Below are 70,759 nucleotides of genomic sequence, written 5' to 3'. Positions count from 1 at the left end.
CTCAGCAACTCTTTCCCAACAATTTTGGATAATAAAACTTTTGGCACCTTTGTGGAGCTGCACAGTCATTCTGGTTTTCCCTCTGAAAAAGTGTTTTAAAATACGTGAACTTTGGGTTCATTTCTCAATCGCTCCTTTTGTCACAGCAACAAACCACAGAGCTGGGTTTGTTTGGGAGTCTCAGCGGTGAACTGTCACTCGAACAGTGAAGGCAAAACAAAATCAAATCCCCTTTAATACAGCTACAAGAGGGAGTTGTTGCTCAGAAAATATCTGTATTGAAAACAAAACCATGTAAGTCACCAATATATGGCTCTCTTTTTTGAGGTAGTCTGGGTTGAATTTTTGAATTCATAACTCAACAAACAGCCACATAAAGCTTCCCTGAAATCATTACGAGGATAGTAATTGTTTGAATATCATGGTCTGCCAAAGTCCAAGCCTTGTCAAAACACATGACCAACACCATGACTCATCGATTCCCTCTGATTAAAACCATCACCTGCACTCTCTGTTGTTAGTGAATAGTAGCCGTCAAAGCCAACTGTGAAGTTTACTCATCGTCTCCTTTCCGCTTGGCTCATTACCTCTCCGAGCTCATCATCCTTTTGTACAGTCCTCTCAATGCTCCTGTCTAATTATCTCTAATAATGACTGAAGCATATTGGACTTCTCTCAGCGGCTCTGCAAACTCCCGGCACCGCTGAGCTGAAGCCTCTGACATTAAAACCCCGAGGAGATTATGCAGTCACACAGCTTTTCTATTTCTGCTTTGTTAATTCAGAGCACAAACATCAGCTGTTCACTTACAGTAATAAAAGACTAATGTGCCTGTTCTGTACAAGCACATACTCTGCAACCATTACATTAAAGATGCCGTCAGCACATGATCATTATTCTGCACAGATCGTCAAATATGTCCAGGAGTGTTTGTTTTCTATAAATGCAACTTGTGCAGAGCAGAAAGTGAGGTAGGAATACAGATGGCGTTGCTTCTGGTTGTTCAGCTTGAATGCTTACAGTTTGACTTGGCTCATTAAACTTTTCCCTCCTTCGTTTCTCCTCCGGGGGGGGATGGACGTGCATGCAAGAAGTCAATTTGAGTTATAATAGAGGACAACGAAGAAGAAGAAGAAGAAGAAGAAGAAGAAGAAGAAGAAGAAGAAGAAGAAGAAGAAGAAGAAGAAGAAGAAGAAGAAGAAGAAGAAGAAGAAGAAGAAGAAGAAGAAGAAGAAGAAGAAGAAGAAGAAGAAGAAGAAGAAGAAGAAGAAGAAGAAGAAGAAAAGACTCCCCAAGCTTTGAGGAATTTCAAATGACCTCTCCCAAAAAACAAAGAGGTGATTCAGAAGCTCTGTCGGGTTTCGCAACAAGAATAAGAGTTTTAAATCAAAAAAATCTGGAAGAATGAAGCCACAAAGTCGGGCCTAGTATCTCACTTTCTCTCTCCCTCTCTCTATCTGCATGTCTCATTCATGGATTAAACTGCATTTTCTGGGATTGAGTTTTTAGCGGTTGCTTTTGTTGCTTTCTATCTCAACCGTGAGTCTGCGTCTGCCTGTTTAAAGAAAGTCCTTTCCTGCCACAGTTGCTCAGAGTGCTTGCTCATGGTGGATTAATGTCGCGTCGCCCTACATTTCAAGAAGAATACTGAGGCTATTCTCGGACTGGGTTAACTTTCCCAACAAGATATAATGGATGCAGCCGGAGCGGATGTAGCGTTTCATAATGAATGTCCACTTTACAGTCATTTTTGTTTTGCTCTAATAAGAACGGATGGACACACACAAAAAAAAAAAGTTCATTTCTCCAATTAAACCTCCTGAATGTGAGATAATGAGGAGTTTCCAGCAGGACACATGAGACACCGACAGGCTCAGTGTGACAGCTTAAAGGTCAGACTTTCAGGAGGAAGCGTGGGGAGCTTATTACGCATACAACCACATCTAGAGCTCAGAGAGGTTTTTTTTTAATTCAAAGTGAAGGTTGTAGGTTAGAGAAGATGTCAGAATCAGAAAGTGTTGTTCTGAATCTTTCCACTTGAGGTCCTCGGTCTATAACCAACAGCTGGAAAATGAAAAACAAAACACTGACTGTAACTTGTGAGATACATTTTTTTTTTAAACTGGAGGAGGAAGCGGGTCATTGAGGGGTGAAAACAACATCTTACCAGGATGCTCAGTGTGTCTTTCAGTGTCTGGGAGGACGACCTCTTTCTCTGCAGATAAAAGTCAGAGCTGTCGGGTTTGATTCAAGCTGACACATCAGAATAAAACTCCAACTCTTGGGCTTTTTCTCTGTTAGCACAGCCTGCAGCTCCAGCTCAGTGTCAAATAAAAGTCAGGTTAACGTGAAAATTCAGACCACCTCCAGGGCATATCACATAAAACGAGACGCAGTAAAAGTGATGGAGAATAATGTTGGAAAACTCTGACAGCAATTGGCTGTTTGCCCCCCCCTTCAGGGAGACAGGGAGGCGTGTGATTGGTTCATCAGGTTGGTACCTCTTGGCAGACATTGGTCGAAGTCTTACAAACTGCTACAGAGATTTTTTTTTTTTGTTCCTTTTCCAGAGCACATGAAACCTAAAGACAACTTCATCTAAAATCTTAAAAATAGCTTTTTTCTGTAGAAAATAACCAAGATCAAATCTAAATATGTAAATACAGAGTGTAGTCATAAATTAAAGAACAAACAACCTCTTAACCTCTTCTTAAGCTAAACGTTTTATTATCCTCATCAACACATTTTAATTGCAGACATTTTAAATGCTATTGAAGCAAGAAGAAATCATTTCCCTTGTTATTCCAACTGGTGCATTATCATCCTTCCGTTGTCTGAGATGTTTCTGCTTGTGTGCTTTTTCGCTCCCGGTGAAATGTTTCCTCCACCCTCCGCCTACACACGCTGGCCCCTGAGTGTAAGCACGGGGCTTCTTGGTCAGCAGCACACTCATGAAGTGAATCTAAAGAACGAGGATGAAGACAAAATGTACCAATACGAGGACTGATAAAAAAAAATAAAGCCGGATTTAATCAGGATTGTGGATTCGTGAGGCTATTTTGGTCACGCTGAAGTAGCACGCTTTTAAATAGAAGGAAGTTCATGAGGTTGTTGTTCATATTTCTCGCCCTGGGTGATGAGGATATTTGCTCAACCTATCCAGCTGAAAGTGACACGTTGAAGCTGCACAGTGTCAGATTTGTGTTAATGACACAGTCCACGTTTTAGTAAGCGTTGCACCAGACGCTCATATGCAAGGGTAACAAAATTAATCCCGTCTCTCCCCTCTCACATTCAACATCAAACCCTGGCAGCTTCAAGCATACCTCTGAGGATAAAAAAAAAATCATCAACAGAGCAGAGAGATGAGGCGTGATTAACCAAATCCCATGTCTGTGATCTGAGAAGAAAAACACATTCTTGAAGTGCATCTCTCTCAAAGAAACATCAAGCGGAGCAGAGAAACTTAAAATTAGCCCTCTAAAGCCACAGCAAGACAGAAAATCACATTATCGCCCCGCAGTGAGTTGAAATAATTATATCTGAGGGCAACACAGTCCAACTTCGGATCAAACAGAGGGAGACGAGAGCAGGAAAGAGACGCATCAGATCGTGAGACACGATGAGAGAAGCAAACAGCTACACTGAGTTTAACACCCTGAAATGAAAAACCTCACAACAGATGCTACTTTCATACTTTAAAAAAAGGCAACATGAGAGTCCAAGAGGGACAATTCAGTGCTAAATGTGTGAAACATTTGCAGACCGGCTGCAGCTCTTTGAGAAGGTCATTTCCTCCAGATTCACTTTTTTTCAGATTTTGCTTGAAGTTGTCTTTAGGTCCTGACAGAAATTAATAACCCATGGTCTCTGAAAAAGGAACAAAGAAAATCCGTCATCTGTATCAGTAAGTCTGTAAAAAACTTCAACCAATGTCTGCCACGTGGTACCAATCTGATGAACCAATCACACGCCTCCCTGTCTCATGTAAGTGAGGGGGAGTGGCTTTAGAGGGTGCACAGAGGGGAGGGGGGTGGGTGCAGACGGGGCACTGAGGGAATGCCCCCGCATGCAGTTTGGGCTCTGGTGCCTTGCTCAAGGGCATGCACTTCTGCAGAGCTCAGTAAGTAAACCTGTTCAGGGATCAGACCCAACTCAACAATACCAGGAAGTGGAACCGGCAACTCTCCGCTCAAAAAAACTGAGCTGCTGCAGCCCTCTTTCACTTCCAACTTCGATTTATTCTTTTATCAGATCCAGACTCCAGTAAAAAGAAAAAAGCAACCACTTTCTGAAATGAATCAAACATAATACTTACTTTCTTTTCCTTATTTTGTGCATAGTGCATCTTTCAGTGTTCGTGTCTGACTGCATGAATAGTAAACCCTGTTGTCGACATGTTGAGGCGGTGAAGTGATTTGATGCATGTGGCTTCATTATAAATGTGTTGCACTCTGCAGACATGATTAGTAACCAAGAATCAGTCAGCGTCCGGGAGCTGCAGACAGTTCATATAGGTGTGACGAGCCCAGACTGTAATTCTGAAAATCAATAACATTTTAGTCTTTTTATTTGAAGACAGATTCGGCGACAGACTCCGAGGCACAATTTAAAAAAAAAAGAAAGAAAAAAAAGAAAAAGGCTCTTCAACAATCTGCTGTGAATCAATCATCATGATGAAACTTCCAGTGGCCTTTCATATTCAAATGAGGGAGACGCTGGAGCGGAAAAAGAAGAAGAAGAAGAAGAAGGAACCATTTAAGGACGGATCATCATCTCGCCGAGCCTCTGTCCCTGCATCCACATTCAGAGCCTCCATATGTCAGAGCTCGTTAGCAGTTTAACAAAGACTGATCAGAACAGTGTTAAGTGTTCAGTCATCGGTCAGGGGTGAGTATACATTTAGATTTAGACTGGCTTTCCTGATCCCAAGGACTCCATAGAGAAATATATGTGGATTTAATCACCAATTAAATAACGATCAATAACCATTTTAGACTTTTTCTCATTTGCTATCTTTGAGAAAAATCTATAATTTATCTCTTTAGGCCAAGTTCAAATGACTCCCAATTCCTCTGCAGACGGTCAGAAGAGACCGGTGAGCAAAAAAGATTTATCTGCTCTGGCGTTTAATAGTTCAATTAACGAAAGATGGATTTCTTGTATTCCAAAATATATCTTGTAAAACGGCTTCATATGAAACTAATTTGGACTAACTTGTACTTGTAATTGAAAACATTGGTTTACAGCAGTTTGTGTCGTTCGTCCTCTTTCAGCTCGGTGACTTTATTGTGTGTTTTATTCAGTGTGCTGCAGCTGGAAGGTGTCGACTCCCCTCGTGGTTACTTCATGCTGGTGAACATCCTGTTAACTTTTTAGTCTCTTGACAGTTTCAGTAAGTAAAAAAAAAAAAATATATATATATATATATGCATAGCAGAAGAGGTGCTCTGCTGTCTGTGTCAGATCAGGCGTCTCGGCTGAGCTTGGAAAGAGAAACAGAAATCTTCAGGTGTGCAGACATCCAGACGTCTTTGTTTTGAGCTGAGCTCCACAGGAAGTGGAAGACGTGTGATCAGGAAGCTTCGACTGATATTTTGCACCCCCCCCCTGCACTGCCACCATAGAAACCTACTGCAATGAAATATTCATTAAAATCATCTAAAACTACTCATTATATTTTTCATGTGGTGGAAAAACTCTTTTCGGACTTGATCAATAAGAGCGTACTGTACAGAACACCCACATTCGACCTCTATCTTCAGCATAAATCAATATTTGGTTGGTTCAATAACTCATAAGAAAACTCTAAAAACTTTGACATCAAGGTCCTGGCAACACTCGTCGAAGAGAACAAGTTATTCAAGGAGAGTTTGAGCTCTTAACTTTCATTTCCTCGGTGTAAAGTGTGAAGAAGATAAATCTGAAGTTGCCCGGAGATGCAGCGTTCCTCTCCTGTCATCCTTCTTCCTCCATGCTTTCTATAACCAGGTCTCATCCTCCTCCCTTTTCAATCATTTGTCTTCTCGTCTCTTGTGTTCATTCCCCGTGATGTATTTTCTCTGCACGACGGTCAGCCTTACTCTCTCTCTCCCATACGTCCCATTCCTCGCACGCCACCTAAATCACATTCTATCACAGCCTGACAGTCCACTCAGACATCGGGGTCACCGGGGCCAGCTGGCTGTCTTCTCCCTCTCGTCTGTCTCCTCCTCCCTCTCCGCCCGGTGTCTGTCAGGACTGAAGGTGTGCAGTCACCCAGCCGCTCAGATCTACCGTAATGCTTGCCTCTTCTTTTTCCACTCAAAACTGTGGAGGGTTGGGTTGAATATGTCTGCTCAGCCACACTCTCAGCTTCATAGATTCAGTAATGGATTGGCCTTTGTGATTGTGCAGCGGCTCAAAGTGAGACTGATGCAGCTGGATGTCTGCGGCTGGCTCTTCAACACACATCCAGAGTGACTGCAGAGAGGCCTCTTGATGTCGTCGTTGTGCTTTAGTCTTTCCCTCAGGACGTGCATCACCGAGGCGAAAACATACATGCAGCAGATGGTCTCATGTGAAATGTCCCAAAGTGGGGAAAATGCTGCAAAACAAGCCTCTGCAGCAGTGGAGGTCATATCTCAGTCAGGATAAAACATTTATAATCCAGGAATCCAAAAAAAAGTTGACTTTGCTTTTTACCTGAGGACAAAAAAAAGCACCTTTTGAACTGGTGCAGTTCAAAAGACTACTCCAACATTTTGAGAGGTATCTCTGTTCACCTTCAAAGACAGAACGTCTCAGATGAGATCGATGTTTTCTGTTGTGGTGGTTAGCTGCTTTTTTGACTAAAGCATCGATTTATTCTTTCACGAACCTGCGAGAGCACAGAGACTTTTATTTTGAAAGGTCTCTCAAGTTGACTAATTTGTTTTTCATTCTGCAGTTATTCAATCATAACAGACACTCCATTCAGGGAATTCAATTGGAGGGGTAGCTATTCGGACGCCTATTATTACACACACACACACACACACACACACACGTGTCATGCATCTTCTCTCCGTAGGAGGCAGCTGGTTTTTCACTCTCCAAACCAAAACAGCCAAGGGAGGAACAGAAAACATGGTAAGAATCCATTAAAGGGAAACGTGATTGGTCAGGCAGAAGCTGTTCGCTTAAAGAGCAGGGATCATTTTCAGCCTCAGCAGATGAGGCGAAGATTCATATTTTTAAAAAACAGAGACACACACACACACACACACACACAGAGGTTTGGACTTTAAAGAGTGAAGCAGCAGATGGAGCACATGGGAGAGGTGAGTGTGAGGCAGGAGAGATGAAGGTGCACCCTGACTGAAGAGAAACATCAATCTCTGTCTGCATAACCTCTCTTTTTCAGAACCCGTGGCCTTGAATCACAGGATCACACTTTCCCTGCATGCACGGGTCGATCTGCTGCAGCATCTTTTTTTTTATTTCAGCTCGTGCTGCACAATCATGTGAGTTACTAGAAAGTACAAAGCAGACTCTTTTTAAGGATACGTCTTTTAAAACCTTTGTTGTTTTTTTTTGTTCTATTTACACGACGATGTGTTACCCACGTCGGTTTTAGCTTCGCGTGCTCCTTATTTCTGTAAATATCCCCAAGAAAACCTGAAAACTATATAAATGAATCATGTCCTGGCATTAGCAGCAGCTCTAGACTTTGAAATTATACCCACATAGAGAGATTGCACCTCCAAAAGTGGGCGACCCGGGTTCAAGTACCACTTGTGGCTCCTTTCCCACATGTCATTCTTAACCGTCTCTCTCTCTCCCTGATATCCAACTCTGTCCACTTTCCTGTTTCTCCACTAAAGGCACAAAAAGCTCCAAAAAAATAAATCTCAGAAAAAGATTGGTTTCTCTCTCCCACTATTGTTGTTAAAAATTTTTTTTAAAAAAAGCTGATGTTTGAAAGTCCACTCAATTCTTGATTCTCAACGGTCAGTGAGGAGGAGGAGGACAAATTGATGAGCAACAGAGTCCCGAAGGATGATGAGTGAGCACAACAGAAAAGAAAAAAACAGCTGACACAGAGGGCGCTGAAAACACTAATCTGGTTTTCTGTGGAAAATGGGCGCTTGCAGTGCAAAAATAAATAAATAATAATAGCGTAAGTGGATAATTAATTTAAGATAATTGGAAGTTTTAAGACCCCTTTAAAAAGTTGCTGTGTTGGAAGTTATTCGATTGAGTTGAAACCACTTATTTAGTAAAGTGTATTCTGCTTTGAATTGACTCGAAAAGAATCCCGGTACATGTCGGGTCATGACCCCGGGGAGCGGTGGATGCGTTTGGCGGCCGCTGTGTCACCGTTTCTTTCGCCTTGATGCTTTTTGTCGTCTTTGAACCAGCAACGATTTTCCACATAGCAGAAAAACTTCTCTCCAACTCGAGCTTAACTGGAAATAGTCCCAGCTTTGCCCTGAACTTCACTCACTCTGCCTCACATTTTAATGCCACTTTTCTTGGTAACATTTTTCTAAAGCAAAGAGAGGTTGGTCTTTTTTTTTTTTTTTTTGTCTGTTTACTTCAATAGAAAAGTGCAAAAGTTTGAGAGCAGCTCTGCGGGCACAGCCTTGGAAAAGAAATCAGAAAAACTCAAAAGTGATATTTCTATATTCCTCCTTTGTTTGTTTTTGCTTTAATCCTCGGGGGGTTTCTGTTCACCACATGACTCCGAGCCTTCCTGACTGCTGCTCCCACATGCATACATTACACATTTATATAGATATTCCTCATATGGAGAAAGTTCAATATTAGTTCAGAGATTATATACTGGAGAGCAGAAATGAGCATATAGTGTAATGGTCCTTACAATCAGTCAAAGAGACACCAAGCACGAGCATCATTAAATGAAAACTGGCAAATTCCAACTCTGTCTTCTGAGGACGTCTCATTAAAATCCTCTTATCTTAGCGGAGGGTTTCAGCTTCAGTGGAGCAGCAGCTCGCTTCATAATGACTTCAGCGACATCGCAGATTTAACGTCCGTGTGTAAGAAAAAGGTCATTTTAAACAGCTCTGAATACAAACGCTGCTCACATTTCATCAATGAGTCAAAACAAAAGAAGGGAAATAAACAGAAATGTAGCTGAAGAGGTTTAAACATCTAACTGAGCCGCGAATGTGCACTAATGTTATTATTAGCCCTGCTACCAACTTCAAGCATTATTAGCTAGCTTAAGCTAGCTAATAATGCCGGCCGTTTTGGCGCCCCCTGTGGACAAAGTGATGATCTCATCTCTTGTCCTGTGCGAGCATAAGTAGAAGTTTCTAACAATAAATCTTGGTTGGTTCATTAAGCTATCATACAATGCGAGTTTATGCCTTTAAATATGTAAACACATGCTGTTTCTGCAGCATTTACAAACCAAGCATCTGTGTGCTCGACTCAAAAACTCTTCAAAGACGCTCAGTGCTAACTGCTAGCTTAAAAAGACAGCTATGAAAACCAGCATCAGGACTTCCAATAGGCTCAAACCTTTAATAATAATAATAACGATTAAAAACACAGATGGAAGTGTGGCAGCAGACAAAAATAAATTGTTTATGGTTGCTTTAATAGGTTATTTAGAGGCAGCAGTAATTACTTCCAGAAGCTGCTTTAACGTCCTCACTGGAGCATTAATTAAAAAAAAAGGAGATTTAAAAAAAAAAAAATAAAACACTGCAATTAAATCAACCGGACTGTTTCAAAAACGTAACCACAATCCGGGTAAATTAATCGACGCCCTGCAGTCCGAAGCGTTCATAAATTGTAAGAAAAATCTTGGCAGTTGCCTCCCATCGATCTTTGGAGGATGACTGATTTGACATTTCGCAGTCTTGCTGGTGAATGTTAAACATTTTCTTTTTACGGCGAGAGGAAACATAAAAACATGAGCAAATTAAGAATGATGAAGTCAAGGCTGGTTGAGTGGGCGAACAACATTTCACAGTTTTTAATTAGTGAGCGCCTGAACTCCTTCTGTCAGACGCTTTATTTAGACAAAGTGCTTTAAGATTCCACGCAGGAAACATTACAGCCACACACCAGCTCATCTGCCTTTGCATGCTTGTATTTGTAGTTTTTTTACTTTGCATTGATTCTGTTTTGTTTAACTTCTCTTGATCTTTAAACGTCTGAATCCAGTTCTTCATCGACTCAGCCTCAAGTTCAGTTTCACAACCACCCTCAACGTCACGTGACACACTTTGTGTTCGCCTCGCCTCTGGAGAGATTTATTTTCTGCTGTAAGAAGTGTGGAAAATAACGCAGAGATTTGGTTCTATTGGGGGGGACAGAGCGGGAAATCAGGAGAGAGATTAGAGAACATGAAGGGAAGGAGCCGCAGGTGAGACTTGAACCTGGGCTTCCCCACATCGAGGACTCGGCACACGGTGCTTCACCCTCTCAGTTCTTCTAGTACGAAGCTGCATCTTTAAAGTCCAATAGAAGAAGAAGTTCTAAATGCTTCATCTCAAAGAGACTTGTGCTTCGAGGGAGCTCAAAGTATTTCTTTCCTGAGAGCCGACGCTATTGTTCCTTTAATTCCAAAAACACAGTCCATCATCAGCCAGACTGCTTTATAAAGTAATGAGTGTGAGGCTTATAAATCACACTCTGGAAGAAGGCATTAAGGATATTTCCGCTCTGGGCTTTGGAGAAATTGAGCATGAAATATTGATGACATCTTATAAGTTAACTGAGGCTTCATTTTTAAAAACAAACACAAAAGTATTGAAATTATTTCCATCCCTGATTGTCTGGCATTAATAACAGGTCACACTCGTTTCCTCCAGTGTTTTATTAAACAACACGCATGTACAAATATATTCAGTACAGGATGTAAAATTGCACATCTCATCATGGTGTAAATGGCTTTGGATGCATCAAGTACAAATATCCAAACTCCACGATGACACTGCAGGTTTCCACACGACACCGAGTAAACACACTTGTGAAATTCAAGCATTTGTAGCGTGTTTGATCAAAGCTACGCAGCCACGCCCGGCTCAAACTCGCCAGACTCAACGTACAATCATGCACTTCCCTGAGAGGTGAAACCGTTTCTCCTTCTTTGGCCGCCGCTCTGTGCTCAGAGGAAAAGGCGGAGCGGCTGTTCAACGCGTCCCGGAAACTTCTCCGCAGGCTTTCTGCAAGGTGCAGCCGCCATCTCTGCAGCTTTTAAAGAGTCTCTCTCTCTCTCTCTCTCTCTCCCTCCTTTGGTCATAGGCAGTCTCTGCACAGCGCCACCTGCCCGCTCACGTAGTCCCTGCAGGGGCAGAGGCGCTGGTATTTGGCGCTGGAGCCGGCACAGCTGAACAGCAGCGGATCCTGCTGCAGGCCGCATTCAGCGTGCTCGGCTGAGAAGGCCGGGAAGAGGTGGTTCATCTCCGACTCCAGAGCCTCACACTGGAAGTCCAACCTGGAGGACGGCACAGAGTCAGGGACTGATCAGCTTATCATGCATGAAGACGCTCATTCAGCACACCTCAATGTGTAATATATGAATGTTAGACGGAGGGCCACAGGGTATCCGTGATTATTCCACCTATGTAATTAATATTTATGATACAGAGCAGCCTTGAGCACCTCGAGGAAGGAAGGGAAATATTCCAGGGAAAGGGGTGAGCTCATGTCTCCTCCTGGACTTTTTCCACTACTGCATAATTTTAAAACTACCATCGCAAATACGGCACGGCACACCGTCTGGAGGGAAACTCAGCTATTCAAATGTATTGTTAGAGGGGAGTAAAAAGCTCATTACCATGCAGAGAGATTTATCTCAGAAGGTTTCAGATGAGGCAGAGAAATTGGTGCACTCGACAAGAAGGTGTCTTTTCGTTTTTTGAAGATACGGCGAGAAACGTTTGGGTGGGCAAGATTTCAGAGACAGAAAAGTCAGCACACTAAATGTCCTTTAAGCTTTCTTTATCGGGGTAAGAGACGGACAGCGGACGCGTCTCAGCACGAGGCTGAATGCTCGGCCTGGTGTTCAAACTCTTCCGTGTTGAATAAACTGTGAATGAAGCCGCTGGTAACATCAACTGTTCCTTTCTTTTCATTAGTGCTTTCCGACTTGCTCAAAGCTCTGAGCTGCATTATGTGAAAACAAAATGTCAGATGTGTCACTCAGACTTTATCCCCCCCCCCCGGTATCTTCTTCTGCAGAAAGTCCGAGTGAGCTGACGTGAGAACGCAGCAGGCTATAATCAGGAGAATTCACCTGAGTGAGTGGGAGGCGCCGTGTCAGTGCACGTAATGAAACTGCTGCATCATCTCGTCTGCACGCACGCACATCCTTCTCTTTTACTATCACTGAGATTCAGCCCAAGCACACGCAGCCATGACGGAACATTCCCACAGTTAATCAAAGCAGAGAGAAGCAATCTTACGCGCTGAACGCCTCCCTTATGTTGATGAAACGGTACAAGGCGGGTTCGCAGACGAGTCCGGCGCTCTGGCACGCCTTCACGCACGACTGGCCCTCCTGCGACGCCAGCAGCCTCAGCGCGCTGAGGGGGGGCCAGGATGCGTGGGCGCTGGCGTTGGAGGCCCAGGCGAGGATGCTGGAGTTGTGCTGCAGGACGAAAGGAGCGGGAGGAGCGCCGAGCCAAGAGCCGGAGGAGTTTACGGGAGGAAAGGGAGCTCGAGGGGAGCAGAAGTCCTGCAGGTGCAGAGAGAGAGAGAGAGAGAGAAAATAACCCAGATCAGAAAATACAGCGTGAGCACTTGACCCGTCAGCTTACATAAAGCGCCTCACGTCCGTTTGTTCAGCTCTGCCACACATGCAACCTGTGAGTCAGGAAGTAATAAAAGAACGGTTACAGTCCAAAGCTGCTGATGAGAGCCGACAGTTCCTCGTCAATCATCCCGGATGAGATAGAAAACGCAGTTATGCCACCCAATAACAAATGAGGACCGGAGGCAGAATTAGGCTCTGGTGAGAGGCCTGATTAGATCCCCCCTCCAGCTGAGGCTTTTCATAAGACCCCAGTAATAACATTTCTCTGACATATCCCACTGGCCTCCAGACCTGTTTATTAAGCAGGCTCCCAGCGCCCGCAGGCAATAAGCAGACTTCCACTCTCTTCATCCCCTGCTGCAAGTGCACTCCTCCAAACACACACACACACACACACACACATACACACATACAAACATGCACAAAATCAAAAAGATCACAGGTTAGTGAAGGAGCAAGGTTAACGGACAATCAGTCTACCAATTCACCCATAATTCTGATTCTGTATTTCCAGAATATGCCGAGCAGCGAGTCTGCTTCAGTACGAACAAAATGCATGCACGGTTTCTCCGCCGCGTACTGCAGGTCACGTTCTTTATGCATCACGTTTTAATCAGAGCGGAGCACCCGGGAGGACGTGGTGATGTCTGTTTGAGTCATACCAGAGAGCTGCTTTCATTTACTCATTTATGCCTCTCAGAATCTCCCCGTGCTGAGATGACTTATTCAACATCCTCGCAGGTTACGGACACTTCTCCTCTGGTTGTACAAATATGTCGTATACTGCGTCCAGCCAGTAGGGGGGGGTGTTGAGCGTTTGCGACCAGGACCCTGAAACTGAAGCGACACGCCGAAACTCGACTTGTTTCCTTCGTCTTAAATCTCCATTTTCAGGAGTGAGAAATGTTTATTCCTACGACAGTTTTCATAACATAAGTGACTGCGCTGCCTTGCGGAGTTCACAAACACCTCGGTGCCTTCCTTCCAAACTGTCTGAAAAGAAATAAACTCCCCGTCGTGTGTATCCCTGGTGTTAAATTAGAAATGTCAGTCAAACTGATTTTCCACTTGAATACTCGCTCCGAAATTATAGGGATGCAGTAAATCCAGAAATAATAGGACAAGCGATCGGGGTGGTTTATGAGGAGGAGACTGAGCTCACTGAGGACTGTTGGGGGGGGGGGGGGGTTACTGGGGGGGGGGAGTTACTTGCAGGGGGGGGGGTCAAAGGAAATAAGATCAAGTCAGGAGTGATTTCAGAAGTTGGAAATAAAAGTGGAAAAGTGACACGGGCAGAGAGAAGGTTAAGAAAAGGAGGAAAGGAAAGAGGATAAGAGAAGGAGGGATCTGATTGAGAGTCTGACCTTACACACTCTGAGAGACGAGCAGTCACGGCACATTGAGTGTGTGTGTGTGTGTGTGTGTGTGTGTGTGTGTGTGTGAGAACAGCGCAGAGGCTAACCCACTTCCTTAACCTGCCACTGCAAAACCCAACACCAATTATACAAGGAGAAGGATAAACCAAAGGATGAGGATGCATCTGTGTGTGTGTGTGTGTGTGTGTGTGTGTGTGTGTGTGTGTGTGGGGGTGTGTGTCATCATGCACGACTCCCACACTAAACTGCACAGCAACAATGGATCCTTCGATGGCTGAGTAATTCCATTTAACACGAGTAACGAGTCCGTTTTTTTATGTCGAAACATTTTTTTCCCCACATTCTCGAGGACCACCGCTGAGGAAAATTAGTGCTCGTCGATTGACTTTGCAGCTGCAAAGAATTTCATATCTGGCAGAGCAGCAGAGGTATCAATACTGCAGCCAAGCAGCGAAGAAATCTCAGAAAAGGAGAATTTCTTCAACAGAATTTCAGCTGAAATGAGACGAGCAGATTTTGTGCAGATCTTAAAAAAAAAAAAAAAAAATCTGATTGGTGCATTTAATTATTCATCCAAAATGTGAATCTGTAAAAAAACATTTTGTGAAATCAATGCAGCACTAAAACAGTCCGAGCCAGCAGGAGAACTAAATAAAGATTCCAGAGTGTGGAGATATACACGCCTACATGAGGACCAGGCCTGCAGTGTGTTTGCTGAAACCGATCACCGGGTTCCTTTAGAGGCGGCGATCTCTTCGGGGCGGCGGTGCGAGAGGCAGAGGAGAGACGTGTGTGGGAGCAGAACCAGAGTTAATTGGCGCAGGTTATCTGTTTGCCGATTGCTCTCTCTCTCTCTGCAGTAGCGAGCTAGACCTGGGCGTGCAAACACACACACACACACACAAAGAGTCAGAGCAGTGAGGCTGTGCTCCTCGTTTCTCTTTTGGGACTTTTGGAAAATTAAAAAGTGTGATCAGTTTGAGCAGAGAGAGAGTTAAAGTGTGTGTGTGTGTGTGTGAGAAGTATTTATAGATTCATGTAACACTTCTAATACACAGCCAAGGATGCGTGATGATGATGATGATGATGATGATGATGATGATGATGAAGGGTTTGTTGTGTGTATTCTTCTTATCGTGCACATGCCTGATGAATATCGGTACTTTTTTTTTTTTTTAGGAAACTTCACATTAAAGAAAAAGGAAAAAAAATCTCTCTGCTTGACAACAGAAGAATCAGACCTTCCAACAGTGCAGAGTCCTTCATGTGCACCAAACATCAGCGAACCAAGGTCCTACATATTGTTGCTTTAAATGTAAAAAAAATCTGCCGCTCTCAATCAAAACAAAAGACGACGTCAAGGCGTGCGGTGTATCCAGTAAAAACGAACTAACTCCATGTTTTATATATATATATATGTACAGAATGTATGAATGGACACCGTTTCCTGTCTACGCCTACAAGACATGTCCCAACTATAAAACTTTTAGAAATATCTGAAGTGATGAAGGAGACAAACTTCTTCATTTTAAGTCCGCTGTATGTAAATCCTCAGCTCCAGGTTGTTCAGTTCTGTGACATCATATTTCAATATTTTTTAGCTTTTCACAGTTTCAGTCTTAAAATAAAATAACTGGTCACTGGTCTCTTATTGTGTAAACAGGTCACTCCTGAGTCGAGGAAGTTCAGCCTCTGAATGAACGAGCGAACACACTGCAGCTCCAAATAACTTTGGTTGCCTAGGTAACGACACCCACCTGGTTTTCAATGTAGGCGTTGACTCTTTCCAGCATCCCTTCGAAGGTGTACTCGTGAGGCAGGAAGGGCTCCACCTGCAGGACGGGAAACGTTAAATCACAGCTGACACGTTCATTAGCGTATCACAGCACACGCCTCACATTAAAAATCAATGACCTCGTACATCACAGGTGACAGCTTTGAGAAGTGATTTCATGATTTTTAGTGACGACTCCATGAACGTGTCAAACAACGGGAGGAAACCCGAGGAGAGGAGGACGGCTGGTCCTCAGCATCCTGAAAGTGTCTCACACGAGAGCGCCACTTTTGACGGCAGGTGGCGGATTCACATCAATCCATCTTTTTTTTTTATCTCGACGAGCAATGAGCGCTCACCGGCGGTCCGACTCGGACTGAGATCGGGCTTCAGGGGACGCTGAAGTGAGATCTCATTGTTTACCATCAGGCCGCTGAAGCGCTCGGCGTTTTAAACTGATAAATTGTCTCTTTTAGCCTCGTGTTCCTTTTAGCGCTCGCTTATTACTTTATTTCATCTGAGTTTAATGAAATGTATCAGGCACTTCATCAGAACATTCCCCAATGCAATTTGCCTTTTGGGCATCTTTTATAGAGAGAGAGAGAGAGAGAGAGAGAGAGAGAGAGCGGGCGAGAGAGAGAGAGAGATTCTTCATCGAGGGCGATTTGAATTCTGAAGCAGAAAACGTTTGCGATTTATAAAGCTAAACTGATTGTATTACTCCAAGTCAAAAACAAATGTGAGAAACATTCATTACTTCCTGCAGTCAGAGAGGAAATGAAACATCCACTCGAGTCCAGAAAGACTGCACACAGACCCAGCATGCAACTCCGATCAGGCAGGTGTTCACCATTTTTAAGTGCTTTCTCTCTTTTTTTGTTTTTTACTTTTTTTTTTTTTTTTTAAGCTTTACCCAATTTGCATCATGACAGTTGCCATGGTGACATCAGAGTCTGAGAGAGAGAGAGAGAGAGGAGCATCATCAGGACAAACACAACTGAACCAGAGAACGTGTGTGTGTGTGTGTGTGTGTGTGTGTGGAGATGAAACACCACGTCTGTAAACGCCGTCATGTGGTAACTGGAGACAGACTCTAGTGGACACTTGAGGAACTGCACTTAAAAACGTCATTAACCCCTGAAGGACATTCTGGTTTTACGCTCTTATTTCAGAGACGAGCTGCTGTGGACGTGCATGAGGGGAGAGCCGCGAAACAGGGCAGCTGGGTGTTCGGTGCCTTGCTCAAGGGCACCTCAGCAGCACTCTGGGAGGTGCCTCGTACCTCTTCAGTGACCAGAACAAATTCCATCATCTTTGGTCTGCACCGGGATTTGAACCGGTGACCCCTCTGGTTCGCAGACGGAGCCGCCACATTTTATTTTCCAACGTTGGAAATAAAATGTTAAAAAATGCTGAATAAATAAATGTAAGTTATGTTTGGGTCATTTTTCTCTAATTATGGATGAGGAGGAGAGAGAGTAACGACAGTGACACGCAGCAGAGGTCAAAGGTCAGACTGGACCTTTAGCAACACAAGCGCGAGGCTATCATGTACGTTTAGTTTGAATCAATGTCTTTAATGTGGAGTTAAGATAAACTCTAACGACAGCTCCTTCCTTCCTCCTCCATCAGCACGGAACACCAGATGTACGCAACACGCCAGCGAAACAGGCGCACACACACACACACACACACACACACACACACGCACACACATCCTGGCACTGTGGCTCGGTGTTGTCCAGGTGACAGATTGAGCTCAGCACGATTGATTAACATGATCTGCTGCGGATAATGCTCCCTCTCTGCGGGCCGGGCGTCTGGAAGGCGGCCATGTGATCCCAGGTGTGAGCACGCGTCACCTCCTGAGCCGCTCCATCACTCCAGTAATTAGCGGTGAGCGGAGCAGAGGGCGAGCCAGCAAAGCATTTCTGCTGTAACGTCGACTTCCCTGATTAACAGCTCTATTAAAAGGCTTATGGCTGCCAATGTGGGTCAAAACAAACTTTGAAGTCTGCAAATAATTTTCATAAAGCTGCAGCTTCAAAGGTGCAGAGTGTTGAGACGGATCGAGTCGCTTCGATCGCCCCCTGCCCCCCCCTGCACATCATCATGGTGCAAAAAGAAATGTAGTGCCACTAAAAGCCCGTGCAGAGCCCATGTGACAGGAAGTGCGAGGGGAAAGAACGAGTCGTGCAGTAATAAAAACCTACGTTGCTCCTCATGATCTCACGGATGGTGGAATCAAAGTTCTCAGAGTTGTTGAAGTCGACGGTGACGACGTGCGGCCGGCCGATGTACTGCTCTGCATACGGGTGCTGAGAGGACACCTGAGGGGGGAGATTTGGGATTTATTCACCAGCATGTAACAACAACAACAACAACAACAACATCAGAGGTTCAAGATCTGCTGATGTGAAATCATTAGTTTTTATTTACACACTCGTCAAAGGATGGACTGATGTCAAAGACGGGCGTGCGCCTACCTTCCTGGAAGTCGGCTTGCCTCTGAAGAAGTCGTGATTCAGCGAGCTGTGGGGCGGGCTGAACTTGGGCTGGAGGAAGATGCAGCCATTGGCTATGGCCTCCAAAGGGGCGGGACCTTCGTAGGGGAAGCCAAACCCAATGAAGAGCTTCACGGGAAAATAAAAAGAGAGAGAAGAGGAAATAAGCCAGAACACTTGGAGCGCTCGCAGGTTGATCTGTTCGGTTGTGCGGTTGCCAGTTTTGCACACACGGTTGCCAGTTTTGCACACGCGGGTGCAAAGTTGGTTATTTATGCATATTATTGAATCAATAAAGCATGTTGGATCAATATCTGATTGAATCCATTTCGACCCGTAACCCAAAGATTCTCGACGCCGTCTCCACCTTGGCCTTCCTGAGCAGCTGCTGCAGCTCCTGCTGAGGCAGCAGGCCGTGGTTCTTCACGAAGGCGGGCACCTCCGGGGGGCGCTGCGTCTCGAAGTACACCGTCCCGTGGATGTCCATGTAGCGATGCAGGATGGACAGGAACTTCTCCTTTCCCTTCGAGACAAACAGTGAGCAGGAAGTAAACGAGTTCAGCATCAAAAGGTGGAAAAGTTGTCACATTGTTACTTCAAATAAAATAATCGTTTCTTCGTCCCAGAGTTTTTTGTCATCTCAGACTCTGCGATGAAAATGTTAATTCAGACGGGAGATTGAACTGATTCCTAATCCGTTTTTTTGGTGTGGCGCGGTGAAAGACCTGAATCAACAGAGTGAAAATGTTCCGCGTCGCCCCGTGGAGACGACTCGCTGCAATCATTTACACTCGGAGAATCAAATTAGTCGATTACAAAAAAAAAAAAAAAAATCTTTCTGGGGAATGTGATGAATTATTCACGACGCCAATGTCTTCGGGCATAAATCATCTATAAATGTCATCAGAGTTTTTTATTCCTCATTTTTCATCTCGGGATGCTTCAACGTCTGCCAGCGAGACGGGGAAGAAATCACTCTGAAAATTAAAGTCACCCTCGGCCAAAAAAACCTAAAGACTTAAAGACAGTGTGAAATGACACCTTCTCCTTTTAATTGATTCATTTGTCTGAATCGTGTCGACTACAAACCTCTGCTACACGACAATAAAAGAGTTCATGAGTTAATGATCCAGGTGTTTGAAGTCCAGATGTTTTTTTTCTTTTTAAATATAAACAACAATTTCAGTGTAAAAATCATTCACAAAATGTGGGGAAAAAAGTCTGGTTGAAGTTTTGGCAACGCTTGAAAAGGAGACGCACTTTTTATGATGCAGCGTCGAGGGAAAGATGAACAGAGAGAGAGAGAGAGAGAGAGAGAGAGAGAGAGAGAGAGAGAGAGAGAGCAAAACAGAGAGAGGGGGAGAGAGAGAGACAGACAGAGAGAGAGAGAGAGAGATAGAGAGAGAGAGACAGAGAAAGGGAGAGAGAGAGAGAGAGAGAGAGCAAGAGAGAGAGAGAGAGAGAGAGAGAGAGAGAGAGAGAGAGAGAGAGCAAGAGAGAGAGAGAGAGAGAGAGAGAGAGCCGAGGTGTGAGGATGGAAACGAGCAGATATACTCGGAGACAAAGAAAGAATAAAGACTTAAACAGCCCTGAAATCTCTCTTGTGAGCCTCAAAAAAAACTAAAGAAGAAGAAGAAGAAGAAGAAGGAGCGAGTGTGGCGAGCGAGGAGATGAGCGATCCCAGGAAACTGCTACACTTCTGGCTTCTGCACCACAAAATCGTTCGCACCGACAAACGTGAGACTGCAGCTCAGGTTCTGACAGCCGGGGAATGATACCGCAGTGTAGGAACAAAGCTGCAGTCAGATTCAATTGAAGCAAACCTTGGGGGAGGCGAGCACACTTCAAAAGATACAGTAAAAGGCAGAAAGCCGTGCCAGGAGCTCGGAGGGAAAATTGACTCTAAACAAAAACAATTGTTCTTCATACCGGCTCACCTCGGGCCAAATTCCTGGAGGAGTGACTTGTTTGCAGGAAATGTAACATCCGACGGGTTTTTCAAAGTGTGTGTCGGGAACGTTTGCAGAGGAAACTTCTGTTCAAACCATCCATAAACTTCATATTTGATTCTGATTTGACGGCGTTCAAAGAAGCCGGTGGATGAGGAGCGCCGTTTAGATTAAATGTCTATTTATAGTTTCCCGTCCTGGCCAACGTTACAGTCTTCACACCTGAATTACAAACCCCCCCAATGATGAGAAAAGTCCATCCTCTCCGTCTTCTGCCTGCTCCACTTTACAGAAAAATGTGTGCTCAAACAGGCCGTTTGGAGATGTTCCCTTCATGACATCACAAAGGGCAGTAGCCCCTCCCCCAGGTGGGTGACACTCCCACAGCTAGGTGTTTGTTCTGCCCTCTGAGTCTGCCTTCTCACCGTAAACAATAGGACATGGAGCCAGAAAGCCTAAGCTACCTGAGCCCTTCCAGAGAGGGGGCGTGGTCAGACACAGCTCATTTACATATTTAAAGCTACAGACACAGAAACAGCCTGTTCTGAGCAGGGCTGAAATAGAGGGGTTTATAGACATGATCAAATACAGGATCAGAGTGGATTTACAACAACACACTTCACACACATGTCGAAGAGGAGCTCTGACACTGATTTACACTGCAGAGGAGGAGGAGGAGATCATGTGACCTTTAAAGCAGTCTGTCTCCAATAAACTTTAAAGTTTCACCTGTTCACTGATCTCAGGAGTGCAACAGCTTCTCCAGCCGCCTGATTCTGCGACAGTGTAATATTAGTCTTGCAGTCTGTGAGTTCACATCGCATTATGACGCACAATGTGTAGAGAAACAGAAGGCTCTCCACCCACACACACACACACACACACACACACACACTGTTAATATTGCACTTTAAAGGGGCAGTCTGAATAGTTACTGAGTCTTGCGTTTCTCCCTGTTAACCTTAATCCATTTTCACGACTCTATTTATACACCAGTGGACAAATGCTCCTCAGACACGCTTCATTAAAGACTGAATTATTCCTTCACCACAGTTTCCAACAAATAACAGTTCTTCACTAAGTGACAAAGCTCTTATAAATCTACTTAGAGAAATCATTTCCTCCCCTCAAAGAACAGAAACACAGCACTCACAGTTTTTTTTTTGCAGGAGTGATTGTTTGATACTGACCTTCCACCTGCTGGCTTCTTTGCCGTACACGACGGCCATATTGTTCACCTTGTTCCTCTGAATGTTCAGTCTCTCCGTCTCGTTCAGCTCCTCCGCCACAAAACCCATAAAGGAGTTATCAGGCGTGTGGGCTGACAAGGACAAACACAACACAACAGTCCATATAAGGTTACAAGTCCCATTTCATGTTAAAAACTAAAGGAGCTGCAGATCGAAGCTGCACACGTTTGATCAGGAGAGACGGCAGAATGTGGTCAGTCTCATTTTCTGCTGTCAGGCTGCCGCTCGCCGGTTACAACCTGATGACTTTATAAACTCACACAGACTGGCTGCCTCGTCTATCAAGACAAACAGAAGCCACATATAAATCCTCCCCCACACTGCAGGGACGTCGTCAAACCGGGTAAGAGCACAGAGAAAGTCCACGTACGGAACATGGTCATGTACTGCTGGCCGTGCAGGTTCCAGTAGCCCCAGTTGGTCCGGTAGCCGTGCAGAGTGGCGTACTCCTCGTGGTTGTACGCAGGCTCGGTGCCGAAGGTGTCGATCACTCGGATGTGACACCTGAGAGGAAAACAAAAACACAGAAATCCTGCAGCTTAAAACAATCGGATTCGTCAATGAACCAATCACAAGCTTCGGAAACGACAGAGGAAGATGTATATCTAACTGGTACGATGGCGATCTGTAGATGTTTTCAAAGGTTGCACATGACGTCGTGTGTTTGAGTTGAGGCGAGCAGGCAGTGTTAATCGATCCCAGATAGTGCTGATCTTAGATCAAATAATCTTTCATTTAAAAGGCCATGACATTTGAGGCAATAAATGCTCATTAAAGCCCCCCGAACAAGTCTGAACCTCCCCCACCCAAAACATCTGGACACGCCCCTGTAGCTTAGCAAATGGCTAATAAGATCTAATCCAAAAGGTAAAATCATGCAATAATAATAAAACTGTTGTTTTGCAGCAGCCAATTGGTAATCAGATAAAATGAATGGAAAACTGAAGATTTAATTTTCTAACAGCAGCAAACATGTCATCTCATTTTCGGTGTTTTCATGGTTTGACGTTCCTCTGCTCTTCAGATTTATAGACAGAGGTGCGTCGCCCTGTGAGGAAGCATGACGGGAGCAGCACGCGTGTAAGAAATATTCCCTCTGATTAGGTGAAACGCTTCAGCAGGAACTTAACCATCCTCCTTCGACTCCATCAACACTTTAAAACATCTAGAACACGTTTGCATTCATTTCGCCCGACATCAAACCAAAACACGGGGAAGAAAAGGAGGAATGGCGTCGAAAATCCAGCGATGTAAAACTATGTCAGAAGACTTATTATTCCCCTGCGTGTCCACTCAGTGTCAGGCAGGAGAGGAAATAATAGTTCTGCTCTTCTGACAGCTGACAGGTTCTGCTTGATCAGCGGAGCTCGGACTTGTGCTTACTGGGATCAGGAGATGTTTCACCCCGAGAGTTTCAAATACAAGAGAGACAGACAGACTTACTGTAAACTCTGTGTGTGTGTGTGTGTGTGTGTGTGTGTGTGTGTGTGTGTGTGTGTGTGTGTGTGTGTGTGTGTGTGTGTGTGTGTGTGTGTGCCTGCTGCTTACTAATTTAATGAATGCAGCCGCTCTCTCCTTTTACCTTGACAAGGAAAACAAACTGCAATACACCATGCATTATGTACGATGTCGAAAAATACCCTGCACTTAAAAAATACAGATGCACAAAAAACAAAAACAAACAAAATAAATGTCTAGTTGAGTCATTAAAGCTGTTTTCCTGTACAGTATGAAAACATCTAGATCATTCCAGGAGGACTGCTCCTCCTAACCTGGCTGCTCTCAGCTCTGAACACTCCGACAGTATCATCATCATCATCCTGATACACTTGATCAATAGAAAACTCTACGCTTTAACTATTTATTTATGTATTTATTTATTCCGGTGTCGGTTTAATGTTTAATAAAAACCCGCGATGCTGCTCCGGCTCCATCGAAGAGCGTCGAGCAACGTCAAAGGAGTGTGCAGTTGTGTATTTGCTAACTTCATCACTTCGAGCCAACAGCACTTCTTCTTCTTCTTCTTCTTCTGTTTCCCGTTCAATGCTGATAAATGCAAAAGTAATTTGGCTGCATAAAGAGAAGTGACACTTGCACCGGGCTGATTGATCTGTGTGTTAGGAGGCCGATGTGGATCAGTGCACAGAGAAGGAAGCAGCCTGTCAATAAACATTTAATGAGAAATCCATTACAGGAAACAAACAAACACACAGAGCCCAGCAAACAAACAGAAATGATCATATGTGACTGACTTGTGTTTCCTCAGGGACAGGCCCATGTGCTGCTTCATCTGCTGCAAGCCGTGGTAGTCGGTGTAGATCAGGTGGAAAGGCAGAGGTCCTGTCAGAGGGCAGCTTCCTCTTCCTGGAGGCACGCCTAAAAAGCTGCAGACGGAGCACATCTGAAGTTAGCGTCAAAGTCAGCAAAACAGCCGACGCGGCGGCAAACAAAGTGCGAGCGCTGCAGCGAGCGTGAAAACAAGAAGAAGGTGCAGGTCGAGCTCTTTTTTACACACACACACACACACACACACACACACACACACACGACGCCTGAGCATTTTAAGGTTGAGCTGCAAATGTCACAAGCCGAGGCGTCTTAGAAGCGACCTCTCGCTTCTCTGCTCTCCAGTAGCTTCCTTTTACAATCTGCTGCTCCGTCCACCATGTTGGAGTTCTGCAGTCACACTATAAACCACTCACTCCCTCCTAAAACCGTCCTCCCGACAAACAGGAAAAACGTCCCCCTAAAAGGACACGAGTGAGCAACAACTCATCCGGAGCGGAGCTGCAGCTTACAAACTTTACTGCGATGACAAAGACGGGATTGTTTTACAGAAAAAATGATCAAAACAACTAATCCTCTAAAAACACAAAGCTGCTAAAAAAAAGACCAACAGGTGGTGGAGATGGGACTGTCCTACTTTCCACAGCTGTTCTTTTCAATGTCTCCCATTCTGCTGAAGATGTGTGTGTGTGTGTGTGTGTGTGTGTGTGTGTGTGTGTGTGTGTGTGTGTGTGGTTTGCACATATGGAAGAGGGCGGTCGACGGAGAGGGCTGAAGAATGAACGAGCCCTCCGGCGTTGTGAAGCACGTCAGCGTTCTCGGAGGAGAGACGTTCAGCACAAAGGTGATTAAATCCAGCGCCACAAAATCTCACAACAATTTTCTCACACTCAGAAACACACACACACACACACACACACACACACACACACACACACACACACACACTTCATGCAGAGTGTTTGTTTGAGCGTGCATCTTTCAAGCATCTGCTTCTGTCGTGATGCCTTTACTGACCATTCACCATCTCGATCCAGCACCAAAAACACCACAAGAGCTCCTTTTGCATTTGTCTCTTTCAGAGCCCGTGTCACCTCTCATAATAACCTTTTTTTTTTTCTTTTTTTTTTTAAATAAATGGAGCACTTTTCTCGACAAGCGTTTTTGCAGAACATAGAGAAAGATTAAAAAGTTAATTTGATAAAAAAAAAAGAAAGAAGACGGAGAGTAAAGATGAGATAACACAAAGATAACTGCGATCTGGTACGGATATTTTTAAAGAGCCTTGAAAAGATTCTGCAAACCAAATCCCTCGCGTGGCAATGACTTAAAACAAAAAGATATTTAAAAATGTCAACTTCCTGCGCTGGTCTGTCAAGGCTGCTCTTTACTGTACACGCGGGGATGACAGCCTCATATTTAAAACAAAAGCAACAAAAAGCATCGAGGGCTGGAGGAGCATGAAGCTTCGAGTGTTGTCAAACTGAAGCCAACTCTTTCAAAAAGTTTCCTGCGTGTGAAGTCACAGAGCCGTGACCCGACACTCTCGCTGCCTGGTTTAGAAACACATCGTGCAAAAACACGACGACACACAAACACCTGCGAACAAAAACAACGATCTAACCCGAAGCCTATATCGACCTGTCTGCGGACAGGCAACACATGATGTCAGCGGTGCAGTCTTGTGGAAACGGGCACGGCGGCTGCTTCCCCCTGTAGGAGGATAATGAGCGTCAAGCTTTACGCCGCACTCTCTGAAAGGTAAACACCCAGGTGATCGTACACAAACAAAGAGCTCTCCTCCATCAGTACACATGTTCTCTGACTGTTAAAGGTCACATTGTGACACTTAATCCTCTTCCTCTTCTTCTCCAGTCTGTCTACAAATGATCCCAATGAGGAGAAAAGTCCAACGTCTCCGTCTTCTGGAACAGTCTGTGCCAGGAGTAAAAAGGTGTTTTCTTCCCGTCTTGAGAACACAGCTGACTTTCTTCTATTTATCAATCTGTTTTCATTCACTTGTTATTTCTGCAAACTGAAAGGTGTAACATGCATTAAAAGGTTGAGTTACAGTCCAACAAGGACACACACATTCATGTGAGAGCAGATACATTACAGCGACGGAGAGCAGAAGTGTTTCTGACTCGGCTCCTCGCTGCTGCTGCTGTTCAGGTTTAATTGGATATATGCAAATCCAGGGAAACTTTAAGGGAAGAGTAAAAGGATTAAAGAGCATTAAGGAGACAGCAGTGTGGAAATCAAAGCACACACACACACACACAACCAGAGTATCACACACACACATTGACTGCAGAACTGAAACAACTCTCTCTCTCTTTCTGTCTTCATCTCTACATGATGACAGGATACGGCTGGTATTATTATTATTATTATTTTTTATCTTTGAGTCGTCATCAACAAAACCAACAGAAATAATTAAACCAACAATGAATCTATCCTCCACTGAGAGCTGCTGATGTGTGAACTCCTTTTTTTACAGCTGAACACAAAGGAGACAAACAGCTGCATCAGAATCGGGTTGTTTTTTTTTAATTGCCACGATGTGTCGCCATCAAAAACAACAACAACAACAACAACAACAGCTGTTCTTGAAAGTTCAAATCAGCATCACAACTAAATATCATTTACATGATGAAGGTCGAAGGGGTCCATACAGAGCGGGGGTCTTTAGTTTTTTTCTGAAAGGTGCAGAGGGACTCTGCAGAGCGAATGGGGTGTGTTCACCAGCAGGGGGCGCCAGAGGAGAAGAGTCTAGCTTGAGACTTGAGCGCTCAGAGCGTGGAGGGGGCGGGAGGAAGTGTAGACATGGATCAGAGAGTTCAGGTGAGGAGGAGAAGACTTAGAAAAGGCTGCAAGACTTTCGTAAATTTCCACACTTCAAACAAACAAACAAACAAACAAACAAACAAAAACACCTACAGGCACACGTTATGTTTCTCAGCTGCTCACTGGCACTGCGGCAGCTCACCAGTCTGCAGAAGAAGAGGAACAAATGAGCGTAAGAGACTGCAGAGTCACACAGCGTTACGTCTGAGAGGAAGGCTGCACACGTCCAGCAGCGAGGGGGAATTGGCCGGGGCAGATTTTCCAGGAAAAACAAGGCGGCTGGGGGGGAGGGGGGGGGCGAGGAGTTTACCGAGGCCTGCAGTGAGGGGCGCTCGGCGTGAGGAGACTGACACGGGCAGACAGGACAGTTGATGTGATACTGTTTGTGAAGCAGAAGCAGTGCGCGCTGGCATGCTAATCAGCTGCTTGAGACAGCAGGATGTTCGGGAGGAGACAAAAAAAATGTGATGTTGGCACTGCTGCGATCAGATAGAGCTCACGCGCTGCTTTGATCTGAAGATTCTGCCTCCGATTCCTATTAAGCAGCTCGCTGCAAAGTGGAAGCACTTGTCTCATTTTTTTTTCTTTTTTAGGTTTAACAGCTGAAGTAAAAGTGAAAAAAAAAGAGAAAGATCTAGGGCTCATTATTTTTTAACTTGATCAAAATAAATCTTTGCTTTTGACTTTGTAAGAGGGAAAGAAGTTCGACATCAGCAGCTCCTTCAGGTTTTCTCTTCTCAAGGCTCTTTATGAAAAACACAAGAGGACCTTATTTAAATTTAATGCAGTCAAATATGTCTTCATAATGAAGAACAGCACACAATTTTGAGTGTGTGTGGGCAGTGTCCTTCCCCAACTCTCTTCTACCCCGACTGTTACCTGCATGGGCGGAGCTTCAGGACCAAAAAAAGGGGGGCTAATGATCCCTCTGAGGAGAATGTAGCCGGCTGCAGCGTGTGCAGCTTCATCAGTTTCCTTTTGTTTCGAATCAATCAATACTTAGTTTTTTTTTGTATACCGTCAATTCCTCACACTTCACAAAAAGAGCAATCAAAATGATTTTACTCTTTGTTATGTTACAAAGACTCGACGTCAATCCATCACGAGCACTTAGCAACATTCAGCGAAGTCACAGCGGCAAGAAAAGAGTGTCCTTTAAGAGGCAGAAAACTGAGGCAAAATGAGAGTCACTAAAAAAAATTAAAAATAAAATTAAAAAAAGGGATCGAGGGGAGATGGGACGTTCTCGCCAACGATCCCGAGGAACCCAAACGAGACGCGAGAGTTCAGGAGCTGAGATTTACAGGATGTATGTTGGCATCTGGCGCTATTAGATTGTCAAAGACGGTTTCATGTTCACTAGCTTCGCCTAGCTTAGCGCTAGCTTTGTGCTTGCTTTGCCACAAGTACAAACAAGAAGCGTTTGCAGCCTAAACTCGACCACATGACTGACTTCAGGACCAAAATTAGTAATTAAACATCTGATAAATTTACAAATTCACTCTCTAAATTGATCGCTCTGGACTGTAGACCACTATTAGTGATAGAAGATAAGGGATTAGAAAATGTGCTAAAGCTAGCAACGTGTGATCCAACTTTCCAGCTGCTGAGCAGAAAAACTATTTCAAACAAGATCCAACATCTTTATGAAACTGAGAAGCATTTTATTCATTCATCCACCAAAATTAATTTAGATTGAGAAGTGTTGCTTTTTAGCGCAAATACTGTGACACACTTGAAATGCAATTAATTTCGATTAATCAATTAGAAAGCCCCGAGTTAATTAGTTAAAAAAATGTTTTAAATCAAGTCCCACCCCTCATGAAAACATATAGATTAACCCTTTGCTACCCTTTGTTACCAGACAAACCAGCTGAAACTACAGAAAATAAAAGATTGGACTGGAACTCTGCCTCTGTGCTCACACATCCTTCACAACAAAACTACCTATTTTTTTCTGGTCCTTGAAAATGTCCAGATTTCTATCGAAGCTTTTCAGAAACTTCAAGGTGAGATATGTATATTTTTTAATCACTGTTACGTGTCAGGCACTTATAAAAGACTAACTCCTCTGCACTGATGGTCCACACTGCAGCGGTTTTTAACCACGCTGCTGTTTTGCTCTTCCTCTAAAAAGCAGAGAATCTGAGCACTGTAAGTAGAGAGACCGCAGGGTGAGAGTGCATCAGCACAAACCTCAGACAAGGCTAACAAGGCTCGCTGCTTGAGCTTTAATGTTTCCTGTTGTTCACTTCAGAAAACTTGCCCGCCCATGTCATTACATCCATTAGCTCACTTCTCGGGGTGATGGATCACACGCCGCCTGCACGACTCTTCGTTTGCAGCATGTGCTCTGTCTGAAGCTCTGCAGACGTTAAAGAAGGGAACCTGCCGCCCCGTCATGTTCCCCTCTAATAACTGCTCCACTCCTCTTTTCTGTGCTTCACCTGGAACAAGTTTAAACTCAGAGGAATCCCAGTGTGCTTTAGGAGCCACGTCAGCGCTACTGTCAGCTAGCTAGCCCTTTGCAAGTCAACTGTTAGAGAACTGCAAAGAATCAGGAGGTGTGCACTTTCCTGCATCCTGTGGGGTTTTGGGCACTTTGAAACGAATAAACAGGTTTCTGCAGAATATCCTTCGATCACATCACCACGCTCTTCCTCAGGGCAGCAGAGTGTGTGTGTGTGTGTGCATCACTTCTGTACTCTGCTGACAGAAGAGGCTGCAGCGGCTCCTATCCTCCTGATTATCTGCCTCCTCCACCTTCACATCCATCCACATCTCTTCAGGTGTTGACACAGCACGGTCTGTCGCCGGGCTAATTACCCATGTTGCATCGGGAGGAGATGAGTGGAGGCATCCCCGGGCGGACGTGACAGCTGTCTTGCTCTTGCATTGCACGCAAGCGACAAGCGCCGCCGGTGCTGACAGATATGACGTCACAGCCTCCGGAGTCTCGACTTCGATCACAGAACACGCAGCGAAGAAGAGAGTCAGACACTGTGCTTTTTTACTGCACAGAGTTTGAGTCTCAAAAACTGCGACTCGACTTTGTAACTACGCAACAAGGACACGTTTATATATTTTAAGTTGTGCAAAGGAAGAATAATGGTGCAGCAATTAAAAAACAAAAAGCATGGACGGCGGAGACTTTGTCCGGATCGTGTCCCATCCTATCCAGCTGTCCCAATGTATTGATCATGCTGTCTTATAGAGCATCAGTGTAAATTAGCATTCTTATCGTTTACACATACACACACACACACACACACACACACACATCCATGGACTTGCTCCTTACTAAATAAATAATCAAATGATTATTACATGTGGACAAAAAGGCAGAGCTGTGGCTGCAGAGTGAAATCAACCATCTGCTCCATCTGTTGTGCACCGCGTTTGAACAAAACGTCCCGCCTTCAAAATCGCATGGAAAAAAACTTTCATCGCAAGAAAGACAAACATGAAATAGTTTTAATTCACAGCATCATTAAAATGAGAATCTTTGATTTAATAATAATGAATAATTATGATGATGAAAAAACTACAAAATCTCAACTTCAGTGTTTTTACTTGAATATATACTTCAATGTGTGGAAAAGAGAAAACTGACTTGTGAGGAGATAAAAGCAGGAAGAGGAAGCTTCAGATGTTGCAGCAGAGAAAAGGCTAAGAGAAGGGATGTGTGAGCGTCCATGATATGTCTACCGAGGCCAGCGAAAGGAAGATGGCAGGCAAAGCGGCGTCTGAGCGAAGCCACCAGAGAGCGTGAATGTTGCCCATTAGAGGCAATTATGTGCCGCAAACCAACAGCTTGACTCCGCGCTGTAACTAAGCTCCTGGTGTGGCTAATCTGTCTGTCTGGGGAGAAGAAAAAAAAGTCCAACATATCCACAATCCTGTCCCCAGAAGCTCCACAGCAGGCCATTCAGTGATATTAAGCTCCTTTTCAAAGCCTGGGTGGGGAAGTGAAGAGGGGGAAATGTAAATAGATACAAGCCGGAGGGAATCTGTGGGAGCACAACCCGCAGAACGATCTGTCAATTTAACAGCGTGTGGGAGTGTGAGAGTAAAAGGATGGAGAGAAATGTTCCCTCTTTTTCTGTCATTAATGGGGGGGAGGAAGGGGGGGGGGTCCACGCATGTTCAGCATCTGCCATTAGCCGGCCCATTTAAGAAGAAAAGATCAAAACAAAGAGAGAGCGGGGAAACGCACACGGTGGTGTGTTTTCTTTTTTCTTGCGGACGCTTCAAGCTAAGAGGGAACATGGCTGCAGCTCCATAAAGGCTCGGTGTGAATCTCAGCTCTCCATTCTATTTTCTCTGAGGCTGAATTTTTCATTTCCTGATGAATAGACCAATATCAGGACGAAGGGAAACCACGGCATACTTGCATAAATGTACATAAACCAATAAAATCTCAGCCGTCTCTCTCTCTCTCTCTCGCTCTGCTGTTGCACAGACGGGCACACACACTCGCACACGCACACACGCACACACACACACACAAAGACTATATTCAGAGACTATTGGCTCTAACCTTGGCCCTTGTTTCTTTGCGAGTCTATGAGTCAGAACTCTGCCTGCAATTTTCTGAACATTTTCCAGTTATGTTCCCAATGAGTCAATACAGCGTGACACCAATTAGCGAGCTAAATAACAACATTGCCAGAAGACCCTCAGCTGCATCTCTCCCACCTCACTGATCTCACCAGATTGGTGTTGATTTTTTTTTTTTTTTTAACCGAAGCAGCTTTTCTGCACAGACGATCAAAGTGCAGCTCTAAGTCACTCGTCTCTTCTTCACCACAGACGATCCAGTGCTCAATAACAAACGCACATTATCCTCAGCTCGTCTGCTTCCCACCACCCACCGCCTCCAAAAAGAAAAAAGAAAATAAAAACACATCTCGCCTTGTGCACCGTGAAGGAGCAGAACCTCTGCGTGACTGGACCGCTCGTCTGTCTAAAGCGCCTCGCCACCGTGGAAATCAATAGTCTTACATTTATGGATGAAACCATCTGCTCTGTGTGACTGGAAGGCTCGGTGTGTACACGTGTTTTGTGTGCGTGCGGCCACTTATGTTTGTGATGACAAGCGACAAGCCCTCCCTGTTATCACTCCTGAGTCGGTGAGCTGCAGCGGGAAGGAGACGGACAAACTGTGGGGATTGTGTCAAGCCTTCAGGCTCACACAGAACTCTGCAGAAAGGAGGGGAAGCTTATCGGCGTGAGGCCGAGAGGTGAGCGAGCGAGGACGATCACTCGCAGAGCAGACAAAACGGGCAACAAGGCGTTCCTGCTGTCCCACGAAAACGCCAAAAAAACTTCTTCTTACAACATGGACGCTGCAACAAATCACTTCTCATCTGCCTCCTTCTCAGAATATCAAATGTCACTTCGTATAACATTTACCTGACAGGTCCGACAGATCTGAGATTTGAGCAGAAATTTAAACCTGAAGACAAAACATCCGTAACAACTTAATGACTAAATATCAGGTGCATTGAACTTGTATTTGTTGTCATGGTATCTTTACTGTATCATCTCAGATCATTAACAGTCTCACATGATGACAACCTTCATTATTTCACACGGACAGAGCGGATACTTTTACTATTTAAGATGATCGACTGTCTAATTAATTGATTAATGTAACAACCGCAGCAGCAGTGTGTGTGTGTGTGTGTGTGTGTGTGTGTGTGTGTGTGTGTGTGTGTGTGTGTTCAATAAATCAACACATGATCCTGCACAGTTGCTCCGAAGAGTCTCGAATAAAAACTGGATGTGATGAATATCACAGCACAGAGCCTGCAGAGTATTGTACTCTGCCTGCAGCTCAACAACAACAAGTTCAGAGAGAGAGAGAGCGAGCGAGCGAGAGAGAGAGAGAGAGAGAGAGAGAAGTCAAATCTGAACGTACCCGTGCAGCTCCTTGAGAGAAACTGAAACCTTCAAGTCGTGTCCCAGCACATGGAGGGCAGTGAGGATGTCAGCCCATTGCACCATCTCGCCCAGAGGACCCCCCTTCAGCACCTTGGGACTGAAGACGTCACCTGACTCCTCCGTCAGGAAGCCCACGTGGACCAGAATCTGAGGACACATCGATGGAGACGATTAGTGCTCAGCAGCATGTTTGGAGTTAAAGCACTCGTTGCACTCTTATTATAGAGAGCGAGTCATTGTTTACGTCAGGGGTTAATTCTCAGATCACTCCAGTCCTGCACGCTGAAAAACGGAGGGTTTATTTAAGGAGCAATTTTCCTCCTCCATGTGAATCAGGGATAACAAACTTTAAATTAGTATCTCATGAATGAGTGCGAGTGACAGCGTATCACATCGACGCATCTCCCAAGAAACACAAATCGACTGAGCCGGGAGTTGAGACACAAGTTGATCTGCTGCCGGCTGATTGATATGCGGAGCGATAACCCGGCGTTTTAATTGCTGATGAGGAAGGCTGGAATATCCCGGGCTGTTAAATATGTAATGGAATTAGATTTCTCAACAGATGGCAGCATTTAATCTATTTCTAAATTACTTTCTGTGAAAAAAAAAAAGAAGATTATTTTGTTCATCTCTTGGAAACGCACTTTGTCAGGGGGGAGCGCGAGCTCGGGACGACTGCCGCGATAATCATCTATGATCCTGTCCATCAACATCTGAGACAGGAGTTTTCAAACTTCTCTAAACTAATGACAAAAAATAAACTCATGTTGTACATATTTTGTTGTTGAGTAACCTCCTGTGTTGTGCAACATCCTGCAGTTCATCGAGTGTCCACTTGAGGCAGGCTCCAGAAAAACAGGAAGTCATGTCACACACAACAGGTTAAAAAAAAAAATAATCTGTTTTTACAGCCTGGTTAAAAAAAAAACAGATTTTTTTTTTTTTTTAAGATGTCTCTGTTTTGATTTTGAGAACGACACGAGTCAATCATGTCATGATTGACAGCTCCTACAAGCCTGTCTTATAAAATAAAAAAAGATGGTTGTTTTGGAGACTGTGAGATCATTACCACAGATTGTGTGGCTGTTCTATAAATAAATACCAAACAATGAAAATGAATTCCTCGATGTTCTGAGAAGAAGAACACAGAATAAAAAAAGACGCTGCGCGAGAGACTGGAAGTGACTGCGTCGTGTTTACCTTCTCTACCATCCGAGTTACACATGAGTCACGGCGCCGGCGTTGTTTTGCTTCGGGGCTCGAGCACGAACAGATGGAAAATGTCCGTCTGTGACTCAAACATCACATTAACAGCTACTGAAGCGCTCAAAGCGGAGCACGTAGGAACATGAGCAGAGACAACATGAAGGACCGAACGTTCTCGTCTCTGTTCTCCAGAAGTTTCTCCTCTCTGTTTTCTCCTCCTGCGTTCAGTGATTGACGGCGAGCCTGCAGGGACTGCTTAATGGACAGGCACCATTACTGTCAAACACACCATTACAATAAACAAAGCCCTCTCCCCAGTGGGAGGGAGGAAGAAAGAAAAAGCATTGAGAAGTGTGCAATGTTATTTACAGAACAGCCTGTAAGCTTTGATTTATTCAGCAGAATGAAATGGATCAAACTGCGCACACACACACACACATATACACACACACAAACAACGCAGGGCAGGACGCCAGGATGCCGTCAGCTCTTTTACTTACACAAAAACTCAAAGTCATTCATTTCATTTATCGGGTTTGATTTGAGACTTTAGAGTTTGGAGCTTTCATCGTCAGGCCGACGCCATTTTCGTCTCAGCGGTTGAGGATTGAGTCGATATGTTGTTTTAATTTAAAGGGTTGTGTCTTCATCGTGTAACAATGGACATAAGAAAGGTTCAACGTCTGGGTCTTAACTCAGCGCTCGATGTTATCGATAAAAGAGAATTAAAACATTTAAATCTAAAGGGGGGCACTCAGTCTCTGCCCTGCTGAGCGTTTCATGCATGTTCATCAACCAGAAGCTGAATTATCCGTCTGCGGGAGAGAAAAACTGAGGAAGAGGAGGAAAGCTTCAGGACTCTGGGAGACGAACGATAATAGTGATGAACGCCGCTCGCCTGCCGAGGGCCGAGGCACACTCTCGAGTCCCCACCGTCAAAGGAGGAAAGTGCAGCTGAGAGATATGATGCTGAGCTGGCTGCACGTGAAGGGTTAACACACACACACACACACACACACACACACACACACACACACACACACACACACACGCACACACACGTCACTTCCAGTACGTATGCTGCTCTTTGACACTTCGTGGAAATGTCCCTTTAAATGTCAACGGGGAAATAACAACAAAGCCAATCAACGCCTGCTGCAGCGACTCTCCATCATCATCATCATCATCTTCATCATCTTTATCTTCATCATCTCCAGTTTGGAGCTCAAACAATGTGCGATACGCGACGAGCGGCCGAAGATGAAAGAGGGAAATGATAGTGAAACTAAATGTCACAGCTGCTCTGGTGACTCGGCAGCGAGGCATTTAAGGACCGTCTGTTTTTCTCAGAACTGTTTGATCCCCAAACATCCGGCACTGAGTGAGTTTTTCCTCCTGCCTGAACAGATGGATTTACATCAAACTAAGAGCAGAGCTGCACAAAAACAAACAAACAAAGAAAGAGAACCAGCTGAACGAGGAGACTCTGAATACTCGTCTCACCCTCTTCTGCTCTCTCCAGCGGTTTCGGAGCTTGTCGTCCAGCCGGCGAGCGGCAGACGCCCACTGCACCGCCAGCCTGCGTATGCGTCTCCTCATGAAGCTCAGGGACTCCTTTCCAGTGCCGACCTGCTCCAGCAGAGTCCCAACGTCCGACTGGAAAGCAGCCTGAAAAAAAAATAAACAAAAAAACTCAACAGGCTGGTGAGACGTCTCCTGAGACTCAAAACTACAACAAGAAGCTTATTATTTTATCTCTACTTCTAAACACAAACTGACAGATTGAAAAGTCGATTTTCAATCTGATGGTCTGGATTGTCTTTGTCGTTCATAAAGAAGCATCTGCGTTCATCTCAGTCGGTTTTTTACAAGCAGCTGAACAAATCCTCAGCGGAGCTTTAAAGTCCGCCAGTGTAATCAGAGTAATGAGCTGTGTGGCTCAATCATAAAGAACAAAAGAAGAGCGAGACGCCATGAATACCAACCAACCTGAAGAAGACACACACTCACACACTCAAATTATTTTGGTTCACAAAAAAAAAAAAGAAGAAGAAGGAGAAGAAAGGGGCCTTGAGAGTTTAACAGGTGATTCATGCCGTCCCTTTATGAACACTTCAGTTCAGTTTAATGTGAGCCACGGCTCATCAATTCATCAACCAATTCGTTGAGCTCCGAAGAATTTCCCAAAAAAAACCAGAGAATGAATCCACCGTGAAGAAAGCACTCGGCGACGTTCAGCGAAGTTACAGCGACACGGAAGAAGTGTCTTCAAGAGGCAGAGAGTGGAAGCATCATCAGGAAACAGGAAACGAAGATCTGATGATGTCACGGGGGGTGGGGGGCGGGGGGGGGGGTTGTTCAATGACGGACATCTTCAGTCATTCAAAGTTTGGATATTCCTGGCTGTGACTGTCTGTGCTGGCTCACAGTAAAAGGTTCTTACAGGTGATAGAAAGCCTTTCCTCCCTCCACACAGAGAGCCTCTTACATCCTGGTATCTGTTAGTCGACCTGTCTGAAAGTCTCAGCCCGGCGACACAGACTGATTCCTGCTTTCTCTTCATAAACACTCTGTGTGCATTTTCCATTTCCTCCTCGGCTCGCTGTAATCACCGCTTCACAGCACAACAAACCAGCACGGGGGTGTTAATCAATGGCGTCTGCACCGAGGGGATGCACTTGTAAAAAAAAAAAAAAAACACACATAAGAAGCTGATGAACATAAAGTGCCTGTCCCCTTTTTCAAATCCACCCACACTCTTACAAAAAAGAAAGTTAGATGCTCTGTGATCCTCTCAAAGAACTGAATCAATATGCAGAGCCGTACTGTACGAGCGCACAACGCAGGTGAGTTATTGCTCCTGTACGCCGCAGCAGAACGCAGAGCACCCAGGGGAAGCCTCGGGATTAGACTCGGAGAATACAGGCGTGCAATTAGAGCAGACGGCAGAGCTGCAGAGTGAATTCACATCAGGGCCCGCCGCGCAGGCTGGAGGGGGGGGGGGGGGGGGGGGGGGGGGGGGGGGGGCCTCATGTGTTGCTGCTGAAATTTGAAACCAAATGATGCAGCAATGATTGACAGCTAAAAGACAGACATACTCACTGTTGGGTAATCAGAGACCAAAGAACTAAAGTAAACAGCGTTCTGCTTCACTTGGTAAATTCTAAATGAACTTCAGCTCGTGTTGTGTGTTTCGTCTTCTGACAACACGTTCGCACACTGACGACAGAGAGGCTGCTGTGTGAAGTTCATTCATACAGTGTCTTGCCCAAGGACACATCGGACATGTAGCTGCAGGAGCTGGGGATCGAACCCGAGACCTTCGGGACCTACATAGGCAAACATCTAACTGTATAATATGTGCCATTTAAATCACAAGGTAATGCTCATATTCAAACACACTAGAACGACACTGAAGCAGGTAATTAGAGTCTTACAGTATCAATAAAGCTTTGAAATATAAGCTGTAATCCAGATACCGAGATCTTTCTGTTCTGCCAGTAGTTCTGCCTTTCAGTATGGAAAGAGGACTGCTGTTAAAATCAATATCCATTTAAAAAAAAAAAAGAGAGATTTGTTTTGTTTTTGTTTTTTGCCGGCTCTAAGTCGTAGATCAAAAGCTATCAGGTTGGGCTGTTGGATAGCTTAGTGATTATGTTCGGCGTGCCGCACATACAGAGCTGATAATCCCCGGTGTAGACAACCCAGGTTCGACGCCCGCCCACGGCATCTTACTCTATCCACTGACCTTCTCTACAATGAACATACAAAAGCCCCCCGAAATAATCTTGAAAAGAAATGCTAATAAAGCTGCTGAAAATAGCTTTTTTATTTTGTTTTATTTTTTTGCCATGTTGCTTTTGTCGCCTCCAAGTGGACAAAGCAGGACAATACATCTCTTTGCAGACGAATAACTGGCGTTTACTCATGAAAACTTCAATATGAGATATGAGAAATGACACATCGCCAAAATGATGGTTCACTGATGTAATAATAATAATAATAATAATTTGTATTTGAGGGCGCCTTTCAAAAAACCCAAGGACACCTTAAATGCAAGATTTTAAAAAGACAATAAACTATAAACATAAAAAGGTAAAAGCTCATAAAAACAAAGCTACAAATTCCTCACGGGGGCTTTAAGTGCATTTTAAAAAGACGTTGTAGTTCCTAGCTGAGAGGTACAGAATGGTATCATCTGCAAACAGACAGATATTAAAGAGAACAGGCTGCATTGACCTCGAAATGATCTCTGTGGGAGTAAAGTCAGACATCACGTTACCTGTCTCTTAGGCTGAGGCTTCAAGGTGGGAGTCACAGTCTGGTTCCTCCAGGCCAGCGGGGGGCAGAACCACTCCACCTCACTCAGGTAGACCAGAAAAGAGCAATCAGATCCGTCCACACCGTAGAAGGCGTAGCAGGGGTCCGAGGTCCAACGAGCCCGCATCCACTACAGGGCAAGGATTTAAATTTATTCTTTTTTTTTATCAGAAGGTTAAACAGTAGAGAACAGCCTGCAGGCACTTTGCTATCAGTCCTTTTCACTCTTTTAATTTGAAGCCTCTACATAGACAAGTTCTCCTTTTCTGTCTGTGACCTCACACGGGGATATATTCCACGTTCAATGAATGCAACATCCGCCGGTCACAACGGTGAAGGAGGAAGGGGGCACAGAGATTTCTCACATGTTTACAGAATCTTGAAAAAGAGACGGAGGAATTCAAATGAATTTTCACACATACAAACCTTAGATAACCAACCGCTTTGAGTCATGATGTGCTACTTTCCCTGAATGCACACAACGGGAAATTCCACTTATAAAAATCCCTGAAAACATGAAAGGAATATTTATCTTAATAAGCCTGCTCGGTGAAGCCCACGTGAACTAAATCTGTCCCTGATAAGTACACAGGCTGTGTGTGTTTGGTGCATGTGAATGACAGGCGTATTTATAGACGCGTCCTTTGTCCGTAAACATCTCAGTAATACGAAGAAGGAAAATAAGTGTGCAGACCTCCCTGCAGCTGTATGTTCAACTTATTCTTTCACACGTCATTAGAAAAAATCAAGGTCACGACAACGTGCTTCATTGTTCTTCTTCTGTGCACAAATCTCAGCTTTGTTTTAGTTTTTTCAAAATGCCTTTTTTTTTTCCTCCTCGGGCTGTGACCTGAAACAATACGTTTCTAAAAACTCGCCTCCATTCCTCAAGGCGGAGCTCTTATCTCACAATACCTCGTTTCTGTTGCACCAAGGTGAGCACCTGAGGAAGGACACCATTATGTGGACTGAAGTGAGATATGAGGACTTACATCCATCTTGCTGGCACAGTCTGGATAACGGGGGTCTTTAGGAGTATCACACTGTCCTAAGCTGGCGTCCCTGCCTGGAGAGAAGAGAAATGCAGAGTGCTTATCAAACCCTGTAAACACAGTCAGACAGAGCGGCTCAAAAACACGACCAGAGACTGCCAGATAAAAAACAAACGTCCTCATTTATCTCTTTGTTTTCTTTCATTTCAAATCAGAAGAATATTCTGCACAGTTAATTGTGACTTCTGTTTGTTGTTTTTGTTTCGTCTTTTTCCCGTCCGGTAAACGTGTCTCTGTGAGCGTCGTCAGGCCCGCTGTTTTGCGAACTGTCTGCATGAGGAGCATGCGTTAAAGTGTGTTTTTAACTGTTGCCATGACGACTGCAGGATGTAGATAAACGGCTACCTGAGAGGAGGGTTGTTTTTTTTTTTCAAGGTTAACATGATTGAAGCCAACATGAAGATTTATTTATTGTCTTATTTGTTTTTGTATCAACCCCCCCCCCCTCGCCCCCCCCTTCGCCCCCGAGACATGAGTCAGGAAGGTGAAGCTGCTGAACACGAGACAACGACGTCACTGATAACGAATCAGGCCGGCGCCACGTCACCTTCATCCGTCACCGTCCTCCTCGCCTCAGTCAGCTGATCCTGATTAAATCGTCTATTTTAAGGGGGGAATGTTTCATACTGTCCCTTTAATTCTCTCTCTTTGTAACAGCAGTTATTTATTTATCTCGTGTTATGTTGCACCGCCACTGTTTAACTGTATTTACATAAAGCACGCGTGCACTACAAGACGAGCGCGTGTTAAATCTCTCTGCTAACTCCCTATTGGTTAAACATTTAAAAAGGTAATTATTGTGTTTCCACGGGCATTAAGACTGTTTGTCTTTTACATTACAGGACATATCCTCGCGCCTTCGGGACAAACACAGATTAATTAAGAGAGTAAAACTCGCCTGTAAAAGCTCAGGCTCCCCTGCTGATTGGTCGACTCTCTGTTCCAGCCCACTCACTGGATTTACTACAAATACATCACATCTGTGTGATTCATAAAAATACTCATCTTCCCTATCTCTCTGTTTTTTATTATTATTTGTTTGCGACTCTGCCAGCTCTCGTCCTTTTCTTCCTCTCCTCCTCCTCCTCCTCTTCCTCCTCGGTCCTGGAAGGCGACGCTAACACCGAGCCTCATTAAAGGAGCAGCATCCTGCCGAGCATCCGAGAGCACAATCACAGGCCGATAATTGCCCACCTTTCTGTCTGATTAGCATGACAACGACAGACCTCTCACCACGAGAAGTGCCGCTGTCCCGCTGTCAGAACGCCGCCCGCTTCACATCGGCCTTGTCCTAATGATGTCGCACATTATGACGACGGAGAAATAATCTCAGACCTCCTAATGAGAAGCTCAGATTTCAGCCTCTAAATGCGACGTAGCCGATCCGGAGGAGGAGGAACTGTTTAATCACGGCTTCTCTTCCGATGGAGAAAATGGAGAGTGAAGGCTAATAAAGAACGCTGACAGGCCCGGCTCCTATTAACCATGCAGCACTTTATCATCATGATTTAAACATCCTGCAGTCGAGTGGGTTTGACAAGGCAGCAACAACACGGCTCCTCCGCCTTGACACCAACAGTTTGCTTTGCTGTTTGAACGGGTAATGTGGCGTGAATAATGTCTGTCATGCTCTATATGATCAAGCAGAAAGTGTGCTTTGGACATGAATTGTGCATTGAAGCCTAAAGGCTGGATCACGGCTCGACAGCCAGGCGCAGAGAGGAACGTGTCATCAGCTCGGAAGCATTTTAAAAAAAAGAAGAAAAAAAGACTGGAGGGGTTCATCCGTAGGGTTTCTCTGTGTACCTCTGTTTTTGGCCATGCTGCGCTGCAGGATCTGCTCCACCCTCACCGCCATGTCCGACATGTTCTGTGCTATGGCCTGAATCCGCTCCACCAGACCAACAGGCTGGATCCTGATCACACACACGCGCGCACACACACACACACACACACACACACAAAGGGGAAACAGTGTCTCTAAGGATTCCAGCAACAACCAGTCACTTTAATTCTCTAAAAACTCTCCTTTAATTCAGCCAAACTTAACGTTTCTCCTCCCTTCACTGAGAGCGCGGCGACGACTTGAGGCGTGAAATCCATAAAAGCTTTAAAAACACAGACGGCTCATTTCTTTGTTGAGATAAAAGAAGAAAGTCGGCATAATAAAATCAGTGGCGGGAGAGGGAATACAAACAGAAGACGATTAAGCTCGTTAGCAAATGTGTTTTTACTGCACTTGACCTCTGCGGCCTCGAAGAGAAACAATCCTCGAGCCAAATTAAAATGAAGAGGGAGAGAGGGCCATGAAACACACACACACACACACACACACACACACACACACACACACACACACACACACACACACACACACACACACACACACACACACACACACACACACACACACACACACACACACACGCACGGGATGAAGACAAGAGGAGCGAGTTTTCTGTTAATCTGTCAGAAACAGCTCATCTGATCGTACCTGCGGCAGGAAGTGGAATCTCTCTTTGTCGCGATAAACCTTCAGGAAGGGGAAAAAACTTCACCGTGACTGAAACAGCTCGCCGTCTGCATTAATGTTAATGAATAATTAACTAATCCAGAGAAGGACGTCGGCCTCAAGACAAAAAAAAAAGAAAAAAGAAAATCAACTGCAAGAAAATTCAGTTTGAAACTTTTTTTGTTCACGAACGTGAACTTAGTTGAAGTCCCAGTTATGTCACTGCAGGCTTCATGAATAATAGCACTGAGGCAGATTTTTTTTTTTATTATTGATTCGTCTGCAGAAAATCACACTCATAATTATTTTATTGTTCGAGAAAATGTCAGCAAATAATGAAAAATATTCATTCATTCCGTTTATCGTCCTGAAAGAAGCGGGGGAGCAGAAAGTGTCAAAAGAAAACTTAGAAAGTTAAAATAAACGGGTAAACACGTCAGTGATTCTGACGAGTGTCTGCTCGGTGTCTTTGGTTTGGTTGGTCTGTTTTTTAAGTCCGGGTCGGTCAGCTCCTCTCTCTCTCTCTCTCTTCATCCTCCGCCGCCGCCGTCGAATCAAAGCGAACAGAGACGAGCCGACCGGCCTCTTTTTGAAAACTGAAGGCTGGCGTGTGAACACGTGACGTAAAGCCGCACGCACTTCCTGTGAGCGGACCCCAGTAGACGAGAGAGAGAGAGAGAGAGAGAGAGAGAATTCTCCCAGGTGAGTGTTGACCAATCGACCTGTGAAAGTGTTTTGCAGTGGGAAAGTTTCATATCGGAGCGTTTAAAGAAAAAGAGGACGACCTTGCTGCTGATGGCGGTTTGGAAGGTCGGTTAAAGGTCGTCCTGTAATCTCTGGGCTCATCTCGGACTCTGTGCCGGAGATGAAAACCTCAGACAGGTGTACGCAGAAAAAGTCACCAGGTGTCAGCGTGAGAATCACTTTGACCACCGAGTCAGTTTGAAAACTTTTTTTGGCCTTTGCCACAGTTTCACTTCGTCCCTGAGGGGCCAATTAAAAGAGCCGGAGCTCGACGCCTGAGAGCGAGTCCACAGGGCAGAGAAAACTTAATTCTGTAAGTGTAATATCAAACTGCAGAAAAAAAAAATATATATATTTATTATAAGGAGCGTTTTGGCCGGAGAACAATAAATATTTTCCAACAGGTTATTAAAGCAGTGAGTCACTTCCTGTCTCCTTAGAGGGAGTGAAACACGAGGATGTGCTAAAAGACTCTGCACCCTTAATGGCATCAACACGTTTTTTTTATTTTTTTGCTTCTATTAATACAAATACCCAAGAAAAAAATGTGTGAAGATTAAAAAAGAAAGCTGGAAAGTGACATATTTTAGCGTTCATTAAAACACAGGATTAAACGTCAGCTGCCAACATGAATAGTTAAAAAAAAAAAAAAAGACCTCGGCCTCGGCTTATCTGAAGAGGAAGCTGTGAGCAGAGAAAAGTAGGATTAAAGTCAGTTTCATGATTGAAGCTTCGCGACGCAGGTGAGGCAGATTATGTCTTGACACGTCGTCTCAATGTCTCAGGTCGTGTCTTTTGACGCTTTTCACGAGACTCCCTCTTTGTTAAGACAACATGGTTCGGAGGAGCTGGGCTGCAGGAAGGATTCGCTCCTTCGTCTTTGGATGATGAGGACGCCGTTGTCCCATGCTGGTGTCTGGGCGCCAGGGGCGTCGGCTGGTCGTAGAGCCCGAGCTTCTTTACAGTTTTGTTTTCAGGCTCTTAAGATGATCTGTGGGTCTGCAACCGACTTCACAACTCTTCTTCTACTTCTATAATGATGTAGATCTTGTTTGACGGTTTTTTATGAAAGTGAGATAACAAGGATCAGTCAAGTTAGTGTTTTTGAAGGGAGTGGTTGTTCAAGTGAAATAAACATCAAAAAATAAAAATAAAAATAAAATCTTAAATTAGGATCAGGCTGACAAAAGAGGAAGAAGATGGTTCTGTAGATTAATTCAGAGGGACATGAAAAGGCCCCAATCTAAAAATATTGATGTTAAATTGAGCTCCTTTATGTTTGGAAGAGAGAGAGAGAGAGATAGAGAGATAGAGAGAGAGAGAGAGAGAGAGAGAGAGAGCGAGAGCGCTTCCTCTCCTCAAACCCTGAGCAGGTGCAGGTGTTAGAACTGGTCTGTCGCCATAGCAACCTCGGAGCACCGGCAAGTCAGGGCTGCAAGCTTCAACTTGTCCAGCAAGACCCCTGCTCTACTTTTATATGAGAGTCTCTTTTATTTCTCCTGCTGCCGGAGGAGAGGGAGGGGCTTTGTTCTCGCACTCATCTTCTTCTTCTTTGACACCGAGGCTTCTTCTTCTTTTTTTTTTTTTGTTAACAGGAGGGGTCTGCTCTGCCGGGATGCCCCAGGGCTCAACACTTGGCCCACTTTCTCTTCTTCAGCCTCTTGCACACTGATATTTGTGCAAAATCCAACCTGTGCTTTGTGTTCAGGAACAGTACGGTTCTTCTTCTTCTGCCATGTAAAGCTGTGTTGAATCCAAAATGTCCACTTAGGAGCTCATTTTTACTCTCGTGTCTTTTTGGTCCTGACGGATATCAATGAAAACAAATCTGCATAAAGTCAGAAGTGGAGGTTCCTCATGTGCATGTATTAAAATGATAAACCTTGAAGTGCTAACCCTTGAAGATTTAGACTAGCACCGACCTTTCTTCACCTGTCCAGATCTCTGAATGTTTACGAGGAAAGCTAACCTCACACGACCTTTCACACGAGCTGTAGCTTCAATGAATCACATCAGACAGGTGTGAGAGGAAACAGTGGATCTGTACCTGTCCAGGGCCGAGCTGAGCTCATCCAGCCGGTGTGTGTCTGTGGTGTTTCCCAGTTTGGACAGAGCGTCCATCCTCTTCATAATCACCTCCAGCATGTCACTGATTTTCCTCAGCACGCCTCGCGACTCCGGGCCACCGATGACTGAAACAAACAGACACACGTTTTTAATAAACGGTCAAGGTGTTGATACTGCACCTTTATAAACTCAATGTTATCAGTCGAGTCCTGAGGATGTGACGACGTCAGATAACTTTCTTTAATCCAAAATAAAATATTTTGCAATTTAACCCGCCCTAAAAAGTCTAAATTGAACAAATACGTTGGTAACAAGTGAAATTTATTCCGTGCTTTCTCTCTGCGTAACTTTTGGTCTAAATCATGATTGAAGATCTCACGCTTTTTTATTCTTCAGTCTCACGGCTGACTGGAGAGAAAATAGAGTCTCAATCAAACTGTGACCCCAACAATCCTGAGACTCAAGACTTCAAACCCTCGAATCCAAATCATTTGATTTCTACTCAAATTATCTCCACATTTCAACAACTGTAACAAACTGGATGTGTCACATCTTCAAGCAAACATAATCAGGTTGTAAAAAAGGTCAAAATCAAACCGCTCTTTGTTCTGAATCCAGAGATAAAGACACAGGTACGTCTGAAAGGATTGAGTCATTTCACTCAGGGTCATAAATTGAATATTTTTATTTAACATCCCAATCTTCCCTCTGCTCACTTCTAAAGTCTGCTTTTATTTTTCCTGTCGCCCTTCATGACTCAATCAGGAGCTCCGCTTCGCAGCAAAACACATGAAGGCACAAACGAGTGTGACAGGATTGTTTTGTTTTCTTTGTGCAAGGTTCAAATTATGAACACGCTGACAGGTGGTTCAGCAGAGCCATGCTGTTAGCGAGCACGTCGTCCATTAATGAGCTGCAGGCTACAGACAACGAGGTCCAAAACAGGTCGAAGGGGTCGTGACCCCTCTGCTGTTCTCTCTGATGACACCAAGATATTAACATGCAAATGATTAGAAAACAGCTCCACCTTTTTATTGTCAGAGAAAATCTGAACTTCAACATCAATAATTCCACTCTGCAGACTTTAAGAGTGAATTTGTGGTTTGGACCTGAGAGTTAAAATAAAGAGCAGACACCTCGTATTGTTCTGCTTCTCTCGGTAACTGAGTGAAAAATAAAGCCTCCCCACTCGCTGCTCCCTCAACAATTGCATTAAGCTTTAGAAAAGTGCAATGTGCGCACACTCGCTCCTGCAGTCAGAGTTCATTCATCACAGCCCGACAGAAAATCACCTCCCTCTCTCTCTCTCCCTCTCTCTCGCTCTGCCGAGGAGAAATTGTATTACAAATAAGGAGTGAGTGAGAAGTCTCTCTGTAAACGTTTGAAGAGAGAACAGCGCAGAGCCTCATAAAATAAGATTACTCAAACAGTTGCATTTTCTGGAATAACTTCAGTCACACGGGCCAAAAGACGTCTCACTTTGAATAATTCAGCAGGTCACTACAGTTGTTTTCATCCTGCAGACAGAAAGAGACGCGTCTGCCACGCAGCCATGTATCCTATTCCACTTTATTCTTATTAAACACGCTCTCGTATAAACTTCAGCTGTGATGCTGCGTTCACGTGATATCAGTTTGGAAAATCAGAATTTTTTAACAGCAAAAAAAAACATCGTTGATGCTACGAAGACAACGAAGCGTGAAATGTAACTCAAATAAGTGATATTTGAGCAAAACGTTGATGTGCAATACGTGAATAAATAAGTTGATATTAACAAAAACATATTGATGACGATTCTTCCACCTAATTCTATTCCGAGTTTCCGAACTGGGAAACAGTTTTTTCCGATGCGTCAGATGACACATGAATCCACCAGAAGGCTGTCCATCCTGTGCATCCATCATGGCCCAACATGTCTACAGACTCAAATGAGCTGCCGTCCGACTCTTCAGGGGTCGTAAAACAGAAGTTTAAATATGAGGCACTTGTTTTTATCTCAACTAATAATTTCTATTTATAATGTTGAAAAACAAAAAAAGGAGCTTTTGATAATTCAAATCTAAATTCTTCCGTCTTTATACTTCAATATTTGCTAAATTCAGAGTCCTCTGTATCGGAGAGGTCTCTGCAAAGCTCTGCAGCTGGAGTGTGGGAGAAACTCACCCTGCGCTCGTTTATCACCATTACTACAGCCTCTCTTCCTACACAGAACATTTTTAGATGTGTGTGCAATCAACTCGTCATCAGGCGGCTCCTCACTCTTGTTTCCTGCAGCCTCCCGGGAAACATTGGCTGGCGGGGGGGGGGGGGGGGGGGGGGGGGGGGGGTGTGTAGCAGAGCCTGATGGTAACTATGTGCTAACATACGAGCTCCTCTGTGTCGTCCCTCAGCCGCTGGTTCATAAAGGGCCGAGTTAGCAGCAAGCTAATCTCCTTTAACGACTCGATTTCCAAAGTGCCAGAGTACAATCGATACCATGAACAAATTCCAATTAGATGGCCATTTGAATACTGGAGAGTGCCGTGTGTACTGAGAGGGAAACACAGCTGCATAAAAAGAGACTCAAAGCAGACACAGAGAGGAAGATCTCCGAGAGCAAAGTGCCTTTTTACTCCTTTAGTGAGCAGTTATTCATCTGTCATCTATCGCACAAGACACCTCTGATCCAAACCCCCCCGGACTAAACTCTGCTCCGAGGACGTCTGAGCAAAACAAAGGACTACAACTAAAGCTACTTTGTAACACTTAACTGACTGATGGTCCGTTAAGGGGTTAAAAAATAAAATAAAATCCAAGATCAAACTCAAACATGCTTTAAAGAATATAATATGTAGATTCCACCACCAGGGGGCTCTCAATCAAGACTACAATAAGAGAAGAGGACGCTGAGGGTGGCGGGGAATCATGGGAGTTCTCTCAGCTTCTCCCGCCTGGTGAAAACAAACTCTGCGTTGACCGTCGTCGAGGCGACCGGGTGAAACCGCCCCGAGGAAGAGAAACGCGTTTAACAGACGAGCTAACGTGTCAGAGTTTCATTTATGTCGTTTTTTAGTTTTTCTTTTATCACAGCAGCACAAACGGCAACAGCACGGCAGCATCTCACACTTCCTCAAGTAGAAGTTTTAACTTCTGCCGTTTCCACGGCAACAGTAAACAGTTTTGTCCGTGGTGGCAGCTCATCACAGCGGCCGCCTCGACACACGTCCAGTTACAACTCTAAAACGACACATTTCTCCGGCTTTGAAAACTTATGGAAATATTCGAGATGTTGTACATTTAAGTACGTTTCCTTTAAATTAGGACGATGTAGCAGCCTGTGCAACACACACACACACACACACACACACACACACACACACACACACAAATAAACAACACTGCTGCTGCAGGAACACAGCGCACGAGTGTTTCCACGTTTAGTAAGTTATTCATCAGCAAAACAATTGATTTCAACAGCATGTCATGATTTATTTATGTTGAAAAAAAGAAAATCCTTTTTCCTCCCCACCGGCACAATTGAGAGGCTAATAAATAAATCCTGTCATCTCTGATACGCTCGCTGGCTCGGCTAGTTTTCCCAGCGAGGGGGCTCAGGGTCAGACCTCTCCATCTCACCTGACAGCTGGAGAAATGCATGCAATCCTTTCTACCAGTCTGCACACACACACACACACACACACAAACACACACACACACCTCTCCCCTGCATGCTCCTCTCACTCTTAATTCAAATATTCATTAAAAAAAAAACGGGGCTGATTGAAATAGAGTTTCTCTCGTCTTTTTGGCTCCTTCGTGGGGGGAGCTGACGGAGCTTTTAAGAGCTGAAAACGTCTGTCACTTCTTCTTCTCCCCGAGCAGCTGCACACTCTTATTGGTCCTGGCAGAGCGGGAAAGGAACATTACCTGCACTATCTCCCTTAAACCCGGCTCTCTGTTCCTTTAATTAACGCCTCGGTCAATCTTTCCCCATCGGTAATCGAGTGCAGATGATAAACCAGCACATTCAGTGGAAGGCAGGGAGGTGTTTCCTTCTTCTGCCCCCGCTGTGCTGCTGCTGCATTGTTTATTGATTTAATACGGCTTTATATGGGTGGATGCGTTTCTCAGTTGAACCCGGCAGAGCATCCTTATGAAGCGGGTGAAGTCTGACTCGAACACAGCGACTGCTGGCAAACACACCAGTGAACCCGCATTCAATGCTTTTTTTTTTTTTTTTCCAGGACGGGGCGTTTTGTACTTTTATTCTCTTTCATGTTCTCACTCCAACCTTGTGCAGAGCCATGAAAATATGATGAGCATTTGCATAAACACATTTCCTGTTTTCACACAGAAAACGCATGAATGCAAAAAAAAAAAGAAAAACAAAGAAACAACAAGAATAGAAAATGCAACCTAAAGCACGTCTGAAAGTCAACTTCCTGACCCAGTTTTACAACTCACCCTACAAAGATGGAAACATAAGAGTCTAAAAATACGGGCTGGAATCTGACTACCAGATTCACTTTGCTGCGTTTCAATGAGAGCACGAATGTTGTTTGATGTCGTGTGTGCTTTAGTTCTTTGTAAAGGATTGTGTTTGTGTGCACACACAATGCTGAAGCCTGGTTTATAGATCTCAGTCGAATCCATATTCTAGGATACGACGTGGTTGGTGTAGCTCGATGTAGCCGTGACTGGGAGGAAAGACGCAGGCCGCATGGCGTTTGATTGGTTCGCTGGGTAGAGATTACGACATTTCTGGTTTCGCCGCCAGATTCACAACTCTGATGCAGAAAAAAAACCGCAAAATCCAAAATTATTGGTTTTAGTTGCCTGGAAACTTTTTGACATAACATGCGTGGAAGTCGCACTTCTGCATACTTTAGGTTTGCAGGCGGCGGGCGCATTCTGGTATCATAAAACCTCGGCACTAAACCAAAACAGAGACACTGCAGATCAGTGTCAATGTGGGGAAAACGTCTGCCAGACACTCGCCTTCCAATCTGTTCGACTCCGACCGGCTGCACAATCCTCAGAAAAAAAAAAAAAATCCCTGCTTATCCCACCAGGTGACTGCAGCTTGTGAGAAACAGAACAATGAGCCGTCATCTTTTATTCACACCTTTCTTCTTCTTCTTCTTCTTCCTCACTGACAGACCGAGCAGCCAGCTGCATATTAATTTGCAGATATTCTTAACTGCCAGCGAAGAGTCTTACAGAAGCAAAAGGTCATTTTATTTTATGCACAACACTTTGAGCGCTTCTATTTCGAGTTGATTGTTTATCTCATTTTTTATTAAAAAAAACAACAACAAAAAAGTACCGTGGCTCACAGCTCTGATAGACCTGCAAATGCCACATCCTCGCGAGGATCCGTGTTGGGATCAATTTCAGTGACTCACACTGTGGAGACCCGCTGAGCCATGAAATAAAAAGTTCCCCCAGTGTCTAAAGCACGGCAGAGAACATGATGCTCTCTGCACACACACGAGGCTCATACAAGAGATGGATTCAGAACTTTAAGGGAGAGGAGGTGAAGATGAGACTCAATCAAACAGAAACCTCCGGTGCAAACACCAAGGACCCCCCCCCCCGGTCGACTCCAGATTCAAACTGTTCTCCACCTGGTACAAAAAGTCTTTATTAAGAAAAACAGAACAGGGCGACTATGGTTTTAGCCTACGAGTTTTGAAGGTGTTTGCATGATTAGGGGCGTGGCTGATTTGACTGACAGGTGCCTTGCCTCTCGTCAGCAGGCTGAACGCACACCTCTTGATTGAGCGAAAAGTACCGTTGCTTAAAGAAATGCTCGATTCTTCGTCAGAACGCTGCAGGGCTGCCAGGAGAGGGCTGCTCTCTACTGAGGCTTGAAGCCGTCTCATGAAACTCACATTATCACGTCACCTGCAGAAACAAGCCGCTTGGCGCCCTCTGCAGGACTAGCAGGTCCGCGGTTTAGTTTTTTGTACCGATCACTGAAAAACAGACTTCCTTTAGAAAAGAGACGTATCGAAGAATCGAACCCTTTTTTTTTTAAAGTCTGAACTGATGTTTTAGTCAAACTGCTAACGTCTACCTTTCTCAGGAGATCCAGAAATAAAAAACATTTTTTTCCCCCCTCACTGACATCATGACGGTTAGAGGAGAAAAAAAAGCCTGCAGGTAGCAAAAGAAGAAGGCATTAACATCTTAACCATTTAGTCCCGCTCTGACCGAGGTAAATCCCTGAAAGCTTCCTCGGCCTCTTTCTCCCTTTGTGTGGAAGCTGCATTTAGAGCCCCGAGGTAAAAGGACACACTGTGAAGGTGGTCTTCAAAGAGCTTATTAGGAAGCGACAGTACACCTCTGCAGCCTTTAAGATATCTGAGATCAAATGCCTCAGCCTTTCAAGCCTCCCACTTTTGCAGAAATAGCCCCCCCCCCCCCTCCCCCCTCTTCCTCCTTTCCTTTTTCCCCCTTTCGTAACATCATTACTTTCCTGTACCTTCAAAAGGGACGTAATGAAGAAAGTGCATGCTGCTTAAATCAGGAAACAGCTCGGTGTCCAAATGCAGCTAAGTGGCATTTTGAAGCTCAATGCTCTCAGAGTGAAAAACTTTCAAACACAGATATTTGATTTAAATTCTAACAGGAGATAAAAATCGACACTTTTTTTTTTACTTTTTAAAATTGAACCCCAAAAAAAAAAAGGTGTTTTATCGAGTACGGAAGAGGTTTTTTTTGTTGCTTTTTCTCAGATTTATTTTGGGGCGTTTTTGTGCCTGATGTGTTCATAGCATAGCTACAGCTTCTGTATGACAGCAGTAAACATCAAAAGGATACTGATACCTGGTTTAATTAAACCCAGAAGAGACCAGGCACCAAGTGTTGGCTAACTTCTTATTTATAATTATTTAGAACGGCAAGAAAAAAGTCGAAACTGCAGAAAAATATCAGCATCGTTTTGAGACAGAAACGTCGTCGGATTCGTTCCTCTCCTACGCACCTCACTAACACTTTGACAACCCTGACTTGAGGTTTGTTTGATGACAAAAAAAAAAAAAAAGTTGTGAAAAATCGAGGCGGCAGAAGTGTTGTGTGGAATGTGTGCGAGTTAAAGAGGTTGATGGAGACAGACGGCGAGACCAAAGAGAGAGAGAGATCCGTGAGGCAGAAAAATTACAATTACATGTTTTTCTCCTCACATTTGGCTCTGGGGTAATCGCTGCCTTTCACAGGAGCAGCTCCTCTCAGCGCTGCCTGCCTGGCCATGTTGTTTACCCGTTTACTTCTCAGTGGTGCCTCCACTGCTGCTGCTGCCGGTGTGACACTTTTACATTTCCTGCATGAACGCATGTCGCACACGTGTTGGTGTGAAGACCAGAACATCAGCGCACACACCTCATCCTTTTCCTCTCCGCCGCGTGCAGCAGGAGTGTGTGAATTATTATTATTATGTCAGCTCATTCATTACACTAACCCCCCCCCCCCCTTCCCCCCCCTCCCTCCCTCGCAGCTAATTGTCATTCCACAAATGCACATGTACACAAACACACAAACACACGGAGCAAACACAGAGGGAGAATTTGCACAGGCTGATTCTCCCTGGTTCCCCACCAGGCAGCGTTTAATGAGCTCGAGGGCAGATGCCTTCCCCTGACTGCAGCTTATGAGTGGTTAATTAATCAGACAGCCCCCCCCCCCCCCTATTCTCCGTCCTTCCACATGAACCAGCTGTGCACTAACTTCTTCACAAAGAGCTGAAATTACCTGCACCAAAGACACCTGATGCACCTCGCTGCTACCCGTTACATCACACGTACGTCACCTGCAAACATCATCTCATAGTGATGATTCTCAGTTTGTAAAGGTTCTCATATACTGGCATGTGCCTCTACTGATGAAGCGTCCGAGTCTGTCGGTCGATGCTCTGAGACAACGCCGGCCTGTCCTGAAAATCTGAAGTTCTGAAGTGTCTGAAGTGAAGTGTTTGAACATCGTTTTACAGTCAGCTCGAAGACGGACCGCGGGACGGAGCAATTACTGAGTAGATAACAGTCAGTGTGATACTTCATAAACACAAACTACAACCACCGCGTGTGCTCAGATGGGTCGGGACTCAGCGCAGCGTCGGTTCTCCTTCGTGCCGGGTCGGTTGGTATCGGTCACAGAGACAATAGTCCGAACCCTCCCTGGAGGCTCGTGCAGCGCTGCTTTACATGCAGAGGCACAAACACACAGCGTGATGAGAAAGAGAAGCTCCTCTCAGAGAGGGAGTGTGAAATCGTTTTTTTCGTGGCGTTTGATTCGTTGATCGCTGCGAGGTCAACGCTGAGTGCTTTTCTGCCGAGTTTCCTTTCATGCTGCGTTTCAGCTGTTTGTATTTTCAATATGGAGGGGTTCATTATGCGACCGTTTGGAAAAATGAAAGACAAGAAAAAAAGATCCATCAAATCAAAGCAGAGCATAACTGAGTGCTAACTAGTTAGCATAAGCTAACCAGGCGACAGCATCAGGATCACTGTGAGCGGTCATTTTCAGTCCATGATGTTTGTAAGAGGCAGAAATGATTTACTCAAGTGATCTGAATATTTTACAGCCGGATGAGAAGTCTGTTATTTTATTCCTTTAAAGGACAAACAGCCTCATTTGGTCGGTTCATAAAAAAGCTGTCTTATAAAATATGGCGGGCGTTTTAAAGCTTCTGCACGCTTCAATAATATCTGACATCGAGCGACACCAAGGTATCCAACATTTTTGACAAACTTCATCTCGAGTCGCTTCTTCTGCACAAATCCGCCACGAGTTCACGCTGGGTCACAAAAGTCGTCTGCAGCCTCCCCGAAGCTCCTCGGATAATCTCCAAAAATGAGTCAGCCAAGGTCAGAGCGAGGTCACACGGCCGCCGAGCGCAGATGAAAGTAGGCGTTCAAAAAGATGGCGGTGAAGATGAGAGGAGAGAGGACAATATGTGCCCCCCCCCCTCCTCCTCCCCACCCCCCCGCTGACACGCCACTAAAGAGTGAGCGGGTCGCTCGGCCCGCTGGCAGCAATCAAGGAAACCCCGCAGCGCTCCCAGCGTGTTCCCAGCCTGATGGTTACAGCGAGGGGAGAGGCGACAGGAGCAGGAAGCAGCGTCCTACCTTCTGCTCGCACCGTGAACGGGGAATCTCCGGCTCTCTTGGCTGAAAGCTGGCCCCCGAGGGAGGTCATTAGGAAGCACAGGCTGAAGAAACCGATCCCCAACACAAAGATCCTGCAGGGAAGAGACAAACACATAAGGAGGAGGTGAGAGATTTAAAGAGAGAAACATCGACAGGATGGAAGAGGAAAAAAAAAAAGACTAAACGAGGGAGGAGGTTCGTTTATTTTCCAAAAAGCTTTTTAAACACAAACCAAACAAAAAGGGTTTTTTTTGCAGGATTTGCAGCTCAAAGAACTCAATTTATCTAAAGTAAGAAAAGTAAAAATCAATCAATCAATTTATTCTCAACAACTGTTTGATGACTGCACAATAAATGTCTTTATCCATCTGTACAGATCAGAGGCAGATATCGGGCTCAGCTCCTCGTTTCCTCATTAACAGATATTTGCTTCTTTCTGGTATTTGGTGCATTCGAGGTTCGAGGAAGTTGAGCTCTCACTTCTCCTCTCTCGCTGTGCAGAGCGAGCCGAGTCAGGCGCCATCACTCTGGGAGTGTTTCTTTGTGAGGCGTAGAGAGAGAAATACTTTTCACATCGTACAAATCGAACCCCACAGTGCACTCGCTCGACTGCGTCCTCTCGAATAGAGCGTGACACGGACGCCTCACGCTGCGCTCAGCGAGTTAACAGCCTTAAATTACAGGCCCGGTGCTTTGCTTTCGCAGAGAGAGAGAGAATTGTCAAGTTGTCTCTGAAACTCTGAAAGCAAAAAACGCTGCAGACGCATCAACTGGGCGCCGAGCCGCCTGCTCGCTCTGCCGGTCCTGCTGAGAAAAACGTTTCAAACGACGGAGAATCGTTTGATATGTGGAAAAGTCCATCGCCTGACCCCAGCAGTGCCCGAGCTGTTCACACTGTGAAGACAGCAGAAACAGAGAGAAGTCCGGGACCAGTGGTTCTCAACTGGTGGGTCGGGACCCAGAGGTGGGCCGCCGAGCCGTTTGTAGTGGGTCACTAAAGTGTGCTGCAGTTTTTAAACATGATTCTTTAGTTCAGATTCTTGTCTCTAACGTGTGTTTTGTCTCGACGGAGGTGTTGGTGAGAAACGCAGCTTCAGACACTTTAAAGGAGTCGGTGACGGATTCATTCCTCTCGCTCGGCATCGGTCGTTTTTTTTTTCTTGTTAAATGTTCTGAACGTTTCCACACTGTGGTTGTTTCATCATTTTAAAAACCACACTGGTATCAAACAGACTCGAAGTGAGGAACATTGTGACGAAACACACGTCCTGTTGAGTTATGGGAGGAGTAAAGGTTCCTGTGTACTGTACAGACGTGCTGCTGCTTCTGGATGTTCACACTGTGTCATGCTTCAGGTCGAGCTGGTTGAGAAACAACTCTGATTATTTGCACTCACATGATGGCGATAATTAAGCTCCTTCACCTCAGCGTGAAAGCGTTTCCTCTGAGTCCTTCTTGGCATGTTTTATGTGACTCCTCATGTTCACCTCTCATGTTGTCAGTCTGTGAAAGACGAGCTCTGCATGATGAGCAGCTCAATAAACTCCTCATTTATCTGGACGTCAGTAAAAAAGCTCATTTCAAACTCTGCCTGAAAAAATGTGTTTTAGCTGCCGTGTCTTTAAGTGTATTTACTCGATAAGTTGGAAAGAGCTCTCTCTTCATCGTGGTGTGACTTGAAATCTTAAAGGGGACATAATTGTGAAAAATCACCTTTCACAGTGTTTTTGAATGTTTATTTGTGGCAACCTGAGTGTCTACTGACCCACAACACTTTAAATAAATCCATCCACTCCTTTGTTTGTGGTCTGTGTAAGTCTGACAACACGGAGAAAAATGCTCCGTTTCAAATGTGCTCTCCTTGTGATGTCACAGTGGGATTCTGGTAAAAATAAATAAATAAATAAATTCCCTCCCCTGGTATCTCCACCCCGAGGCTAGAGCTAAACTTTTGCACAGGGCCGCCATTTTTATTCTCGCTAGCGAAAGAATGACTTCTGAGGGGGAAAACTCAAGGGGCGGGGTCAATGCATTTAAAGAGACACACACACCTAAACGGAGCGTTCTGAGAGAGCCTCTGCTGCTGGATTCATATTATATTTTAAAGCACAGATATTTCATTTAGACCATTTAGGAAGAGAGGGAATAATATGACCTCTTTAAGTTTCTTTACAGCATTGTGCTTTTTGAATCCATCATCATTAAGAGGATAAAGGTTAAAGGGGAATCACAGTGAGAAAGGGAAATATTAGTTATGACACATTCATTTAATGCCAACCTGGTCTGAACCTGCAAGACTGTGCATGACAATAATTCATCTATTCAAGTAAAAGGAGCCACCAGTCTGAGACAGGTAGCCTGGAAATGTCCAGAAATTAAATCTATAGTTTGTTAGTTTAAAGTGAGTTCATACTGTGCTCTATTATTCCCATCGTCAGGCTGATGATGATGATCAGTGTTTATGGAAGAAAGAAGATTAAATGTGACATGTAGAAGATAATAAAATAATAAATAAATAAATGCTAGTATCAATGTGAAAGGTGGGTTCTTACCTGAACGGTTTGAAAGTGAGCAGACATCTCCTCAGCATAGTGAAAAGCTCGTTGTTGGTCATTATCCACTCACGTGCGCAGCTCCGGCTCTCGTGAACATCGTGCAAAAACCTCAACTTCCCCCCCCCCCTTCAAAAAAACCCAAACCAAAACAATAAACCCCGTCCACGATGCGTGACAAAGCAGGTGAAGTTCCCGGTCCAACTCCGGTGACGCGTCCTGCAGCAGCGGTGCAGTGATCCTCCCTCCTCATAGAGCAGCTCACACACACACAGGTCTGATCACTTCTCTGACTTTCCTCTGAATGAACCAAGCACAGACTGAAGCTCAGGTAGATGAGGCTCTGCCACCGTGGCTCGTTCACCCACAGCGCCACCCAACGGCGAGGACTGAAACGGCAAGCTTTTCATGCATTTTCATAGTTGATTTAAAAAAATAAAAAAATAAAAAAGGATGGAGGGTACACAAGAAATAAAGATGAATGCTCAGCATCTGTGAGGATCATCACTTATTGAACCAAAAAGTTGCCTCTGTGATTGGCTCACCCGAGGTAAAATCAGTTCAGCTCCTTTGTTGAGCGAGAAGTGATGCAATAGTTTATAACTCTTATTTTGGTAATTTTCTATATTATATATGTTGTTCTTTCGGTGCTGTGTCGACAAAGTTGAGTTTTAGTTTATTGCTCTGTCAGAGATCTGAGGACAAACTTCAGCACTGCGGACAGCTCCGACTGTGACACAGCAGACAGCTCAGCAGCGACACCCAGCGGTCAGACCGCAGAATACACCGACAGGAGGGGGAGAGGAGACAAAACGTGGCTCTGTGCCGAATATGATCCTGTTTATGAGGAGGATTGTATTTTATCAAGTTCTTGGCACATTTCCGTTAAGTGCGGAAGTAAGTTTAGTCCACTTGTAAAAAAAAAAAAAACACACCAAACAGTTACTATGAATGTGGAAACTGTCAGGATACAAGAAGTATTACAGTAATACGTTTAATTAAAATAATCTCAGATTTTATTATTGTGATAGAAAAAAAACTGTATAAATTGTTGTTTTTTTTTTCACAATTCTTTAAAGTTTGTTTTTGTTTGATCACCAAATAAATGTCCCTCATGTTATGTGTCCTGTTTGGTCTTGACCTCAGTGTACTCTATGAACCATCAGAGCCAACATTAATTGCTTGACATAAAAAAAGACATGCGAGGCCACATGCTAATGAGCGGCGAGGAGTAGCAGCAGCAGCATCTTCTGTTTCCATGGCAACCGACAGCACCCTCTGTGTGGTTGTCTTTTTTTTTTTTGGCTCTGGCGTTTGTTGGTTGTTGTTGATGTTTTTTTTTTCTGCTGCTCCTCGGGCCTGCAGCCCAGACAGACTTGACGCCACACGGAGGCTTGTTGCTGTAATAAAAAAAAAACGCCCCGCTGGTCAGATCTGGTTCACTGGCTGGAAAATGACAACAGGACTGAGCTTTATTGGACTCTCTGCGGGGAAGCCTTCCTTCATTACAGCGACGGATGGGAGAGAGTGATTCACTTGTTTTCAGTCTGAACCTTAAAGCGATCGCTGTACAGCACAAGGATGCTGGAGCACCTCCTCATCAGGTGCTCAGTGAGATCACGCACACACCAGGTGTTTCAGAAACATCATCAGGATACAAATGAGAAATGAATGAATCACACTGGTTCACCTATTTGGACCAGAAGTACTGATATCCAGTTTACCTTTCAGGATGGTCTGTTGGGACTTCAGGGACCAGAGGCGTCGCCGGTTCAAATCCTAAGTATGGTCGGCACCTGTTTCCTGTTCTCTCCATGCATGCGTGTGCACAGGTCCCGTTTGCACACGCGTCTGATTCACGTCCATGTTTGTTAAACACACTAACAAAGTGTGAAACCAGAGTTTTCCCCCTCTGGGATTTATAAAGTTAAAATCCAAAATGCAAACACAAGTGAGTGCAGTCTTTTTTTTCTGGTTTATAAAACTTCTCCTGCAGGTAAAGACTCATTGAACAGTGTTTTTTTTTTGTTATTTTCAGGAGCTTCAGATGCCTCCCGTCAGCACATAAATAATGTAGTGTTATGAATTCTCTTCTAAATATAGATGTAACATACATCTGATTCCTCTTTTAATACAATGAGTCATAGACCTGAGGGGAGTTTGTTCAGCACCCTCTCTCTCTCTCTCCTCTTTCCAAATTCCTTTCTTGTTTTATTTTTCCACTCCTGAGTAATTCATCTCCAGGATATCTTCTTCCTTTCTCTCCGAGCTTCACGCTGAGCTCTCCGTCGGTATTATCCGCAATGTTTGTTATCTCACAACCTCCCAGTCTCTATATTTTTCTTCTCTTTCTATCTACCTTCCTGTCTCTTGGGTCTCTACCTCCTCTGCAGTTGCTCTCCCCCCCCTCCCCCTCCCCTCCCTCTCTGTTTGCTTTGGACTCCCTCTTCTGCACTGAAGATCTGCATCAACAGACGGAAAACTCTGAATGTCGGCTCATAGAGTAAGGCCATCGTATGGCTTCAGTCGGCTCACATCTCACTGATTGATCCTTTAAGTTCAGATCTTCAGGGAAGTTGTTCAAATAAAATGCATGAATTTATGCTGCTTGAGTGTTTCCATACCTCTGACCTGTCACTGTTTGTTTTTAGTCCCTCAAGTTGCAGAAAGCTCGAGACAAACAGCACGATGATAAAAAGGCTCCATCGTATGGTATAAACATGTATTTTAATTTAACCTCTTTTACAACAACACATGGCCAAGATACCAGCGTAGAAAGGTGCAAATAAAATCATACAAAATAAGACAACAGGTTTTATCACACTGTAACAGAAAACAACACGAGGTTAAAAAAAAAAAGGAGGCCTGAACACGGACGTGGAAAAGAACAAAGAGTCGTTTTTTAAGAGTTAATATTAAATATGTCAGAATAAGTCTGGTTGCAGAGTATTTCACAGAACTCTTTAGGGAACATGGGCAAGAAAAAAGAAATAATAAAAAGGTCTGGGAGTTTTTTTCTTCGCGTGCTGCACATTAGAAATAATCCTGGAGAAATGTTCCCATGCTCGCATCAAAGTTTCTCACCTGCAGGTCAGTTTCTTCTGAGGGGAACAAGAACGTTTTCTGCATGCACGAAAATCACACCGTTTTTTTTTTTCCCCTGCCCACGTCTCCTCAGGAGCTCTGCGAGATCAAACATAAAATAAAAGTAGAGGAGCCTTTTCCCCTCAGAACAGAAGCTATTAAACAAGCTGTATGCACTTATGTCTCAGAGGTATTTTGATGTTGCAGGTGGTTCGTTAAAAGCGATCAGGTAAAACTGTGAAAATGTGCAATATATCTATACTGTGGCGTGCACATTCTCACTAATGGTAAATAATGCATCTGACTTTCCGTGGATGGATTTCTAAGAAAAAACACATTCATCAAAGTCAGTAGTAGCTATTTGAACACGTGGCTATGCTGGTAAGACTATGATATTGTGACGCTCTTTTCAGGATGTCTCATTTGATGGACCCTCAAATGTGATCCGTCTTCCTAGTATTTACAAACCTGCTGCCTTTGTAAGAGGGGAGCTATTATTAAACCATGAGCTGTCAGGACTAACGGGTCAGTAATCGACTAAAGCGCCACAGACGACCTGCAGCTGCACTTTCTGTTCACTGAAAGGACGAGAGAAAGAAAACAGTAACTTCTGATTGACTGATGACGATGGAGGTTCTTTCTTTTTTTTTTTTTCTCAGCACGTTGTGACTCCTCCGCCCTGATCAGTTTACATGTTTCTCCCCCCGTTGATGACGTTTCCTCCTGGAGGGGCGATGTGGATCGAGTCCAAGATGGGCCGCAGTATCTGTCCGAACGGCCTGCAGGAGGTAAGGAGGAGACGGAGTTTGGAACAACGACACAAAGGTGGAAAATATTTCAGAGCAGCTCCAGGCTGAATGTGCTACGAGGCTGTCACGACGCCAGACTCTTAAACTTCAAAATCTGATACTAGTTAAGAGTCAAACGAAATCTATGACTGTGCTCGTTGCCGTGGCAACAAAACTGCAGTCCTAAGAAACCAATAAGGAACAAGTTCATGCTTTCAGTGATTAAAAAAAAAAGCTCTAATACATCGCCGCGGTAGTCGAGCAATTTAGGCCGTGTGCGATTAAACCGTGACTTTTCTTTCAAGCTTCGCTACTTTTCCACACCTTTGATCTTTAACGAGAAAAGATAACTTTCCTTTTAAGCTACACGCGGTATCAAAACATGTGTTTTTTTAGGGCCTTTGTTGCCGTTATTTCAGATTTAGGACCGGGGATAGAGCTGGTAACCATGGAGACACACGAGTGTTCTGCTGGCTGATGCTCGAGTGAAGTGTTCGTGTGGAGAGCAATCAGAAAGCATCCATTAATGCAAACACACAACCAGTCGCATCCGACTGTCTGACAACATCTTATTGAATCATTCATTACTTTATCTGTGCAGGTAATAATTCATGGCTACAACACATTACTTGCATGTCAAGCTTTAGCCCGACAGGCGCTCACAGCAGAGTAAGTCCAGGCCCAGAAATCCTTTGAGTCACACTTGAATAACAGCTGGCTGCACAGGAAGTCACAAAGAATTGGTTTCCTCTCACCAGGATGTGACTGATTGGGTGTGCTTGGACGTTCTGTGTCGCTTGTTTTGACTTTTAAAGAGAATTTTGGAAACGCTGTTTTTGAAAATAATGGGAGGAAAATCCCCCCCCAACGTGTTGCACCTTAACCCACATCTCTGCTCTGCACTAGCAGCTTCATGGAGAACAGTGAGCTGAAACATGAAAACACCAAACTCACAAAGCAGGTTATGATCACGAGAACAAATTCCAACAGCTAAATATGCTAATCATTAGCCTGTTCATTATAAGAGCCTCATTTTCACTCACGTGGAGAGGACTTCAGACGGCAGGTCGGTGATGTAGGTGGGAATGCTGCGGCCCGTCAGGAACTGAGCCACCTCGTTAGTGAAGGTGTTGCAGTTGTGCTCAAACAGACGATACCTGTCACCTCTGAAACAACAGAAGAAGAACTAATCAGATGCAAACCTGCGAGAGAAATATGAACAGTCAGTGATGAGTGAACGTCTTTATGTTCTCCTGTAGTAGTCGCTCAGCCTGAGCTCTGCTTCACTCGTCTGTGTCTGATTTGAGATGTTCCGTTTTGTGATTGAGGGAGGAGAAGAACGTTTCCCTCCACCTGTATGTGCTTTCTCCCAGGGAGGAGAGGTACTCCATGAAGATCTCCTCAGACACCTCGGTCTCTCCCAGCTCCACCACCGTGTCCGGAGGTCCCAGCATCGTCCCACCCTGAAAAAACACACAACGGAAAACTCTCACTAAATCTGCATGAAAGCATGCAAAGGTTTATTTACAACTTTAAACTGTTACGACATGAACACAGATTGAAATGTCGTTTTTTAAGTCCTGCCCCTGAATTTGGATTGGTCACCGAGGGGGGGGGGGGGCAATCAGATCTCACTGGTGGCCCCCCCCCCTTCCTCGCCACCCTTCTGGACACGCCCCTGCCTTATAGGGACGGTTAAGAGTCTCTGAATCTGAATAAAGCACAGCAGCGAACCACTCTGTCTCAATGTGGGACATGTTACTTCATCAAGAGGAAAACGGGCACACACACACACACACACACACACACACACACACACACACACACACACACACACACACACACACACACACACACACACACACACACACACACACACACACACACACACACACACACACACACACACACACACACACACACACACACACACACACACACACACCTGAATCCATACACACTGAACAGTGCACTACCATTGTTGGGTATGGTGAAGAAACGGCTTGGCTTTAGTTTTTAAAAATCCACAGGGAGCCCCTCGAGCCTTTTTATAGAGACAAAAGATATGAAATGAGTAACAGCTGCCTCATGGAAATAAAGGACAGGTTATTCAAACAGATTTAAATCATCCAGGTACATGCATGTGAATTACACCAAGACGCCCTCCAGTAATAAGTAAGAGTGGTGACTTTAACGCACACATAGCGGATGACAGATTTAATTTAAGCCGTGCTGAGGACTGACAGCAGGAGAACAAAGTCTGAGTGACAGGAAGACGTCCCAAAACTGTCTGCAGACCGTTTCTTCATCAGCTGGTTTGATAAGTCAGGAGCCAGCGTCTGTGTGACGGAGACTTACCGGCGAACAGCTCGAGATCCCCTCCCCTCCAAAGAAGAACTCATCTCCGTAAGCGACTATAGCTGTGTGCCTGAGGGAGGGAGGGGGAAAAAACCCCACCAAATAATTAAAAAGAAGCAGGATTCAGATTTGACAAAAAGCTACGTGCAGCAAACAAAACAGCAAATGTGACAACAAATAAAGAACAATGCAACTTTTTTTGGTAAAACCTCAAAACAGAACCAGTATGGTTCTACATCAGTGCCAAAAGAGATGAGGGGAAAGAATTTAAGGACAACTTCAGCAGATGTATTTGAGCCCTGATAAGATTGAAAAATGTCCTTTTTTTAAAAAAAATCTGGGACTAGAAATATGTCTGAGGCCGCCAACATCTGCTGGATACACACATTAAATTGGTTTTCATTATTCAGGTGTTCGCAGGTGAGTCCAACAAAAAAGCAGAAAGGTGATACATACCAGATACCCTCCAATTGTTTTCCTGTCACAAGAAATAGAGAGAGAAGCGGATTCAAGAGGAGCACGGATCAAAAACACACACACACACACACACACACACACACACACACACACACACACACACACACACACACACACACACACACACACACACACACACACACACACACACACACACACACACACACACACACCCGTTCCTCGTTAGGATCAGTCACAATACATTATTAATTATTTTAAATGTAAATACAGAAACAATGGCGTAATCAAAGAGTCGTGCACTACACGGTGAACATGCATTGAAAAAAACAACCCATCTCCACCTGATATTTATTATTAACTGTCATTTGTCTCCAAGGCCAGCAGGCTGCAGCGGATTTGATCCTTACCTAACATGATGGGACTGAGGCTGCGCGCCATTCCTCTCGATAAATCATAAATATAAAGCTGAACATTATATCGAGTCGCATTCTTATCCATAACGAACACCCCTAAAGGAGCTGAATTTTATTCTCTAGTTGGCCTGGCTGAGCTACAGATATAGATATTTAACGCCACAGCTGACAGGGAGGATCTCAGTGAGTGACGTCATCACGTCTGAACGAACGTTCAACCTGTCCGATTCGGTCGCCTTCAAAATAAAAGCTGTGTCATGCTGCGTGAGTGAGACATCTCGAGGTTTGTCACGCTTTATTTTGAAGGAAGGCGGGTTTTCTTTCCCCCACATTATCTGAGTAATCAAGCCGAAAATGGGTTATTATCGTTTTTACGTTTACGTGCGCAACATAAAAAAAAGCTTTTAAGAAGAAAATTAACGAAATAAACACTTTATCTGCTCCTTTGGTTTTATTATTATTATTTTTATTATTATTCATTATAATAATTGTTTGTCCAATACATTTAAAAGTCAATATTTGTTTAATTTATTATTAATAATCCCACGTTGTCTTGATTCGTGTTTTGAATTATCTCATTTTTTATTTAAAAAAAAAAAGTATTATAATCTGTTGATTTACATTCAGACAGCAGATGGCAGCACTGGTTCCAACGCGCTGCTGGTTAGCTACCTTTAAATAAAACAACGAAGAAGAAGGAGCGCAGCCGTTCTTCTTCTTCTTCTTCGGGACCAAAATAGACTCAGCTGCTGACTTGAAGCAGAAATGGCTGCCACAGGAGTGCTTCCCTTCATCAGGGGGGTGGACCTCAGTGGAAACGACTTCAAAGTAAGGATTCAGTCAACGTTCATTTGTTTTTCTTCTTCACACATCGTCTCTGTTGAACAAATAAAAACCTTCAAGCTAAACCCGAGTTTAACAGCCAGGTTAGCTTCGTGCTGCTAGCATTGGGCGTTAGCCAGTTATCAGATCTTTTCTTTTTTGTTGACATGAACTTAACACATCGGCTTTAAGCGCACCGTGTGTCTGTTTTAGACGCATCAGAGGTGGAATTAACTAATAAAAGATGAATGTTTACTTTCATTAGCTGTAATGGCTCGTACGTCAGGTTAGCTAGCCTGCTAACTTAGCTTCAGAGGTGGCTAACTTTGCCTGTCTGAGTCAGAAGCTCCATTTTAGACCCTGGAGGAAAAGTCACCTCCTGAAAGAACATCAGGAGCTCACATTAAATATAAGTATATAAGTTATATAAGTATATCAGTTTAATAAAATCCGCAGCTGAGTAATGAACTCTTCCAACATTAAAACACCGGATAAAAACAACTTTTAAAAACAGAAAAGAGACCAGGTGAGTTCAGCTGTCACACCTGTACAGCTCAAACTGTCTACTCACCTCTTCAACTCCTCCAGTATTTTCTTCTGCAGAATCCATTTATTCACCTCGATAATCTTCCCGTTTTTAAATCCCAGCTTGTTCTAATTATTCACAACTATTTACTTTTTTAAAAATTAGATTATTCACATAATAAACAATAAACACTCAATTTAGTAACACACACTTAAACAGTAAAATAGAATATCATGTAAAAAAATAAAAAGGAGTTATTTCAATGTACAAAATATATAATATAATAGTGTAAACAGTGTAAAGTGTATTTGTGGATGGTAACATACATGATCTGCTTTGAATGTTTTTTATCTAAGTGCACAAAAACAACAAAACCTGTAAACCCAATTATCTTAAAACATGTTTATCACAAATAGGGATTTTTAGTTTTGTTCCATTTTCCTCCCTCTTTCGTCTAAGTTTCGTCCACTCTTCTTCCAAATCAGAAGATTAAGACGAGACAGACTCACTGGTGTTTAACATTTCACAACATTTTGTTGCGTTCTGCTTCGAGATGTTATCTCGGAGTCGACACAGCGAAGGACAGATAACAAACCTACAGTCTCTTCTTGTGTTAAAGTACTCATCTAGCTCAGCTAACACACACACACACACACACACACACACACACACACACACACACACACACACACACCTATGGGAAGTTACTCTGCAGTGTGCTCACGTCTATTTCAGTTCAGAAAGTCAAACTGTTGTAACAACAAGCAGCTGAAACAATAATCCGTCGGGCCGTTGATTCAGATCTTGTGTGGGATGACATCATTTCCTCTTCCTCTACTGTGTCCACATTACGACTGTGAGCTAACGTTTCAGACTTCTGTTACTGCCCGTTTAACAAAAAGCCGTCACGGCTGGCCAGATGTTTTTTTGTTTTTTTTTGTGTTTTTTTACATTTTTAATTCAAATAAAAACAGCTTTATTTTGACCCCGGGGGAAAATTCAAAGGCACACAGAGCAGTAAAAACAAAAAATCAGACAGACATTAGAGTGTTGACAAAAAGTGAAGTTTCAAAATTGACTTAAAATACAAATTTGTTGATGTAGCTGTTAGTTAAATGATCAAGTCTGACCTCCACGTGGCGGGGAAACCGACGTGGATGATGATGAAATTCACTCAAGAGTTTTTATGAATAACCAAGCAAAACAAACCAGCTTCAATTGAGGACATTTTGCTAAAAAAAAAAACAGGAAATGAATCTCGTTCTTTACGCCTCTTCTGAAGTGGCATCAAACCATCAGCTTGGGTTTATTTGCACCCTGCATCCCAAAGAAACATTCAGTGACTGAGAAGGAAACAGAACTGAAGTTATCCCCACATATAATCCACAGCGCGCTCTCTCTCTCTCTCTCTCTCTCTCTCGCCCCCTCTCTCTCTCTCTCGCTGTGTTTGCAGGGCGGGTACTTCCCAGAGCATGTCAAGTCCATGAGCAGTCTGCGATGGCTGAAGCTGAACAGGACGGGACTGTGTTACCTCCCAGAGGAGCTGGCCTCTCTGCAGAAACTGGTGAGACATTCAGGGCCACCCGGAGCCGTTCACGCAGACCGTGTACGCTCACGAGTCGACTGAAAGAGGAGCAGAATCCGTCTTTAGCTCAGTGGAGCATCGGTCGAAGTTTACGGTTCTTTTTTTTGTCTCATGTTGACGTTTGGAGATCTGACGGCTGAGGAGTCGAAGCTTAACTGTTTCTAGTGTTGAGTAACCGAGACCAGGACAGACCAGAGACCAGACCAAGACCATGAATGTCTCCTAATAAAATCCTCATCTTGTGCGTCACTCACTCAGACTGTAACAGCAGGAATAAAAATCTAATTATGACTGAATTGATTTCTTCTTTTTGACAGTGGCGATCTGGATTTAAAATCAGAGTCAGCCCAGTCTGAGACAAGAACCAGTGAATAAAAAAAAAGTGCTTTGATTCCAAGACGAGATGGAAACCTTCAAAAAGTGTTTTTAAGACCAGGACTGATTTTTGAGTCCTAAAACTCGCTGTGCTGACAGCATCACACACACACACACACACACACACACACACACACACACACACACACACACACACACACACACACACACACACACACACACACACACACACACACACACACACACACACACACACACACACACACACACACACACACACACACACACACTCTTCAGTAATCAGCGACTTTGATTGGATTATCTGTCAGACGTCTGAGGTGAACAGATGACCTGTGCCGACATGTAGTGAACGAGATGAGTGTGTCACCGTGTCTGCGCTTTGTTTACCTGAAAGACGCCTGGATCTCTCCCGTGTGTGTTACGAGCTCGTTGTTTCTAGAGAAGGCATGCCGTGAGTGAGTCACAGCACAGGAATCACCATGGCAACCGACGAGGGCGGATTGTCATGGATTAGGATGAGTGTGTTTTTTGTGTGTGTGTGTGTGTAATCCAGCTCTCCTTCCCTCTTCTTCAGGAGCATCTTTCAGTGAGCCACAACAGTCTGACCACCTTACACGGAGAGCTGTCCAGCCTGCCCAACCTCCGGGTAAACTGAGTCCTGCACTCAGCCTTCAACATGTTTCACCACACCTTTCTGTTCCCGTGTGCTCACCGTGTTTCTGTCCGTGTGCAGGCCGTGGTCGCCAGAGCCAACAACCTGAAGAACTCTGGAGTCCCAGATGACATCTTCCAGCTGGACGACCTCTCTGTGCTGGTACATTATAATGCTACCATCAGCTTCTCTGGAGACCCTCCATGTACAATACTCTGTCATGTGACATCAACAGAGAAGTCAGAACAGAAGAATCAGAACTTTAAGAATCCATCGGAGGGATTTTAAAGTCTTTATATTACTCTTGTTTTATTTCTTCAAGCTTATGTATCTCAGGATATATTTTACATATTTACTTTGTTGCTGCGTCTTCTCTCTGCAGGGCGCTCGCTGCAGAGGGCCTCTCCTCTGCTCTTTAATGAATAAATAAAATAAATCAGGGTGGAAACATCCTCGGGCGGTCGGCCCAGGTCTCGTCTGTTATCACCTTAACATCCTGTGTTTCTCCTTTTTTGGCTTCACAGCCTCGGTTACATCTGGCTGATTGTGAATCTTCACTGTTCTTCCCTCCTCCAGGACCTGAGCTTCAACCAGCTGTCGGAGATCCCCAGAGACCTGGAGAACAGCAAGAACATGCTGGTGCTCAATCTGAGCCACAACGGCATCGACGCCATCCCCAACCAGCTGTTCATCAACCTGACCGACCTGCTCTATCTGGACCTGAGCGACAACAAGCTGGACAGCCTGCCGCCCCAGATGAGACGCCTGGTCCACCTGCAGACGCTCATTCTCAACAACAACCCGCTGATGCACGCACAGCTGCGGTAAATACACGACCCCCCCCCCCCCCGCCGCCGCACACCTTCCCGAGTAAAAAAAACATTCACATTAAAACGTTCATCTTCCTGTGTCCGAGCAGCCAGCTGCCGGCCATGGTGGCGTTACAGACTCTCCACCTGAGGAACACGCAGAGGACCCAGAGCAACATGCCCACCAGCCTGGAGGGGCTAACACAGTTAGCAGGTAACACACACACACACACACACACACACAGTCAGTCAATAACGTGCAGAAAGCTTTTCACAAACACATGCTCCCTCTGTTCCTGCCGTCTCTCCCAGACGTCGACCTGTCATGTAACGACCTGACCCGGGTGCCCGAGTGCCTCTACTCTCTGGGCAGCTTGAAGAGACTCAACCTCAGCAGTAATCAGATCTCGGAGCTGTCGCTGTGCATCGACCAGTGGACTCAGCTGGAGACGCTCAACCTGAGCCGCAACCAGCTCACCTCGCTGCCTGTAAGAACACACACACACACACACAGACGCTGCGTGTGTTCATGCAGAGGTTGCTGCCATGTTTGAAGTTGTTTTTGCCTCTCGTGTAGTCGGCCATCTGTAAGCTGTCCAAGCTGAAGAAGCTGTATTTAAACTCAAACAAAGTGGACTTTGACGGCGTCCCGCCAGGCGTCGGCAAACTCTCCAGCCTCACCGAGTTCATGGCTGCTAACAACAACCTGGAGCTCATCCCCGAGGGTCTCTGCAGGTGACACACACACACACACACACACACACAGGATGTGACCTGCAGAGCGGCCATCTTGAACAAATGTTGTGTTTGTGTCCAGATGTGGAAAGCTGAAGAAGTTGGTGCTGAATAAAAACCGCCTGGTCACGCTGCCCGAGGCCATCCACTTCCTGACTGATTTAGAGGTAATCTGATTACGTTTGATTCATACGTGCCGGATGATGACGTGGTCTTTTTTTAAAAATGGCTGATCTCTCTGTAGGTTCTGGATGTGCGTGAGAATCCCAACCTCGTGATGCCTCCTAAACCCGTCGACAGAGCGGCCGAATGGTACAACATCGACTTCTCCCTGCAGAACCAGCTGCGACTGGCCGGGGCGTCGCCCGCCACTGTGGCTGCTGCTGGAGGAGGTGTGTGTAACCCTGAGCGTGCGCACACACACACACTCACCGTGGTTAACAGGAGTTTTAATCTGTGTGTGTGCGTGTGTGTGTGTGTGTGCGCAGGAGCCAGCCCCAGAGATCCGCTGGCGAGGAAGATGAGGCTGCGGCGGAGGAAGGACTGTTCGCAGGACGACCAGGCGAAGCAGGTGCTGAAGGGGATGAGTGACGTAGCACAGGAGAAGAAGAACATGGAGGTGAGGAAGACGTCCAGAAAACAAAGATGGCTCCTTCATCAACACATCGTTTGTTTGTTTTTGTTCCTGATCCTGTTTTGATGATTCTGCAGGAAAATGGAGATTTGAAATACGGGGACTTAAAAGTCCGGCGCTGGGACAAGAGTCTGGAGAAACCTCACCTCAACTACTCGGAGTTCTTTATGGAGGACGTCGGGCAGGTGAGACATATATCAGTGTGAGTGTTTAACACACCTGTTTTACACACCTGGTGATGTGAAACACTTCTGATTCTCCGTCCTGCAGATTCCCGGTGTGTCCGTTTGGCAAATAGAAAACTTTATTCCTCTGCAAGTGGACGAAACCTTCCACGGAAAGTTCTACGAGGCAGACTGCTACATCATCCTCAAGGTAACGCCTCCGAGGAAAAAAAAAACTGCGTCCCTGAACCCGAGCGCGTGCAGGTTCTGAGTTTGTCTCATTCGCCCTCCTCTCTCTGTGAGCGCAGACCTTCCTGGACGAGAACGGAGCGCTGAACTATCAGATCTTCTACTGGATCGGTCAGGACGCCACTCTGGACAAGAAGGCCGGCTCGGCCATCCACGCCGTCAACCTGAGGAACTTCCTGGGGGCGGAGTGCAGGACGATACGGGAGGAGATGGGAGACGAGAGCGAGGAGTTCAGCGCCGTACGTTACAAACCTCCTTTCTCTCCTGGACGTGTGTGTGAATGAACGGCTGTGAGTTTTAACACACGTTCTCCGCTCAGGTGTTCAACAACGAGATCTCCTACATCGAGGGAGGGACGGCGAGTGGATTCTACACGGTGGAGGACACGCACTACTCTGTCAGGTAGGATCGAACGCTCAGTGGATTCACTGCATCACTTCCAAGCAAAGTCAAATCAGCAGTTTTGATCACTGAGTCATTTACATGCATTCAATGTGAATCCTGCAGAGCTGCAATGAAACGATCCCGTTTAATATAAACCTGCTTCAGGAACAAGATTTCCAGTAAATTCTTTCGAGGCAGTTTGCAGCTTAATTATCTTCTGAAAACATTTTGTGTGTGTGTGTGTGTGTGTGTGTGTGTGTGTGTGTGTGTGTGTGTGTGTGTGTGTGTGTGTGTGTGTGTGTGTGTGTGTGTGTGTGTGTGTGTGTGTGTGTGTGTGTGTGTGTGTGTGTGTGTGTGTGTGTGTGTGTGTGTGTGTGTGTGTGTGTGTGTGTGTGTGTGTGTGTGTGTGTGTGTGTGTGTGTGTGTGTGTGTGTGTGTGTGTGTGTGTGTGTGTGTGTGTCTCAGGTTGTACAGAGTTTACGGGAAGAAGA

The 70,759-nt window shown here is 44.7% G+C and overlaps 3 protein-coding genes across 4 annotated transcripts in view; 1 reads left to right on the top strand and 2 right to left on the bottom strand.

The window, feature by feature from the left end:
- Positions 1–10,803: 10,803 nt before the first annotated feature.
- mgat5b (alpha-1,6-mannosylglycoprotein 6-beta-N-acetylglucosaminyltransferase B) lies at positions 10,804–56,477 on the bottom strand. Of its 2 annotated transcripts, none has more exons than XM_079366336.1 (17): positions 56,271–56,477; positions 53,698–53,810; positions 44,574–44,718; positions 41,077–41,186; positions 39,211–39,284; positions 38,181–38,348; positions 35,402–35,566; positions 32,667–32,836; positions 23,863–23,994; positions 21,981–22,114; positions 21,551–21,681; positions 18,779–18,934; positions 18,394–18,540; positions 18,121–18,237; positions 15,891–15,965; positions 12,408–12,679; positions 10,804–11,437 (listed from the first exon to the last, which is right to left on the bottom strand). In XM_079366336.1, the coding sequence occupies exons 1-17, from the start codon at positions 56,330–56,332 to the stop codon at positions 11,239–11,241; spliced, it is 2,370 nt and encodes a 789-aa protein (XP_079222462.1). In that variant the 5' UTR covers positions 56,333–56,477; the 3' UTR covers positions 10,804–11,238. The 2 variants fall into 2 exon arrangements, with proteins under 2 accessions (XP_079222462.1, XP_079222463.1); XM_079366337.1 differs by having other exon boundaries at positions 53,711–53,810.
- Positions 56,478–58,978: 2,501 nt separating this feature from the next.
- Positions 58,979–63,546, bottom strand: desi1a (desumoylating isopeptidase 1a). The gene is made up of 6 exons (XM_079366354.1): positions 63,346–63,546; positions 62,957–62,978; positions 62,501–62,570; positions 61,496–61,605; positions 61,186–61,308; positions 58,979–60,133 (listed from the first exon to the last, which is right to left on the bottom strand). The coding sequence occupies exons 1-6, from the start codon at positions 63,434–63,436 to the stop codon at positions 60,043–60,045; spliced, it is 507 nt and encodes a 168-aa protein (XP_079222480.1). The 5' UTR covers positions 63,437–63,546; the 3' UTR covers positions 58,979–60,042.
- Positions 63,547–64,048: 502 nt separating this feature from the next.
- Positions 64,049–70,759, top strand: part of flii (FLII actin remodeling protein) — an 11,790-nt gene continuing 5,079 nt past the window's right edge. The window contains exons 1-16 of the mRNA XM_079366323.1: positions 64,049–64,179; positions 66,153–66,263; positions 67,216–67,287; positions 67,375–67,455; positions 67,870–68,117; positions 68,213–68,316; positions 68,415–68,590; positions 68,680–68,837; positions 68,920–69,004; positions 69,082–69,229; positions 69,326–69,456; positions 69,549–69,656; positions 69,742–69,846; positions 69,944–70,123; positions 70,204–70,286; positions 70,734–70,759. The exon at positions 70,734–70,759 is cut by the window's right edge and continues 49 nt beyond it. Coding sequence (XP_079222449.1) covers positions 64,117–64,179; positions 66,153–66,263; positions 67,216–67,287; positions 67,375–67,455; positions 67,870–68,117; positions 68,213–68,316; positions 68,415–68,590; positions 68,680–68,837; positions 68,920–69,004; positions 69,082–69,229; positions 69,326–69,456; positions 69,549–69,656; positions 69,742–69,846; positions 69,944–70,123; positions 70,204–70,286; positions 70,734–70,759 — 1,879 coding nt within the window. The 5' untranslated portion in view covers positions 64,049–64,116. The remainder of the gene's footprint in view (positions 64,180–66,152; positions 66,264–67,215; positions 67,288–67,374; positions 67,456–67,869; positions 68,118–68,212; positions 68,317–68,414; positions 68,591–68,679; positions 68,838–68,919; positions 69,005–69,081; positions 69,230–69,325; positions 69,457–69,548; positions 69,657–69,741; positions 69,847–69,943; positions 70,124–70,203; positions 70,287–70,733) is intronic.

The sequence above is a fragment of the Symphodus melops genome (assembly GCF_947650265.1).
Source record: "Symphodus melops genome assembly, chromosome: 17".
Lineage (NCBI taxonomy): Eukaryota > Metazoa > Chordata > Actinopteri > Labriformes > Labridae > Symphodus > Symphodus melops.
Note: the sequence above shows the minus strand (reverse complement) of the source record. Positions and strands in the feature narration are given on the sequence as shown.

Bases quoted from the DNA above. Each gene is read 5' to 3' on its own strand.
- mgat5b (XM_079366336.1), bottom strand. From the start codon at position 56,332: ATGACCAACAACGAGCTTTTCACTATGCTGAGGAGATGTCTGCTCACT. The intron at 32,837-35,401 runs GTGAGACGAGTA...ATGTGTCCTCAG, and splicing joins GCTGGAGAGAGCAGAAGAGG to ATTCTGGTCCACGTGGGCTT. The intron at 18,238-18,393 runs GTAGGCGCACGC...CTCCCCCCTCAG, and splicing joins GCAAGCCGACTTCCAGGAAG to GTGTCCTCTCAGCACCCGTA.
- desi1a (XM_079366354.1), bottom strand. From the start codon at position 63,436: ATGGATAAGAATGCGACTCGATATAATGTTCAGCTTTATATTTATGAT. The intron at 61,606-62,500 runs GTAAGTCTCCGT...GTGTTTTTTCAG, and splicing joins GGATCTCGAGCTGTTCGCCG to GGTGGGACGATGCTGGGACC. The intron at 61,309-61,495 runs GTGGAGGGAAAC...CTGTTGTTTCAG, and splicing joins CTGGGAGAAAGCACATACAG to AGGTGACAGGTATCGTCTGT.